General features: G+C 37.9%; 1 protein-coding gene across 2 annotated transcripts; it reads right to left on the bottom strand.

The window, feature by feature from the left end:
* Positions 1–774: 774 nt before the first annotated feature.
* On the bottom strand, positions 775–51,189 carry TMEM168 (transmembrane protein 168). Of its 2 annotated transcripts, none has more exons than XM_065939898.1 (5): positions 50,966–51,189; positions 45,659–46,912; positions 14,208–14,350; positions 11,912–12,186; positions 775–5,665 (listed from the first exon to the last, which is right to left on the bottom strand). In XM_065939898.1, the coding sequence occupies exons 2-5, from the start codon at positions 46,784–46,786 to the stop codon at positions 5,118–5,120; spliced, it is 2,094 nt and encodes a 697-aa protein (XP_065795970.1). In that variant the 5' UTR covers positions 46,787–46,912; positions 50,966–51,189; the 3' UTR covers positions 775–5,117. The 2 variants fall into 2 exon arrangements, with proteins under 2 accessions (XP_065795970.1, XP_065795971.1); XM_065939899.1 differs by lacking the exon at positions 50,966–51,189 and adding an exon at positions 50,458–50,475.
* Positions 51,190–51,466: the final 277 nt, after the last annotated feature.

The following is a 51,466-nucleotide window of genomic DNA, read 5'->3' as shown; positions in this document are numbered from 1 at the left end:
GGATACAAGAGTATGAACTGGGTGGCAGAGAAAAGCAAGCAGTAGCCTAGCAGCCTGGCAGAAGATGCCCTTGGGGAGGTGTGTCTGAGCAGCCCAGTACAACTCCAAAAAGGCTTCAGCATCAGACTGCTGGAAAATTAAGAAGCTGAGAAATGGAGTTGGTATTAGCATAATTAATAACTGAAGATCTTTATATCAACTAATTGCCTATCTTCCCTATACTTATGTTCCTACAGTGGTGATGGTGTAGTTGCTAAGTTGTGTCCAACTCCTGTGATCCCATGGACTGGAGCCTGCCAGGCTCCTCTGTCCATGGAATTTCCCAGGCAAAAATACTGGATATGGGTTACCATTTCCTTCTTCAGGGAGTCTTCCTGACCCAGGGATCAAACCCATGTCTCCTGCCTTGCAGGCAGGTTCTTTACTGCTGAACCACCAGGAAAGCCACATGTGCTTATAGCCAGGTGTTTACCCCCTTGACAAAATATGCAAACAGTTCTCTAAGGGCATGTAGGTATTTATACCTGAATAAAACCTTGTTTTGGCGTGTGGGAGTCCCACAGTATAAAATCTGGCTTAAAGCTCAGTTTGAGATGCAGTTTCTTAGCCAGCCACAGGTGTGTCATTTGGGGAGAGTTACTTAAGTTCATTTCCTCAGTTTCCTTTTATTCATAGAAGTATATCCATCATAAAAAGTGGTTGTAAGAATTTAATAAAATCATGTATACGGAAGTGCTTAGCACAGTGACTAGAACATAATAAACATTCAATAAATGATAGCCATTGACATTTTTATTGTTACTGATGAATTAGTTGTTTTAAGTGGAAAGGGGGGAAAGAATCCAAAGGTTAGGTTTTTGAAAAAATATAGCAGTATCTCTTCTAATCAGGTAGGAGAGAAATAGGTGAGAATGGGTATGAATGCATGTGGATGTATAATAAGATTACAAATCAAAATCCCCACCCCACTTTCCTCACCAATACCTAATTGTGTAGAACAAGAAATCAATATGCATTAGGATTCCAAAGAACCTAGAAATACCTATTTTAAAATTGCATTAAGATGGTACCCACCTGAAATTCCATCAGTATTCAAACAAAATTATTTATTTAGAGAAAATCCACTGTGTTGTTTGCGTTTCTAAGACATGACAAAGGATTTTTTAAAATATTCAGTATAGAATACCATTAACATTGAAAATTGTGCCCAAAGAACGTAGTGCAAGATTAAAACTGCTTTCAAGTCTTGTGATTTACACTAAGAATTAATCAAATATTGCTCAGCATGTTGGTATGTTTTAATATAAAAATATTTTTAATTCACATGGCGTAAACATTGCTGGTCTAGGGAGATATGCCATGTTCCTCACTTACCCTGCCACACCGATTTAAAATTGATCAAGAGTTCTAGGTCCAGACCAAACAGCAACAACAAAAGTTTACTAAACTTGTCTATTTGCTCTTAATTAAATTCATAGTTAAAAAAATATAATATTGTGAGGTCATCACACAAGATGGTTGGCCAATTCAATTTTTTAAATCAATCAAAAGGGTTTTTACATATTAACATTAAAAAAGCTTTGCAATCAGCCTACAGTGTTCGAATTTTGAATCAGCTTTGGTCTAAGTAATAGTTCCTAAAAAACATAAATGTAAATGTTCATCAACAAAATAGCTGCTCAAAATAATTGCTGCTTAAATTTCATTCTTTCATACTTTATACCTATGTGTTGCAACTATTGTGGATATGCCAAAGATGAGATGATTTTAGTTTTCTTAGCTTGTCATGAAGGTGCATGTGTTCTGAGGCCCTTTTTTTTTCTCTGATTTTACAATCTAGTAGTTACTGATAGGCACAGGCAAATGCTTTGTTCATCAGACTTTCTTCTAATAATTTCCATTTGTGATAAATCTCCAATCTGTCTATATGTTTCTAATGGGATATCAATGAAAGAGTCAATCATACTGGAGGACATGATGAAAAGGGACTCAACCGTGAAAGAGCTACTTTTTGGTGATAATCAGGTATGTTTTCAATCAAACCTATCTTAAAGTTTTCCCTTCCTTCATCTTGATCCTTATCGCTCTTTAACTACAAATGTGATATTTGTTTTCTTTTCACTGATGCTGTAATTGTCTTTGGTAATTGTTAACAATGAGGATCTTGAAATAATATCCACTTAAGGTAAAACTGTCAAGAAAATGTAATAATTTACAATCAGACTATTCCAATTTCTCTTTAGGAATCTAAATTCATTCACTCAAACACCTCCTATTATAAGCAAGGCTTATACCTACTCTTCTGGGTAACTGTATGAGAAATATCAAGATGTGTAGGCCTTTGCTTGAAAAGAGATGACAGTCTAGTATCTTCCAATATAGATGTTAAAAAGTGCTGACAGATTTAACTCCTTTGAGCATTTACTATCAAATATACTTAATCACATGCTTAAAATTAAGCCATTTTCTTCTGGCATATATAATATTAACACATCACCTGTGGAAAGGTAATGTAGAACATTGCCTTGAAGGAGGTTAGGCTCTAAATGTGAAAGAATATCTATAAAAAATGCAGTACCCCAAACAGTAAACATATTTAAGCCAAAATTTACAAATAAAATGTAGTTACAAATAGACTTTAATGAAGATTCTGGCTCAAAAAAATTCTACCCACTAATGCATTAGATATAAATGCATTTTAATTAGCAGTGTAGCTTTTAAAAAGTGTTTAACTTATGAAAACACTGTTCATAAAAATTGCCTCCTGAAAAAGGTCTTTTCTCTAGAATTTCATATTAAGAAGAGGGAGATAGAAAGCTATACAAAAAAAGATAAATCCAAGTCCCAGAAGAGTTTAGTCAGAGCAAATTAAAACAAAATTTTGAAAGAAATAATAGTTTTTTTTTGTGTGTGTGGTTTTTAACAAGGTACCACACAAGGAAACAAGTCAACAGTATGCTGAAAAACATCTCCATGTTATCTATTTCTTTTAGTGGCATGGTAAAATTTTGCCCTTTCATAATTTCTATCACTTTAAATAACCCCTTCCTAAACATACGATATATAAAACAAAGGCCATAAGAAAATTAGTCTCATTGTCACATCTGTTTTTGAATCCTTAGGTAGAAGTAAGCAATTATCTTTCCTGTAATATTCCTTCTCCAAACTATCACTTTGTTTCATCAAAGTTAATAAGTAGGCTCAAATCACATTTTTAGCCCAGGCTTTTTCAGTTGTACTTAATAGAAAATATATATCAAAGTATTAGCGCTGTGGCTGTAAAAATGTCTGCTACCTTTTGAATGCGATTTTTAGTAAAATCTTAGTTTCACTTTATGAAGAATACAGGATATACTTTTATATTTGGCTTTCTCAGAGTAAAGGGATATGCTTTAGTTAAAGCTCATTTGCTCAACACTGGCTCGGAATTTAAAAGCTGGTTTTACTTAACCTTAATTAAACTTTTGTAGCTGTAAGCTCATCATTTTAACACTTGGCTTGTCTGCTACACTATTTCTGAGTAGTAGTGAAACACTATACTATTTCATTTGGATGATGTTGATGTAAATATGTAACCAAATATTAGAAAATTTCATAATAGTTGCACATTTTTGGACTATCCCTTTTAATATACTAAAATATGTGAAAAATTAATTTTTGACAAAATTTTATTCATAGCATTAGGAAAATCATACTCAAAACACAGAAAAAATCAGACTATATAACAATGCTGCATAGATAGTGGTATACAAGTTCCCTGACGCTAAGTGACTTCTTTCTAACTAGAACTGCTATTTTCAAGTCACAGGTAGAAAATGGTAGAGGCATTATTTCCTCTGAGGCTGGAAAAAATGGCTTTTATGGTGAGAAATTACACCATTTAAACAGCAAAGATTAGAGTATCCTCCAGTTTAAATCTACTCCCTTCATGTTATTTTTCAGAAATGAAAACTTAGAATGTTAGGATTATTAGAAAGGAATAGGAGGTAAATTACCTTTTAGGAGATAGCCCAATCCATGCCTGCTTTAATTAGATAAAACACTGAAGTTTTAAAAATTACAACCACACCGTTATGCTTAACTAGAATTGCCAGTATGAATACTTTTTTACATAATACATTACAGGTATACAAGAAAAAAAAAAAGAAATGACCCTGTTTCCAATCCTTTGACCTCAAGTAGAAAAAAGTGTTACCACTAATGGGGATCTGAAAAATTGTTTTCATGACACAGCATTAACTCTACAGAGATCAAAATCATTTCTCAATACTGAAAATAGCCTAAATCAATGACAAATGGCTACATTTCTTTCATAAAATTACATTTTGAAAGGGAAGACAATTTATTTGGGAGGAATTTGTAGCTGAAAACATTTTTATTAAGAAAACATTGTTACCCTGAGAAAGACTCTTAAAACTGCCAGTGCTTTCAGAGGCTCCCAGCAAGGCATGCAGGAGCAAGTTGTAGGCTCTAGCTTCTTACAGTTACCTATATGAAGAATGTTTTTACCTAAACAGTGACTTGGGCTTCTCTGCGATACTGGTAACAGGTCACAGCCAAGTGTCTAAATGTGATGGATGATAAGCAAACTTTACATATTCATTTTAAGCAGACTTCTTCCTTTTCCCTTTTCTGAGAGTGAGTGTGAAATTCTTCAAACGGTTTTGGACTCAAACCTACTGTTCACAAAAATAATCTTCTGTAAGCAAATTGGTAGTTTTCTTATAACAGTAAACAAATTGTCTGGTTTACATTCTCTAATCTATGCCTAGAAAATAAGGCATTGATAATTCTTCATTGGCCACTGCAGAGCAGAGACAAGTCTTCTTTCTAATCAAAGGCATATGCAAACATTCCTCAAAGTGCATTGTTATTATTTTTTAACATCTCTTATGTATTGACAAAGTCAACATTTTGACTCCCTATATATTTTTAGTACAAAATGCTTACTCCCAACTCCTTACACATACCATAATTACTTGAGAAAAGACAAAATAAGATCAGCTACAGAAGTAGCAAGATATTTTTTACAAATAAAAATACAATATACAAAAAATGGCAAGTTAGTGATAAGTGGTAGAATAAACTCTCAATAATACTCCACTTTGGGTGCCAAATTAAGATTTGACGAGTTTGAAGCCTTGTCCTGTATCCAGCACAGCAGGAAGAAACCAACTCATTTTTAATCTTTTCAAGCACCTAAAACAAGTCTTGCAGATCCAAAAAAGGTTCAGACCACACAACCAATTTGCCAAATGCACTAGTGGATACGTAATACGAGGAAAGTACAGCATCCAGTGCTTGGCCACGTCGCTTCCCGTTGGCAGGTGCAGCGTGTAGTCACTCCACCGTTTAGACACGCCGTACACTGCTTTCACTGTGCGTCCCTTTTCAGTCCAGCAGATGTTATTAGTGGTGTTGCAGTTATATTCTACCCAGTCTTTTGTGAAGTCACCCAGCTGAGGTGGGTCAGCTTCTTCGATATCTATTGTCTTTGTCATCTCTGCTCCTTGCACTGCAATATACTGGTCATTGATTTTTCTTACTTCTTTCACCCAAGGAGTTGAATTCTCACTGTCTAATATGATAATAAGTCGGGAACAGAAGGAACCATTTTTTTCTCGCCACCATTCTAAAAGTGTGTCAAGGCGTAGTATGTCGCCACCTGTGAACAAAAGAAAGTTCAGTAGAGCAATTTAAGTGTCTTACTAACAATACTATTTTGTCTTGAGTGTATTGTCTTTAAGTTTTCAAAGTTAAATATGTAAGAAAAAAGAGGGTGCCTTCTTTTCAAAGTCTCTTTACAGAAGAAATTTCAGAAACAGAAAATAGACTTTCAAGTAAAACCAAAAAAACTAAAAAATCCAATCACCCTGTTTCTTAAAGAGATATGCTATGATTAAAAAAAAATGCTATGAAAAAATAAGAAAATTATTTAATAAAGTTAAATTTGGTGAAAAGAAATTATACAGCAAAGCTAATATTCTACATTGGGCAGCAAATTATGACTTGTGGTCATATCTAGCCTGCTGCTAGTTTTGCACGGCCTGAGAGGTAAGAACTGATTTTAAATTTTGAATGTTGTAAAAAAAATTTTTAAGAGAAGTTTGTGATGTAAAAATTAAGAGGAAATTTAAATTTCATATTTCTATAAATGTCTATGACTGCTTTTATTCTACAGAAAGCTAAGTATAGTTGCAACAGGGACTTTATGGCCTACCAAGTCCAAAATACCTGATCCTTACAGAAAAAGGGTGCTTACCCCTGTTCTATATCTCTGATAAACTGTTAACTTATCCTCATATGTGGGTACCTACTAGATAAAAAACACTCTCCCTCCTAGTTAACAAGAGTTTGGAATTGGTTTATTTTTAAATCAGTTTTATACCCCAAAACAACAAAGGATTAAAAAAAACATGTATCAGAAATGTCTAAGGTAAAAATATTTCTGACCTAGAAAGCTGTCTTACAGCTACTCATTATACATTTTGTTCATATTGTATGGGGTTTTTTTTGCATTAAAATTTTAAATATACTGTATTAAAATTTGATCACTTAATTTTTAGTACTCCATTAAATTTTGTGCCCCAGGCATCTGCCATTCTCACCTCACTCTAGTTCAGGCTCTGTCTTAAATGGTACACTAATCCAATCCTTCCAATTCTAGGAATTTACCCTAAGAAGGGGCAGGGATGTGGACAAAAATCACATATAAAGATCATCTTCCTACTGCTACCTCAGATAGTGTAAAATCTGAAACAACTGAAGGAATGGAAGTAATTATAACCTTATGAGGGGGTTTTATCATAAATCATATTTATAAAGAAATTTTAACAATAAAATATGATATTAGGAGAAAAAGTATGACATAGAAGTGTATCTACAAAAATAATAGCAATAGTTAATGTCTGGGTATTCGGATTTCAGGTGGCTTTTGTTGTACTTTTTAATATCTTCCAAAATTTTTACATTGTCATTTTTATAATTAGAAGAAAGTTTTAACATGCTACAATTTACTAATACAAGCTCCAACAACCTAGCTCCAGAATAGGTATTTCTACCAATAGCAACCATCTTCTTTGCTAATCTATCAAAATGACAATACTGGAGAGACAGAAAATCTTTTAGAATTTGGATTCTATCAGTAATATGATCTATAAAGACAGAGCATATATCACATTCTTTATGAATAATAAATACTCTTTTATTCACCAGACTGTGACAATGCAAAATTTGTTTCATGAATTGCTCTTACACACGTTTGTCATCTCTGAGGCGCTATTTTTCACGTATTACTAATGTATTGCTTCACAGACACCTCTATAAGGTAAGTTTTTAAAAGGATCAAGCTCACTTTTCATTATTTCTACTTATATTAAACTTCTCTGGAGAGGACAACATAGATTATAAGAGTTATACAAATTCCATCTGCCATAAAACATTGTCTAACTTGCCTTCTACAACTATTTCAATAAATATTCTGTAGCGCATGCTACACTAATTCTTATACACATGCTCTTTAGATATTAGCAAGAAATTAAAGGGCTTTTTAATGCTGCTTTAATACTAATTCTCTTGTCTTGTTTTGCTCTACTTTCTCCTATGAAAAGGTTCTATGTCAAATTTGGCTTTTGGCCCAGATGTAAAGTACTTACATTTATCTCAGTAATATCTGATGCTGTTCAAGTAATATCTGATGCTGTTCAAGACTGTTTTTAAAGACTTTATCTGTGATAAACTGCTTTATAGGTTAAATAGATTGTTTCATTTGTCTCTCTTGTCATTACCAAATTGTTTTTTACCCTCAAGCAAAGAGGCTAAGATACTAGGTTCCACATTATGAAGTCCTACAAGTGTAAGAAGACTACACATTCTAAGAAGTACTGTGAGTAAAGATATGGGTAAAGGAGCACACACACATTTTTTCTCACAGTGAGTTCTGACCTATTCTTAACCTAAAATCTAATCCTGATGCTTCCTATCTAAAGGTTTTAAGAAAAAAATTTTTTTAAAGAAAATTATTTATTAATAAGTTCTCACACTTAGTATGCACGCAGAGCTTAGAGTTCTTTGTCACTTAGACTGGAATGGAAAGCATTTTCTTCAGAGCAGAGGTGTTCAGTAACATTTCTGAGAAAGAATCAACTTCTGGGGCTTTTTCAGGCAGGTCAAGGGAAGGAACTGATTGAAAACAGGATGCATTCTCTGGGCCTGGTTTAACCTGCAAGTGAGCCAGGTGCCTCAGGCCAGCGGGGAGTACATGGTTGCTGAATTATGGGGCAAAGCCGAGCCCTCTTGGGGACGGTAAGGCCTGTCGACCTATGCTTTCTCCACTGTTTTGTTCTACTTTTACAATAAAGTGTCTCACAGAGAAAATTACACATACAGGAACAAGTCTTCTTAGCTAACAGAATTCTATAATGGTCTACTTATCCCATCTTTATAATATTTTTAATGTATAATATTGTAGAAGGTAACTATTAGACATTTATCTAAACTATAACATTACTTTAAAGTGTCTTCATAAATTATTTTCAGTTCACAGTGAAGGAAAACATAAGAACACTGACATTTATGCTACTGCTATTCATCTTGGTATCTATTACATTTACTAAGAAAAAACTACTATAAATATCAGTAAACTGAACATCTAGAGTTTATTTCCAAAGTCATCTTTTAAAAAATGTTTGAGATAAATTAAGAGTTAAGAAAATACAAACTTTTGGGAAAATGTTTATATTAAGTAATAAATACTTCATGTAAACATAAGCTTGCAAAAAAAAAAAACAAAAAAAACATAAGCTTGCTTTAAAAACTATTAGACCTAGAGACTGTCATACAGAGTGAAACAAGTCAGAAAAACGATTAAATCGTGTACTAATGCATGTTATGTGGAATCCAGGAAAATGGTATGGATAAATTTATTTGCAAAGCAGAAATAAAGACATAAACAGAGAGGAAAAAAATGTATAGATACCAGGGGGGCACATAAGGGTTAGTGGGATGGACTGGGAGACTGGGATTGACGTATTGACACTACTGTGCATAAAGTAGATAACTGATGAGAACCAACTGTATGCTAAGGAAACTACTCCGTGCTCTGTGGTGACCTAAATGGGAAGTGAAGTGGAAGTCACACTTCCAGAGTCGTGTCTGACTCTTTGTGACCCCATAGACTATACAGTCCATGGAATTCTCCAGGTCAGAATACTGGAGTGGGTATCCCTTCTCCAGGAGATCTTCCCAACCCAGGGGTCGAACCCAGGTCTCCTACATTGCAGGCGGATTCTTTACCAGCTGAGCCACCAGGGAAGCCCAACCTCAATGGAAAGGAAATCCAAAAGAGAGGGGATAGAGGTATACATATAACTGATCTACTTTTCTGTACAGCAGAAACTAACAACACGGTAAGGCAACTATACTCAAGAAAATATAAACACAGATAATCAAATGAAAGCACAGTGCCACAGAACAGTATGGATTAGATTCCTTTTCTTCACTGGAATTCTTTAAGTATTAACCAATTTAACCTTTAGAAATGAAGTACCTGTCTTGTAATGGAAAAGCTGCATTTCATTGTGAAGCTATAATTTGTCCCTGGCTGCTTTATTCGTCATTAAAGCATTCTCTAAGCTTTGTATGTTTAACATTTAGCATATAATAAGAAACAGTATTTTAAAAAGTCTAGATATAGCAATGATCTCAAAGCCCATACCCGGATATGGTTTTCTTGAACTTGTTTGGGATAAGCTTGTCAGTTAGCATGCTCTCCCCACTGCCTCTCAGACTTCCTGTTTCAACCTGACACTCCAACCCACACATCTGATATCATCAATAATGAAAAAATTTCCAGGTTAAGTCTAAGATAATAGCCACCACTGCTGATCTAATATCAATCATTTTTGTTATTGCTCCAATGAAACATGTTTGTTATTTATGTAGAGGACAGTATGCTTTACTAACTATTCAAAAGTCAAGTCACTGGGTAGAATTCATTATTTCTCTTTACTACAATCATATGCTTAGGAAAAAACTATAATTCATGCAGTAATTAAATGAAATAGAAATTTAAAAAATGAAATTACTTTCTTATAAAAAATAACGAAGAATATATGCATGGCCACCAAAATTATGCCCCTCCCCTTGCATTTGAATTATTATAAGCATTTCAGTAGTAGTTTTCAACTAATCAATCCCTGCTTTTAGGTTTGAAATAAATTTCTGTAAAAATGTTTGAACTGACTAAAACTTTTTCTCTTGGGCTCTGAAGTACACAGAATGCTATACTTTACCTGAATTTGAAATAGCTGTAAAGGTTAAAAAATTATTTTATATGTTGTCTTATTAAAAAGTCACAAGTTGAGTAAATGATTTTATAACCTTATGCTGAAGTAGTTTTAAGTTGACTAGTTTCTTTCATATTACAGTATTTCAAAAATGGGTGAACCATGCTAACAAAAGTATCTTTGGAACCAGAACATATCATTTCCGTGCCTTTGTGGTTTTTACCTTTGGCAGCAACATAGTACAGTGGCAGGGAGGGGGGATTTTAGGCGTCAGGCAAACACGGACTTGAATCGTGGTTCCATCACTTAGGAATAGTATGACCATAGGTAAGTTATGTAACCACTTTCAGCTTTCATTTCATCCTTTGAAAAATAGAGGTGACAGTATCTCAAAGAATTTCAAGTGACGATTAAGTTAATGTGTATAAAGTACCAAACATAGTAGCTATGCGTCAAACATACTCAGTAAGTATTGGGGCTTCCCTAGTGGCTCATATGGTAAACAATCTGCCTGTAAAGCAGGAGACCTGGGTTCAATTCCTTATTAGTTTGACTTTACTCTTTCTAGACAGCCATTGACTTAATCAGTATTTGTTAGACCAAAAAATTACAAAAATCTATTTATAATAAAACCCTGGAAACCAATCTGGCACTAAATTACTGAGACCATGATGGTTTGAAATCATGTCTACTTTAACCTTGAGTTTATTTCCTTTCTTCTGGAATTCTTGTATTGGCACTCTATCTCTGTCCTTCCATAATACTTCTCTTTATATTTTTCTGTGAGTATCTTTTTCTACTTTTTAGGAAAAAAAGGATATAATTAAGTCTAAAAGAAGTATTCCTAATCTAAAATAAGAAAATTACCCATTTTGTCATGATTCATTCAATGATTTTATCCATCTTATGTACTACTTAAGGAACCCCACTATTTGCCAGACTCTCTTCCAGCACTAAGCAAGTTATCTCATAAAACAAAGCCTTCGATTTACAGTGTCTCTTCTCTAGTTGGGAAAACCAACAAACAAATTTACATCTAAATCTCATTTCCCTCTTGGCAAGGAGGTTTAATATTACCCCTTCTATTTGCAGATGAGAGAACTGAAATAGAGTAATATGCCTCAAACAGCAGTGCTGGGGCAAATTAGGACAGAGTAAAGGTCTCCTGACCTAAACACTACTCCAACCACATTGTATCACCTGCTGCTTAAAATTATGGTGCGTTTTCTAACAAACAAAATTGAACATGGGAAGAACTAATGAAGTATCTATAATCTTAAAGACTTAGAAGTATTAGTCAAATAAGTCAATCAGCTTCTGAAAAATATAACTATTTAATAATTCTGAAAATAGTTTAAAGGGAAACTAATTGTAAGTCTCATATCAAGCAGTCAGATTTTTTTTCTTCCAATCAACACAAAATATAATTTTCGAAACCTTTAGAGATCACTAAAATTATGCTAAACAAGTATGCTGGAGAAAAGGTAAACAAAACAGTCGTATGTATACTTGGTAAACTATAAAGTGGAAAATTGAGAATTTTGAAACATTGTTTCAGTGTGAAGGACAGATTTTCACAAACAGGTGTATCTTTACAACAGTGAAATTGCCAGAGGTGGACTTACCTGCAAGAGCCCACTCTCCTGTACCATGGGTGTGTCCACTGTAATATAAAACATATGTATCATGCCTAGGCCCATCCACAGTCCGAAGTTCAAGGAAAGCTTTCAGTTTGGAATGTAGAGTATCAAAAGACAGTCCACTTGTAGAATAGTCACACCCATAGGTCTCAATCATGTGATAAGCAAAAAATCTTTGGATAGCATTGAGCATGCCAGTAGACCTCAAATTTAACTCCTGTACATGTTCTGGTGGAAGAAGCGTTGGCTGACCATCAGGACTGAAAAAGGAGGAAAAAACATCATTTTGGTGTTCATGAAGTGTTCATTCTATGTCACATGACTATTTTTCATTTATAATAAATTATCTAAGATTCCTAAGTTACTATTAACTAAATGACATAATCTTTTTTTTTTAAAAAAAACCCATCTTTTCTAAATTTTCCACAGTGCTAAGAATTATGCTTGGAAAATCAAAGCCTAGTTTCTAAAAATTATACCTCTTATCAGTAAGATCTGGTGCTCTGTGACAACCTAGACGGGTGGGATGGGGGGTCTATGGGATGGAGGTTCTAGAGGAAGGGCACATATGTATACTGATGATTGATTCATGGTGTTGTATAGCAGGTACCAACACAACACTGTAAACCAATTATCCTCCACAAAAAAATATATAAAACTGAAAGCTGGGAGGATATCTCCAAATGTGGATTGTACTACTCTTCATTCTTTATTCGCATCTTCTTACCAAATGAGATATTAAACAAGACTTTAAAAAGCAAGACTGTACTAATTTTACCCCCAAAATGTTTCAAGAACACTGGATTGGCGACAATAAGGAAAGTACTTTTTTCTTGAGAAAAAACACAGTATGGAAACAGTATTTTAAATTAATTTCCATATTGAAAAATAGTCTTTATAAAGTGTTCAAGTTTTACTAACTTGAGGTACACAAATGACAGAACAACTTACCTTTTAATAAATGACATTTAAAACAATTATTATAATTTAGGTCCATTGCTTTATACTACAGAACACTAATTGAAGACAGGCTTGATCCTGGAATACATGTAAAATGGTATGCTGGTAAAGATGATAAACCAGTTCTTAAAACTAGCAGGATCAAATCAATTTTCAGGGAGAAAAAAAATCATCACTCCTATCCAGAAACTGGATTTCTAAATAGGAATTTTGAAAACTTTACATTTGCTTCATGTATTATCCATACTATTCTGATAATTCTACAAAAGCTTTCATTAAAAAACAAAACATTTTGTCCCATATTTTATTCTTTAACAGCCACAGAACAGTAAAAGAGTAAACAATCATAATCAAAAATTACAATAAAAATCTGTAAATTACTACTTTCACGTATTCTTCCTAGAGAGTTGTCACATCTTTATATTTCTTTTGAAATATATTTCTTTTACTTCTCATAAGAATCTTCACCTTATTTATCAAATTTTTAATACGGAGGAAAGTATTTACTACAAATAGTCAACTTTGTGGTTTTATGTCAAATATTTAAAATCCAATAAAAACTTTATGTTCAGTTTTCTCCCACCTCTGCCAAGGAAAACATGATGACTACTTTGTCAGCAGAATTCACTACTGGCAAGGAACTATTTTTTTTTTTCCCTATTTCAAAGGTACTTAAACTATAAAAGAAAAACTAAAATTTGGTAATGATTATAGATTGAAACAGATTAGTCACATATTAGAGTCAAAATTATTTAAATAAAACTTCGATGAGATATTTGATTTTATTGTGAATGTTTCTGAATTCCTGGTATTTGGACTACATTTTCAAGTGGATAGTATTTTTACATTCATATTCTCATGACCGCTTCATGACATTCCTCTGTCTGCATTTTAAATTAAGACACTGAGGTTGAGAGAGTTTATGATTTGCTTAAAGGAACACAGAACTAGAATTTAGGAAGCTCAGGTCCAGTGTACATTCTATGACACTTCACCATGTGGTTTCACAACTCCTTAAACAAGATATTCCTAAGAAAATGGAAGAAATTTACAAAGAAAATCTACTCATATTTTTATGATTTTTAGCTAAAATATACTCTAATCACATTTACCAAAAACAAAACTTTAATTGAACCCTTAAGATTACTACTCAGAGTAGATAAAGGTTTTTAAACATTTGGGATAAATGAAAAAAATGCGAGTATTATATTTTGAGAATATTATAGCTTTGAAAAAATGAGCTATCAGCTTATATTCATACAAATATTAGAAGAATGCTAAGAGTCAAGGTGCTATGACTAATTACACTAGGTTACTGTACCTGCAAAAATTGGTGGGAATCACAATAGCATATCCAACAGATGTTCCTCCTAAACAGCTACCCAATTCATGGAAGAGGCCATGAGCCATAGATTCCAAAGGCAAAACAATTAGAAACATGCTCAAGAAGATTCCGTTTGTTGGCTAAAAAAAATTTAAAACAGTATGTTTACATAGCATGTGTGATTAAACTTATGTATGTGAGTATGCATATATATTTATATAAATCCATATTTATTCATTTTTTGCTCCTACTTCCAAAAAGGATTAAAAGGATAATTAATGATCTAAAATCCATTATAAGTTGAAAGACACAAGTAAGAACACATGGATAAACAAGAGAGCCTACCTAAGTTTATCTATAAGCTCCTGGACATCATGGTAAAACAAACGTAACATATTATATTTTTAAAATTTGTCAAATAATATCCCAAACTAAAAACATGTATAATATACATATATGTAACATTTTTAATATGACAGAGAAAAAAAGCCAGAAAACAAATCCTTTCCTGTTAAAACCCACATGCTTTAAATCATTTTTCAAATAACACACTTATTTATCAGAGTGTAGAAAGGGTCTTTTTTTCCCCTGTGAAAAGTCCGAAAACTAAGAGAAAATTTTAAAATGTAAACTCCTTAAAACTATAAAAATGAATTCCATTCTTAAACTTATAATACAGCTTTCCTTTGAAAATATCTAGACTCTTTGTAACTAAATCAAAACTAAAATATGTTTATCTATACATTAAGAACATTTAAGCAGCCTAAAAACAATGGAAAAAGGGAGGCAGGCGAAATTTTAAGAGAAGGCAGATTTAGGTAGTATTTGCAATTAAAATAAAAAAGGACCCATTTAAATGAAAAGAAAATGAAAGCATGAGTCACTCAGTATCAACCTGTATTCTTACAATACGGATAGTATTTCACATTCTCTGTGTTGCTAGTGAACCTATTACACAGTTAGGTGTGTATGTGCATGAAGGAATACTTGTTTTTCTAACACAAGTGGCTCATTTGATCTGAATTTTAGTGAAAAAAAAAAAAAAAAAAAGTTGAATCCCATAATGGAAAAATGGATAATGCCCTATTTTTGGTACACTGGTGGTGGTGGTTTAGTCGCTAAGTCTTGTCTGACTCTCAAGACCCCATGGACTGGAGCCCACCAGGCTCCTCTGTCCATGGGATTTCCCAGGCAAGAATAGTGGAGTGGGTTGCCATTTCCTTCTCCACGGGATCTTCCCAACCCAGGGATTGAACCCATGTCTCCTGCATTGCAACTGGATTCTTTACTGCCACCAGGGAAGCCCACTTTTGGTATATTCTGTGTTATCAATTACATAAATAATACAGTACATGCTCAATTTAGAAACAAGAGAAAAAGATATGATTAGATTCATTCTGAGTACTATTAACATACACAGATAACTGTTTAAAATATGTTCAAACTTCATGCAATATATGTAATCACAAATATTTAGTCTTTTACCAAAGTGGGATGATATATAATGTTCTGCAAACTTTCTAATACCACTATAAGCCTATTAATGTAATTCTAAATCATTTGTAAATACCAAATGGCATTACTACCATATTTATGAAATTTTAATTAGCTGATTTCCTATTTGTGTATTTAGATTCCTTAAATTTTTCCTCTGTGATAAACAAAACCAGAATAAGTATTGAGTACTCTGATGATTACATTAAATATCTTTGATCATTTGGGTTCAACTTTGATGAAGTATTTTGCCATGGGGCTTTCTATTAATGATTCACAGCTTTGTTTTTGCTATCAATATAAGTGTAATGTAGTCATGTTATGTCTTGCTAAATCTTCTCCATCTACCTAAAGATCAAGATGGTATTTTACATTATCCTCTAAAGGTTTTGTTTTTTTTTTCACTTTGCTTTTAAGTCTATAATCCAAATATAGTTGACTTTTATAAGAACAGTTCAAATTAAGTTTTTTATATGAGCACTCAACTATTTACCAATTACTGAAAATTCCAACCATCCCACATTACCGTGCTAATTTTGTCATGAATCAGGCATTCGGATACCTGCTTTTTTACTCTTATGTTCCACTGGCCTATCTGTTTTTTCAAATAGTTCCTTTTGCCCACATTTCCTCCTTTCTTTCTGGGACTCCAGTAAAACACAAATGAGATTTCGCTGTATCTTCTATGAGTCTTATCCTTCTGTACAGTATATCCTCTATTTTTCCTCTTCAAGCTTCTACTTTCATAGCTTTCTCTGAACTATATTTTCCAGCTCACTAATGCTCACTTCTCATTTGTCTGTTAAACTTGCATACTGAGTAAATTTCAGGTATTTTATTTTCTGATTCAAAAACATGTCTAAAAAGAAAATAAAAGCCTGTCCAGTTCTTTTTCAATCTGCCTTGTCGCTTTTTTATATTAATAGCTTCCAGTTTCCCACCATTAATTACTATCTTTGCTTTTGTTTTTACTATTTTTGCTTTTGTTTTCCAACTTGCTAAGTATGATGGCTTTCTGTGTTTGATAATTCCAGTAAACCAAGACATTTTGGTGTGCCTATTGTCTGCTGGTTCTGTTGCTTCTTGCTCTTGATGCCATGTGAGTGAGTGAGAGAGAGAGAGAATCTGGTTATATTTATGAGTTGAATACTGTATGCAAAAAATTATTATATGACTAATTTCAGAGCTAGGATAATTATACCTTTTCCAAGAGGATTTCTGTTTTTTCTAGGGAGCTGTGGGCATTAACAATTTATATATCTTAATCCAGGCTATATCACTAACAGGATACAGTATCAGGATGCAAATTCATTAGAGGGTGTAAAGTATTTATTAAAAAATACATTTCTACTATAAACACCAACTTCTTCTTATACAACTTATGTCCAAGAGAATATACATAGTTTTTATACTTAGGTTAATAACTATATCAGTCAGAAAAATCACTCTTTTATGACATAGCTTACAATTTAAAAGATGAAACAATTGTCACAACAATTGCTACAGCAACTTCAGTGGCTGTTTTTAAACATTACTTGTTTAACTCTTAGGTTTAACAGGTAATCATCCTATCTACAATTATTAATAATTTCATTATTTTCTTTTCAATTTCTATACCTCTATTGCATATACTGTTCCATTATAATAGGAAATACTTTGATCAATTAAACCCTTATCCACATTAAAGTGGATGGGGAACTTTTAGATATGGATGGCTAACTGTACTACACCATAAATATAAGGGACTCCAGTAAATGCAAATTTTGGTATTCAGAGGAGGTACTGGAACCAATCCATTGTAGATACCTAAGGATCACTGTACATTCAAATTATGTCAGCCATTTACATAAAATAATTACTGGCAGTGGGGGGGTCAAAATGGTGGAGGAGTAGGATAGGAAGCTCACCTTCCCTAACAGAAACATTAAAAACACATCTATGAGTGGAATGACTGAAACAGAACATGTACTGAAAGCTAGCGGAAGACCTCAGACTTCTCAAAGGGCAAGAAAACCTCCACGTAACTGGGTAGGACAAAAGGAAGAGGAAACAGAGACGAAGCCTGCACCCAGGGAGGAGCTGTGGAGGCAAGTTTCCCACACCCTGGGCAGTCCCTCACCGGCACGGAGATCAGCCTAGATGGAGGGAGCTTCAGAGGCTAGGAGTAGAGTGCAGCGTTTGTGGAGGGCACAACAGTAACGGGAACAGAGGTTGGCACTGCCACCCTGCACTCCCCGCCTAAGATGCTCACATGTTGGTGAAGTTGGGGGCTAGGTACTAAAGTACAGGCTTCAGAGGTCAGACGCAGGGAGGAGACCAGGGTTGGCTGTATGGAGACAGCCTGAAGAAGCTAGACGGTAGCAACAGAGCAGGTACTCAGAAGAGGCTGGGGCTGATGAGAGATACCAAGTGCCGTTGTTGAGGGGGTGTGCATGGGAAGAGGGGTGAGACCACCGTAAGAGCTCCTCTCCCTGTGACCACTTGGCAACAGGACACTGCCCACAGCAGTTCTGGGGGCAGGCGCAAGTCATTGCGGCTATCCTAGGCCCCAGAGTTGGCTATGAACTGCCACTACAAGACCTAACAGCAGGTGCCAAGCACTGCCACCACCATCCTGGGAGTGTGTGGACAGCAGCTGCCCACAGGAGACCCATGAGCAGTGCCAAGCTCTGGCCCTGCTGTCCCAGGAGTGTGCAGACAGCCACCACCCCCAGGAGACCCAAGAGCAGGTGTCGAAGACTGCCCCCTCTGTCCTATGTGTGCACAAGGGCCTCTGAATCTGCAACCACGTATCAAGGGGGTAACGGCCAGCACACACTGAGGAAAGAGACAGAGAGCATCCAAACTAAAAGCAGCCCCTTGACTCTGGAAAAGATGGCCGAGTAGAAGGACGTGAGCTCACCTCTTCTCATGAAGAGGCTTCCTTGGTGTCTCAGGTGATAAAGATCCTGCCTGCAATGTACAAGGCCAGGGCTAGATTCCTGGGTTGGAAAGATCCCCTGGAGAAGGGAATGGCTATTCACTCCAGTATTCACGCCTGGAGAATATAATGGACAGAGAAGTCTAGGAAGCTAAAGACCATAGGGTTGCAAAGAGTCAGACATGACTGAGCGACTAACACTTTCACTTTCACATCTCATGAAAACACCAAAATCACAACTGCTGAACAGTCATCTACAAAACCACTGGAGCCTACCAAAAAAGGTATTTTACAATCAAGCAAAAATATGATGGAGTAGAAGAACATGCGCTCATCTTCTCCTGCAAGAACACCAAAATCACAACTAGCTGCTGAACAATCATTGACAGGAGAATGTTGGAACCCACCAAAAAAAGATACTCCACATCCAAGGGCAAAGGAGAAGCTGCAGCAAGACAGCAGGAGGGGTGCAATCATGTTTAAAATCAAACTTCATACCCGTCAGAGACGCCTGGAAAGCACAGAGAAAACCTTGTGCACATCAAGATGCAGGGAGAGGGACAGTGATCCCACGAGAGACCGAGCCAGACCTGCCTGTGACTGTCTGAGGGTCTCCTGTGGAGGCACTGGTCAGCAGTCGCCTGCTGAGGGGTCAGGAACACTGACGGCAGCAGTCCTAGGAGGTGTGGTGTGTGGCATAAATCCTCCCGAGGCTGCCACTGCATGCTAAGTCACCTTGGTCATATCCGACTCTTTGCTACCCTATGGACTGTAGCCTTCCAGACTCCTCTGTTCATGGGATTCTTCGGGCAAGAATACTGGAGTGGGTTGCCACTTCCTCCTGCAGGGAAAATTCCCACCCCAGGGACTGAACCCACGTCCCTCATGTCTCTTGCTGGCAGGCAGGTCCTCTACCACTAGCGCCATCCGCCATCTGGGAAGAGCTGCCAGGTGGCAATACATAAACGGGAGAACAGTTATACCAAAGAAGTTCTCATGCTGCTGCGAAAGTTCTAGGCTCCACAACAGACTTCCCAACCTGGGGATTTGGTAAAGAGACTGAGAATCCCACAGGAATTTGACTCTGGAGGCCAGTAGGATCTGATTACAGAACTTCCACAGGGCTGGGGATGTAACAGAGACTTGGAGGCACAGACAACACCTTGTGTGACCCAGGACCCAGGAGAGAGGAGCAGTGACCCCACAAGAGACTGAGCCAGACTTGCCTGTGAGTGTCCAGGAGTCTCTGGTGGAGACGTGGGTTGACTAAGACCTGCCGCGGGGTCAGGGACACTGACAGCCGCAGTCCTGGGAGGCGCGCCGTGGGGCGTAAGTCTTCTAAAGGAGGTCGCCGTTACCACCATTACTCCTACCACAGATTAAGGCCAAACTACAGGCAGGGAGCACAGCCCCACCCATCAGCAGAAAACTGGACTAAAGACTTACTGAGCAGGGCCTTGCCCACCAGAGGAAGACCTACTTTTCTTCACAGCCAGTCCCTCCCCCCAGGAAGTCTGCACAGGCCTCTTACCCACATCCATGAGGGTAAACAGAATGAAAACCAAAATCCCAGAAAACTAAACAAAATGATCACGTGGATCACAGCTTTGTTAACTTAATCAAACTATGAGCCATACAGTGTAGGAGCACCCAAGACTGATGGTGGAGAGTTCTGACAAAACATGGTCCACTGGAGGAGGGAATGGCAAACCACTTCAGCATTCTTATCTTGAGAACTCCAAGAACAATATGAAAAGGCAAAAAGATATGGCACTGAAAGATAAAACCCCCAGGTCAGTAGGTGTCCAATATGCTACCGGAGAAGAGTAGAAAAATAGATCCAGAAGGAATGAAGAGGCTGAGTCAAACCAGAAACGAAGTCCAGTTGTGGATATGTCTGGTGGTGAAAGTAAAGAACAATACTGCATAGGAACCTGGAATGTTAGGTCCATGAATCAAGGTGAATTGGAAGTAGTCAGACAGGAGATGGCATGAGTGAACATCAACAATTTAGCAATCATTGAACTAAAATCTCCAGGAGTTGGTGATGGACAGGGAGGCCTGGGGTGCTGCAATTTATGGGGTTGCAAAGTCGGACACAACTGAGAGACTGAACTAAAATGGATGGAAATGGGTGAATTTTAATTCAGATGACTATTATATCTACTACTGTGGGCAAAAATTCATTAGAAGAAATGGAGTAGCCTGCAGAGTCAACAAATGAGTTCATACTGCAGTACTGGGCGCACTCTCAAAAATGACAGGAAAATCTCAGTTCATTTTCAAGGCAAACCAATCAATATCACAGTAATCCAAGTTTATGCCCCAGCCACTAATGCTGAAGAAGCTGAAGTCGAATGGTTCTAGGATGACCTACAAGACTTGCTAGAACACCAAAGAAAAAAAAAAAAGTCCTTTTCATCACAGAAGTCTGGAATGCAAAAGCAGGAAGTTAAGAGATATTTGGAATAACAGGCAAGTTTGGTCTTAGAGTACAAAATTAAGCAGGGACAGGCTAACAGAGCTCTGCAAAGAGAACGCACGGGTCAGAGCAAACATCCTCTTCCAACAACACAACAGACGACTCTACACATGGACATCACCAGATGGTCAATACCAAAATTAGACTGATTAGATTCTTTGCAGCCGAGGTGGAGAAGCTCTATACAGTCAGCAAAAACAAGATCAGGAGCTTACTGTGGCTCAGATCATGAACTCCATATTGCAAAATTCAGGCTTAAACTGAAGAAGGTAGGGAAAACCACTAGGCCATTCAGTTATAAGCTAAATCAAATCCCTTATGATTATACAGTAGAAGTGACAAATAGATGCAAGGGATTAGATCTGATATATGAGTGCCAGAAGAGCTATGGACAGAGGTTTGCAACACCGTAAATGAGGCAGTGACTAAAATCACCCCCAAGAAAAAATGCAACAAGGCAAAACTGTTGTCTGACTAGGCCTTACAAATAGCTAAGAAAAGAAGAGAAGCAAAGGTAAAGGAGAAAAGGAAAGATAAATCCATCTGAATGTAGAGTTACAAAGAATATCAAGGAGAGAGAAGAAAACCTTCTTAAGTGAAGAATGCAAAGAAACAGAGGAAAACAATAGAATGAGAAGGACTAGAGACCGCTTCAAGAAAATTAGAGATACCAAGAAAACATTTAATGCAAAGATGGGCACAATAAAGGACAGAAAGGTTATGGGACCTAACAGAAGCACAAGATACTAACAATAGGTGGAAGAATACACAGGAGAACTATACAAAAAGATCTTAATGACTCAGATAAACACGAAGGTGTGATCACACATCTAGAGCCAAACATTCTGGAGTGTGAACTCAAGTGGGCCTTAGAAAGCATTACTATGAACAAAGCTAGTGGAAGTGATGGAATTCCAGCTGAGCTATTTCAAATCCAGGAGGAGAACGTGGAGATCCGCCAGACCTTCGACCAGACACTGCTGGAGCTCAACAACCTCTGAGGGCTGGCCCTGCCCCAAGCCAGGCTAGCTGCCACCCCAACCAATAAAACTGATGTTACCAGCAAAAAAAAAACCACCACCACCACCAACAAAAACCACTAGTACTGAAATTGAAACTGATTAAAATCTTCAAACTAACAAAAGTACAGGACCAGATGCCTTCACAGATGAATACTATCGAACAATTACAGAAGAGTTAACACCTGTTCTGAAAGACTTCAAAAAACTGCAGAGGAACATTCCCAAGTTCATTCTACAAGGCAACCATCACCCTGACAGAAAAACCAGACAAAGATACCACAAAACAAGAAAATTACAGTCATTATCACTGATGAACATAGAGGCAAAACTACTCAACAAATTCTAGCAAACTGAATGCAACAGTACATTAACAGCACTATACATCAAGTGGGATTTATCCCAGGAATGCAAAGATGCTTCAATATCCACAAATCAATCAGTGTGATACAGCACATCAACGACAAATAAAAACCATAAGATCTTCACAATAGATGCAGAAAAGATGTTTGATAATATTCAACACCCTTTGATGATAAAAACTCTCCAGAAAGTGGGCATAGAGGGACTTACTTCAACATATTTAATGCTATATACTGACTAGCATTATAAAGCAAGAAAATGTAGGAAAGGGTTAATATACTTTAAAATCAGGGCAACCACAAATCAAAATCATACAACAGTTTCACAAAAACCTAAAAGAGGAACACAAGCATAAGATAAAAGGAAATCCTCAAACCACAAAAAGAAAAACAAAAAAGAAAAGAAACAAAGAGGAAACAAAAAATCACCTGGGAAACAAGGTTTGAGATGGCAATAAATACATAAATATCAATGAAAGAAAGTCACTATGAAAGTGAAAGTTGCTCAGTTGTGTCTGACTCTTTGCGACCCCATGGACTATACAGGCCACAGAATTCTCCAGGCCAGAATACTGGAGCGGGTAGCTGTTCCCTTCTCCAGGGGATCTTCCCAACCCAGGGATCAAACCCAGGTCTCCTGCATTGTAGGCAGATTCTTTACCAGCTAAGCCACCAGGGAAGCCTATGTATCAATAATTACCTTAAATGTCAATGGACTGAATGCTGCAATCAAAAAACACAAAGTGGCAGACTAGGTAAAACTAACACAAGAGCCTACAATACTGCTGCCTACAAGAGACCCTCTTTAGGGTAAAGGACACACATAGATTAAAAGTGAGGGGATGGAAAAAATATTTCATGCAAACAGAAATGACAAGAAAATGGGACTTGCAAAATTCACATTAGACAGATTTTAAAATAAAGACTATAAAGGAAGATAAAGAAGGACAGTATATAATGACAAAAGGATCAATACAAAAGAGGACATCACACTCACCAACTTTTATGCACCTAATACAGAATCACCAAAATACATAAAACAAATACTTTTTTTAAGGCTTCCCAGGTGGCTCGGTGGTAAAGAATCCACCTGCCAAGCAGGAGACACAGGTTGGGTGGAGAAGATTCCTTGGAGAAGGAAATAGGAACCCACTACAGTATTAGTGCCTGGGACATCCCATGGACAGAGATGCTTGGCAGGACTTCCCCTGGCATGGGTTTCAGAAGAGTTGGACACAGCTTAGCGACTAAACAACAACAACAACAATATTGGACATAAAGGGAGACATTGAGGGGAACACAATAATAGCAGAAGACTTAAGACCCCACTCACATCTTCTAGACAAAGAATTAATAAGGCAACAGCGATCCTAAATGATAAAATAGAACCGTTAGACTGACATTTCATCCAAAGGAAACAGAATACACGTTCTTTTTAAGTGCACATGGAACTTTCTCTAGGACTGACCACGTACTAGGGCACAAAACTATCATTGATAAATTTAAGAGTACAGAAATTACTTCAAGCATTTTCTCCGACCACAATGATACAAAACTAGAAATCAACCATGGGGAAAAAATGAGGAAAAAGCAATCACATGGAGACTAAATAAGTTACTAAAAAAACAATAGTTCAACAAGGAAATCAAAATGGAAATTAAAAAATACCTTGAGACAAATGACAATGAAAACACAACCATTAAAAAAAAAACCAAAAACTATGGGACACAGTCAAGAGCAGTTCTTAGAGGGAGGTTCATAGGAATACAAACCTTCATCAAAAAACAAGAAAAACCTTAAATGAACGACCTAACCTATGACCAAAAATAATTAGAAAAAACAAGAAGAAACAAAGGTGGAACAAGGGTGCCCTGAATGGATTAAAGATTTAAATGTTAGTCTGGACACTATATAACTCCTATAGGAAAATGTAGGCAGAACCCTCTGACATAAATCACAGCAATATTTTTTGGATCCACTTCTTAAGAGTAATGAAAAGAAAAACAAAGATAAACAAATGGCACCTAATTAAACTTAAAAGTTTTGCACACCAAGGGAAACCATAAACAAAACAAAAAGACAACCTAGGAGAAAATATTTGCAAACTACGTGACCAACGTAGTTTTTCCAGTAGTCATGTACAGATGTGAAAGTTGGACCATAAAGAAGGCTGAGTGCTGAAGAATTGATGTTTTCACTTGTGGTGCTAGAGAAGACCCTTGAGAGAGTCCCTTGGACTACAAAGAGATCAAACTAGTCAATCCTAAAGGAAATCAACCCTGAATATTCACTGGAAGGACTGATCCTGAAGCTGAAGATCCAATATTTTGGTCACCTGATGTGACAAGCTGACTCACTGGAAAAGACCCTGATGCTGGGAAACACTGAGGGCAGAGGAAGAAGAGGGTAATAGAAGATGAGATGGTTAGACAGCATCACTGACTCAATGGACATGAATTTGAGCAAACTCTTGGAGACAGTGCAAGACAGGAGAGCCTGGCATGCTGCAGTCCATGGAGTTGCAAAGAGTCGGACATGACTTAGTGACTGAACAACAACATGACCAACAGGGCATTAATTTCCAAAATAAACATGCTCTTGGATTGGAAGAATTAATATCGTTAAAATGACAATACTACCCAAAGCAATCTATAGATTTAAGACAATCCCCATCAAATTACCCATGACATTTTTTCATACAATGGGAACAAAGAATCTGAAAATTTACATGGAAACACACAAGACCCAGAAATACTAGAGCAATCCTTGACTGGGGAGAGAGGGGAAGCAGGAGGTATAAGTCCCAGATTTCAGATAATACTACAAAGGCACAGTAAATGAAACGGTGCAGTACTGGTACAAAACCAGTCATGTGGATCAATGGAACAGATTAGAGAGTCCAGAAATAAACTTGTACACCTATGGTTGATTATTCTTTGACAAAGGATGCAAGAATATAAAACAAGAAAAAGTCTCTTCAGTAAGTGGCACTGGGAAAGTTGGACAGCTGCATGTAAATCAATGCAATTAGAATACACCATCACACCATGCACAAAAGTAATCTCAAAATGGCTTAAAGATTTAAACATAACACATGATACCATAAAATTCCTTAGGAAAAAAACATAGGCAAAACATTCTCTGACATAAAACGTACCAATATTTTCTTAGGTCAGCCTCCCAAAGCAAGAGAAATAAAAACAAAAATAGACAAATGGGACCTAACCCCAAGCTTTTGCACAGCAAAGGAAGCCATTAAAAAAAATAAATAAATGAAAAGACAACCTACAGAACGGGAGAAAATATTTGCAAATGATGCACCAGACAAGGGCTATTTAATCTCTAAAATACACAATAAAAATTGCAAACCAATAAAAAAATGGGCAGAACTCAACAGACATTTCTCCAAAGAAGACAAACAGATGACCCATAGGCACATTAAAAGATGCTCAACATCACTAATTATTAGAGAAATAAAAAATTAAAACTATAATGAGGTACTGGTACCACCTCATATCAGTCAGAATGGCTAGCATTAGAAAGTCTACCAATAACGAATGTGAGAGGATGTGGGAAAAGGGAACCCTCCTACTCTGCAGGTGAGAATGTATACTGGTGCCCCTACTATGGAAAACAGTGTAGAGGTTCCTCAGAAAACTAATATTACCATATGATCCAGACATCTCACACCTGGGCATACACCCAGACAAAAATATAATTCAAAAAGATACATGACCCCTTATGTTCATAGCACCACTCATAATAGCCAAAACATGGGAATGATCTCAATGTCACTGACCGATGGACTGATAAAGATGTATACATACTTACACACACAATGGGGTACTACTACTCAGCTATAAAAAAGAATGAAATAATGCCATTTGCAGTAACATTGGTGCAAGTAGAGCTATCACACTGAGTGACATAGTCAGAAAGAGAAAGACCATATATCACTTACACGTGGCATCTAAAATATGGCACAAATGAACCTATCTACAAAACAGAAACAGACTCACAGACATACAGAATAGCTTTGTAGTTGCCCAGGGAGAGGTGAGTGGGAGAGGAGAGAAGGACAGGAAGTTTGGGATTAGCAGATGTAAACTCTTAAAACAGAGGAAGTATAAACAATAACATCCTACTGTATAGCACAGGGAATTGTATTCAACATCTTGTGATAAACAATAATGGAAAAGAATGTTTTAAAAAGAATGTCTGTACATGTATAACTGAGTGATGTTGCTAAAAATCATGACACTGTAAATCAACTATACTTCAATTAAACAAAATTAAATTGATTTTTTAAAAAGATAACACTCACAGATAAAAGTTAACAACAGATTGCAAATGCGTCCAAAGGGCCAAAATAAATTTAGGATGTTTTATCCACTTGCCACATTCAGAAAGTTTCAATTTCACTGGCGTGCAACCCTTTATACTATAGCCTCAACCTGAGAGTCATTTGTGATTTTGGAGTACACCTTATATTTTAAACAACTTCCTGTAACAAATTACTTGACCAAAACTAGTAAGTATTCATCTTCCTTTGCTTCTACAAACCACCCTAAGCTCACTATCAAACATGAAGACATGGTCCAAATTTCAAAGCAGATATAAGTTGAGAACAATAGCAAACCAGTAAACAACTTTAAGTAATATCCTTTCAATAAAAGTAGTTACTAATTATTCTCTATTCATCTGGGCTTTCAGGTTATGGTCAAAAGATTCAATATCTTTATATCCTAAAAATTTCTCACTTAATAGGAACAAAATCTATTTATTCAATTGGAATTTCATTTTTTAAAACATGGCATTTACATAAGACATATGACTGCTGTTTGGTAGAAATATTTTTTTACAAGTCACATTAAGTAAGCCAGGTTTGGGAAATGTTATATATACAAGTCTAATTAAGAAACAAAATATAAAATGTATGCTACAAAACAACATGTAAACAGAGATAATGTTCTTCAATTTAAGATACCCATATTTAAGAAACAATAAGCAACTTTCAGTATTCCTGCCAGGAAAATCCCATGGACAGAGGAGCCTGGTGGGCTACAGTCCCTGGGGTCACAAAGGGGTCACACGACTGAAGCAACTGAGTGTGGAAGCACAGCAGGCACCTCCAAACTCTGCTTAGCTTAGAAACTTTGAGAACATCAGAAAGCTACTTAACAGTTTTTTTTTTTTTAATGCTACTTAACAGTTTTAAAGCAGGGATTTCTTTATGTAGAGGCAATAGGGTGTAGTGGAAAGGACTCAAGGTTTGGAGTTAAGACTTTGGTTCATTCCTAACTTTCCATCTGTGTGTACATGAACAAATTAATTAAGCCTTTCAGTCTGAATATATAAAAGAGGGATATTTTATGAGCTTATTCCACAGATCAGAAATAGGTGAAATACGTCTAGCACAGTAAAATGGTAGCTGTAATTTAAAATTTTTTAATTGCAATGAGATCTTTGTGAGCAAAACAGAAATTTAAATGACAATAACCTTTTCAACTAAATTGACTATTGCTATTTAGCAGACTGAGTTAAGGCCCCAGTAGATACGTTAGCAAAAAAAAATTTGTTTTGAGTAACTGCAAGAGATGTCAAAAATAGAAATTTTTGTAGACCACAATCTTGAGAAAGGCAAAACACGGGTATGGGAGTCAAACTTGGACAGTGTGTTGAATCTTACTTCTCCCAATGGGTAAAACAGAAGTTACATTAAATTATCTGCTCATTTTTAACTCTAAAGATACATGGAACTAAGTAAAGTGGTTGAGTGTGAAAGCTGTGAAGGCAGATTGCCTGGATTTCCTAGTCTCTAAGCATGTTTCTTCTCTACAAAATGGGAATAATAATGATATCTATCTCAGATGTTCTCTCTTGCCATCTTCTGCTTGACCATGTCCAATTTACCCTTATTCACGGACCTAACAGTTCAGGTTCCTGTCTTAGGAATCAGTGAACTAAAGTGGGTGGGAATGGGGGAATTTAATTCAGATGAGAAGAAATGGAACTGCCCTCATAGTCAACAGAAGAGTTGAAAATGCAGTATTTGGGTGCAATCTCAAAAATGATAGAATAATCTGAGTTTGTTTTCAAGGCAAACCATTCAACATCACAGTAATCCAAATCTATCCCCAACCACTAATGCCAAAGAAGCCTATTGAATGGTTCTATGAAGACTTCAAGACCTTCTAGAACTAACACCAAAGAAAGATGTCCTTTTTATCACTGGGGATTGGAATGCAAAAGTGGAAAGTCAAGAGATACCTGAAGTAACAGGAAAGTTTATTTGAGTACAAAATGAAGCAGGGGAAAGGTTAAGAGTATTGCCAAGAGAACACACTGGTCATAGCAAACACCCTCTTTCAACAACACAAGAGAAGACTCTACACATGGACATCACCAGATGGTCAATACAGAAATCAGACTGATTACATTCTTTGCAGTTGGAGATTGAAAAGTTCTATACAGTCGGCAAAATCAAGACCCGGAGTTGACTGTGCCTCAGATCATGAGCTGCTTATTCCAAAACTCAGACTTAAATTGAAGAAAGTAGGGAAAACCACTAGGCTGTTCAGGTATGACCTAAATCAAATCCCTTGATTATACAGTGGAAGTAACAAACAGATTCAAGGGATTAGATCTGATATACAGAGTGCCTGAAGAACTATGAATGGACAGAGCTTAGTAAATTTGCACAGGAGGTGGTGACCAAAACAACCCCCAAGAAAAAGAAATGTAACAAAGTAAAATGGTTGTCTGAGGCCTTACAAATAACTGACAAGAGAAGAGAAAGAAAAAGGAAAGATATACCAAACTGAATACACAGTTCCAAAGAATAGCAAGGAGAGATAAGAAAGCCTTCTTAAGTGAACAACGCAAAGAATAAAGGAAAAAAAATAGAGTGGGAAAGACTAGAGATTGCTTTAAGAAAATTAAGAGATACCAAGAGGGAACATTTCATGCAAAGACTGGCACAATAAAGGACAGAAATGGTATGGACCTAACAGAAGCAGAAGAGATTAAGAAGGTGCACAATTTCACAAAAGAACTATACAAAAAAGGTCTTAATGACCCATATAACCATGATGGTTTGGTCACTCACCTAGAGACAGACATCCTGGAGTGTAAAGTGGGCCTTAAGAAGCATTACTACTAACAAAAGCTAGTGGAATACTGTACAGAGAAAACTCTAAAGACACTATCAGAAAATTACTTGAACTAATCTGTGAATCTAGTAAAGTTGCAGGATACAAAATCAATTCACAGAAATCACTTGCATTCCTATATACTAACAATGAAGAATCAGAAAGAGAAATTAAGGAATCAATCCCACTTACCACTGCAACTGAAAGAATAAAATATCTAGGCATAAACCCTACCTAAGGAGACAAAAGAGCTATATACAGAAAACTATAGGACACTGATCAAAGAAGTCAAAGACGACATAACCAGGTGGAGAGATATACCATGCTCCTGGGTTGGAAAAATCAATATTGTGAAAATGACTGCAAACCCTATCAAATTACCAATGGCATTTTTCACAGAACTAGAACAAAAAATTTCATAATTTGTATGGAAATGCAAAAGACCCCAAGTAGCCAAAGCAATCTGGAGAAAGAACAGAGCTGGAGCAATCAACTTACCTGATTTCAAACTATACTACAAAGTTACAGTCATCAAGACAGTATGGTACTGACACAAAAACAAAAGTATAGACCAATGGAATGAGACAGAAGCCCAGAGATAACCCACACACGTATGGGCACCTGATCTTTGAGAAAGGAGGGAAGAATATACACTGGGAAAAAAGTCTCTTCAATAAGTGGTGCTGGAAGAACTGGACAACTATGTGCAAAAGAATGAAATCAGAATACTGCCTGAAACCATACACAAAGATAAACTCAAAACAGACTAAAGACCTACAATGTAAGACCAGAAACTATACAACTCTTAGAAGAAGACACAGGCAGAACACTGTATGACATAAACCATAGCAAGATACTTTGTGACTCACCTCCTAGAATAATGGAAATAAAAACAAAAATAAATACATGGGCCTAATTAAACTTAAATGTTTTTGCACAGGAAAGGAAACTATAAATGAGGTGAAAAGACAACCCTCAGAATGGGAGAAAATAATAGCAAATGAAACAACTGACAAAGGATTAATTTCCAAAATACACAAGCAGCTCATACAACTCAATACTAGAAAAACACACAACACAATCAAAAAGTGGGCAAAAGACCTAGACAGACATTTCTCCAAAGAAGACATACAGATGGCCAATAAGCACATGAAGAGATGCTCAACATCACTTATTAAAGAAATGCAAATCAAAACTACAATAAGGTATCACCTCACACCAGAGAGAATGGCTGTAATAAAAAAAATCCACAAGCAACAGTCTGGAGAGTGTTTGGAGAAAAGGGAATCCACCTACACTGCTGGTGGGAATGTAAAATGACATAGCCACTATGGAAGACAGGATGGAGATTCCTTAAAAAAACAAACAAACAAACAAAAAACTAGGAATAAAACCACCGTATGACCCAGCAATACCATTTCTAGGCATATACCCTGAAGAAACCAAAACTGAAAAAGATACGTGTACCCCAATGTTCACTGTAGCACTATTTACAACAGCCATGACATGGAGGCAACCTAGATGTCCGCAAACAGATGAATGGATAAATGGTATACAAGTGGATATATGGTATACACACACACACATACACACACACACACACACACACTGGACTACTACTCAGCCATAAAAATAAACACATTTGAGTCAGTTCTAATGAAGTGGATTAACCTAGAGCCTATTATACAGAATGAAGTCAGAAAAAAAATATCGTATATTAACACACATATATGGAATCTAGAAGAATGGTAGTGATAATGTTCACAGAGCAGCAGTGGAGACACAGACATAGAGAACACACTTGTGAACAGGGTGGGGGAGAAGAGGGAGAGGGTGAGATAAACGGAGAGAGTAGCATGGATGCATGTACACTAACATTCGTAAATAGAGCGCTAGTGGGAACTTGCTGCATGACTCAGGGAACTCAACCTGGGGCTCTCTAATAGCCCAGATGGGTGGGAATGGGCGGGAGGTGGAGGGAGTATGCAAAAGAGAGGGGATACATGTACACCTATGGTTTACTCATGTTGATGTATGACAGAAATCAAACCAATACTGCAAAACAATCATCAATTAAAAATAAATATTTTTTAAGTCAGTGGAGATGATGGGATTGAAGCTGAGCTATTTCAAATCCTGTGAAAGCGCTGCACTCAATATGCCAGCAAAACTGGAAAACTCAGCAGTGGCCACAGGACTGGAAAAAGTCAGTTTTCATTCCAATCCCAAAGAAAGGCAATCCCAAAGATTGCTCAAACTACTGCACAATTGTGCTCATCTCCATGCCAGTAAGGTTATGCTCAATATTCTGTAAGCTAGGCTTCAGCAGAATGTGAACCAAGAACTTTCAGATGTACAAGATGGATTTAGTAAAGGCAGAGGTATCAGATCAAATTGCCAACATCCACTGGATCACAGAAAAAGCAAGAGAATTCCAGAAAAACTTCTACTTCTGTTTCACTGACTATGTTAAAGCTTTTGACTGTGTGGATCATAACAAACTGGGATATTCTTAAAGAGATGGGAATACCAGAGCTCCTTATTTGCCTCCTGAGAAACCTGTATGCAGGTCAGGAAGGAACAGTTAGAATCAGACATAGAACAACACACTGGTTCAAAATTGGGAAAGGAGTATGACAAGGCTGTGAATTGTCACCCTGCTTATTTAATTTCTATGCAGAATACATCATGCAAAAATGCAGGGCTGGGTGAATCACAAGCTGGAATCAAGACTGCTGCTGCTGCTAAGTCGCTTCAGTTATGTCCAACTGTGTGACACCATAGACAGCAGCCCACCAGGCTCCCCTGTCCCTGGGTTTCTCCAGGCAAGAACACTGGAGTGGGCTTCCATTTCCTTCTCTAATGCATGAAAGTGAAAAGTGAAAGTGAAGTTGCTTAGTCATGTCCGATGCTTCGCGACCCCATGGACTGCAGCCTACCAGGCTCCTCCATCCATGGGATTTTCCAGGCAAGAGTACTGGAGTGGGTTGCCATTGCCTTCTCCGGGAATCAAGACTGCTGGGAGAAAAATCAACAACCTCACATATGTAGATGATACCACTTTACTGGCAGAAAGTGAAGAGGAACTAAAGAGCTTCTTGATAAAAGTGAAAGAGGAGAGTGAAAAAGTTGGCTTGAAACTCAACATACAAAGAACTAAGATTGTGGCATCCAATCCCATCACAGCATGGCAAATATGAACAGATGGGGAAAAATTGAAAGCAGTAACAGACTATATTTTCTTGGGCTCCAAAATCACTGTGGATGGTGACTGCAGTCATGAAATTTTTGATGCTTGCTCCTTGGAAGGAATGCTATGACAAACATAGGCAATATTAAAAAGCAGAAACATCACTTTGTCATCAAAGTCCGTATATTCAAAGCTACAGTTTTTCTAGCAGTCATGTACAGATGTGAGAGTTGGACACATCTATACATGAAAAAAGGCTGAGTGCTAAAGAACTAATGCTTTTCATTCCTGAAGAATTAATGCTTGTGGTGCTGCACAAAACTCTTGAGAGTCTCTTGGACTGCCAAGGAAATCAAACCAGTCAATCCTAAAAGAAATCAACCCTGAAAATTCATTGGAAGGACTGATGCTGAAGCTGAAGCTTCAATACTTTGGCCACTTGATGTGAAGATCCAAATTATCAGAAAAGACACTGATGCTGGGAAAGACTGAAGGCCAAAGGAACAGGTGGCAGCTGCGGGTAAGATATTCAGACAGCGTGACTGACTCAGTGAACGGGGATGTACGCAAACTCTGGGAGACAGTGCAGGACAGGGGAGCCTGTGCAGTTCCTGGTGTCACAAAGCGTCACATCCGGCTTAGCAACTGAACAACAACTATCATAAAGTAGCATGAGGATTAAATACACTCAAAGTACAGAGAACAGTGGATAGCACATGAAAAAAAAATAAACAGTTAATAAATAAGTCTTATTATTAAAATTTCTCTAGTCATTATTTTAATTTCTAAAAGCTGGAAAAATCACAATAAAGGACATATTCATGTTCTTATTTCATGAATAAAATTATACTCAGATTATTGCTATTGTTTTAGGAAATAAAAGCATCTATTCCTGTTTCATAGTGTTCTGCAGAACAGATAAAACATCAAATTAAGAGTATAAGTTTAAGCTAAAAAAAGAGTTAGTGACCCTCTAATTGAGACCTAAATATCTCAAAATTTTAGGAAGAGAAATGAGACAAAACAAAAAATTGTGAAACATAAACTTCTAGTTTTGGAAACAAATTTGAAAACTCTCTGCTCCCTGTGCCAAGTGAAATGATATGGCTGTCTAGCCATCTTGCTAGAATTGAAACTGTGCTGCATCAGTGGATTCCCTCCCTTCCTAGGGTGTGAAACTGATCTTGTTACATCTCTCAAACCCAGTGATTACTAGAGCTTCCCCTGCAGAGAAATTAACTGTGATTATGGTTTTTCTGGTTTGGGTCAAAGGGCTCCTCCAAAAAGTTGCCTCAAAACACCAAGGACTCTGCAAATGACAGTGGGTGGCAAGGAAAGGCATATAAAATCTCATGTGAAAGATTTCAGAGAAAATCGCTAAACAAAACAGCAGGCCATGGGGAATATGCTTCCTTGGGAATCTGGACACTTTCCTCCCTTTTTATCCTTATGTGAATTGACAAGTATTGATTTTAGAAAAACCTATGGCTGAGAAATAAAACTATCATCAAATGGCTATAGTACTGTTAAGTATTAATACTTCTTAATGACTTATTTAAGGAAAAAAGTACAAAAGTAGAACACAAATAGCACATTCAATGAACATAAGATGAACTGCAGGAAACAATAGCTGTAATGTTGCATTTTAAAACTGCAATGAGATTATGAACAAAACACAACAGAGGTTAATGGTAAAATTCCACCTTTGAATGTAATGACTTGGAATGATATTACTATCTTCATTCTGAAAATGTTTCATTATTCAGTAAAGCTAACAAAAAATAAAGTTATCCATGTGGGGTTAGTCAGAGATTCTATTCAAATGAGGTCAAAGGTTCCTCACATATGATATCAAAACATAATCCATAAAAGAAAAAAATGATAAATTAAGACTAGCAAAATTAAGAACTTCTGCTCTTCAAAAAACAAGAAAGAAGGTCAAACACTGGGAGCAAATATTTGCAAGTCAAATATCTAATAAGGGACTTATATCTCAACACATTAAGAAAACAAACAACCCAATTTTAAAAGTAGCCAAGAGATCTGAAATTTTCATGAAAAGCAATCACATGAAAAGATACTTAACATCATTAGCTACTAGGGAAATAAAAAAGAAAACCACAATGAGTTACCACTACATACCTTTCAGAATGGTTCAAAAACAAAAACGAAGAGATAAATCCCATATACTGCAAGTGAGAACACAAAATGGTACGGCAACTTTGGAAAACAGTTTGACATTTTCTTATAAAGTTATACATGACTCGTATGTTTATCATACAACCCACACAGGTAAAATAAAAACCTATATTAACAAAAAACCCTGTCTGAATGTTTACAGCAGCTCTACTTAAAAATACTAAAAACTAATTTCAGTGTCCCTCAATTGAGTGTGAGACTTCCACATAATGGAATACTGCTCAGCCATAATAAGGGATAAACTGATATAAAACAACAATATAGCTAAATCTCATATGAATTATGCTAAGTGAAAGAAGCCAGACTCAAACAGACATGTACTATATGATTTCATAGACATAAAACAGTTCCCTTGCCAAGTACTGAAGGGTGGAGAAGGACTTACTAGAGAGAGGCAGGAGGGAATTTTGGGGTGATGGAACTGCTCCATATTTTGATTGTACTGGTCATAAAACTATGTGCACTTGTCAAAATCACAGAATTGTACACGAAAAAGGGTGAATATTACTCTATGCAAATTTTCCTTATTAAAAAATATTTGCTATTAAGTTGGATAAAAATAAAATAACCCCAAACTACTGACATGCAAAGAACCTTAAAATGAGAGAAAAATGGCTAAGTCCATTTGGGGAATTAAGTCAAAATTGTGCTCCACTGGATTAGTCTCATGTTTATGTCTGTTTGGTTTTCCTATTCTGGTAGTAAAATGAGATAGAGATAGATTTGACTGTCTAAAAATACAAAATCTATTCAAAAATGTTGTGTTAATAACAAATGCCCACTGGGTGATCAACTCAATAAAATCGATAACTCTAAATTCCAATCTGCTCCCTTCATTCTGTCAACAATTTCCTAACATTGACTATCCACTGTCAGAACACTCATCTCTACATTTCATCAGCTTATTTCAAATTCTCCTTAAGTTTTACTTTTAAACAAGATCTGTTTTTCCCTTGATACTTCTATCAGTCATATCCTTACCACAGCAATTTTTCTGTCACCTTAGTCCAGGTCTGTATCTCTTGATCCTAGCTAGTCTTCCAGATTTTAGTGTTACCTCTGCTTTCACTGATCCTACCTGTGGCTGACTAACTGATCTACTCTAACGACTTCAGTTTCTCATTTTTACCTGGCCTGCCCCCACTCAATCAGTGGAACTGTTTTTCAGTGGAAATCCATCCACTGAAGGATATTTTAATGGGACAGAGGGGAAAATTAATTTTACACATTAGTATTACTCTCACAGAAATATGAAAAAATGGGTTTAGATTATATTATTAAAAAGCTTCCCTGGTGGTTCAGACAGTAAAGAATTCGCCTGCAATGGGGGAAACCTGGGTTGGGAAGATACCCCAGAGAAGCGAAAGACATACCCACTACAGGATTCTAACCTGGAGAATTCCGTGGACAGAGGAGCCTGGCATAATACAGTTCATGGGGCCACAGAGTCGGACACGATGGAGTGACTTTTAACTTAATTAGTATCTATATCACTTAGGAACGTCAAGCAAAAGCAGCTTGAGAAAAATCTAATTGAAAGAAGAGCGGCGAGCAGCTGAGAGGAGATACTCCACGTCCAAGGTCAGGAGCAGAAGCCGTGAGGAGATACCCCATGTCCAAGGTAAGAGAAACACCAGTAAGACAGTAGACACTGAGAGAGGGCATCAGAGGCAGACAGACTGAGACCAGGACCACAGATAACTAGCCAATCTGATCACAGGACCACAGTCCTGTCTAACTCAATGAAACTAAACAATGCCGTGTGGGGCCACCCAAGATGGCTGGGTCATGGTGGAGAGTTCTGACAAAATGTGGTCCACTGGAGAAGGGAATGCCAAACTACTTCAGTATTCTTGCCTTGAGAACCCCATGAACAGTATGAAAAGGCAAAAAGATAGGACACTGAAAGAGCAACTCCCCAGGTCGGTAGGTGCCCAAAATGCTACTGGAGATCAGTGGAGAAATAACTCCAGAAAGAATGAAGGGACGGAGCCAAAGCAAAAACAATACCCAGTTGTGGATGTGACTGGTGATAGAAGCAAGATCCAGTGCTGTAAAGAGCAATATTGCATAGGAACCTGGAATGTTAGGTCCATGAATCAAGGCAAATTGGTCAAACAGGAGATGGCAAGAGTGAATGTTGACATTCTAGGAATCAGCGAACTAAAATGGACTGGAATGGGTGGTTTAACTCAGATGACCATTATATCTACTACCATAGGCAGGAATCCCTTAGAAGAAATGGGGTGTAGCCATTATAGTCAACAAAAGAGTCCGAAATGCAGTACCTGGATGCAATCTCAAAAACAACAGAATGATCTCTGTTCGTTTCCAAGGCAAACCATTCAATATCATGGTAATCCAAGTCTATGCCATGACCAGTAACTCTGAAGAAGCTGAAGTTGAACGGTCCTATGAAGACCTGCAAGACCTGCTAGAACTAACACCCAAAAAAGATGTGCTTTTCATTATAGGGAACTGGAATGTAAAAGTAGGAAGTCAAGAAACACCCGGAGTAACAGGCAAATTTGGCCTTGGAGTACGGAATGAAGCAGGGCAAAGGCTAATAGAGTTTTGCCAAGAAACACACTGGTCATAGGAAACACCTTCTTCCAACAACACAAGAGAAGACTCTACACATGGACATCACCAGATAGCCAACACTGAAATCAGATTGATTATCTTCTTTGCAGCCAAAGATGGAGAAGCTCTATACAGTCAGCAAAAAAAAGACTGGGAGCTGACTGTGGCTCAGATCATGAACTCCTTATTGCCAAATTCAGACTTAAACTGAAGAAGGTAGGGAAAACTACTAGACCATTCAGGTATGACCTAAATCAAATCCCTTATGATTATACATTGGAATTGAGAAACAGATTTAGCGGACAAGATCTGATAGACAGAGTGCCTGATGGACTATGGATGGAGGTTCGTGACACTGTACAGGAGACAGGGAGCAAGACCATCCCCAAGAAAAAGAAATGCAAAAAAGCAAAATGGCTGTCTGAGGCCTTACAAATAGCTGAGAAAAGAAGAGAAGCGAAAAGCAAAGGAGAAATGGAAAGATATACCCATTTAAATGCAGAGTTCCAAAGAATAGCAAGGAGAGATAAGAAAGCCCTCCTCGGTGATCAGTGCAAAGAAACAGAAGAAAATAACAGAATGGGAAAGACTAAAGATCTCTTCAGGAAAATCAGAGATACCAAGGGAATATTTCATGCAAAGATGGGCACAATAAAGGACGTATGGATCTAACAGAAGCAGAAGATATTTAAGAGGTGCCAAGAATACACAGAAGAACTGTACAAAAAAGATCTTCACGACCCAGATAATCACAATGTTGTGATCATTCACCTAGAGTCAGACATCCTGGAATGTGAAGTCAAGTGGGCTTTAGCAAGCATCACTATGAACAAAGCTAGTGGAGGTGATGGAATTCCAGTTAACCTATTTCAAATCCTGAAAGATGATGCTGTGAAAGTGCTGCATTCAATATGCCAGCAAATTTGGAAAACTCAGTAGTGGTGACAGGACTGGAAAAGGTCAGTTTTCATTCCAATCCCTAAGAAAGGCAATGAGAAAGAATGCTCAAACTACCGCACAATTGCACTCATCTTACACGCTAGCAAAGTAATGCTCAAAATTCTCCACGCCAGGCTTCAGCAATACATGAACCGTGAACTTCCAGATGTTCAAGCTGGCTTTAGAAAAGACAGAGGAACAAGAGATCAAATTGCCAACATCCGCTGGATCGTCGACAAAGCAACAGAGTTCCAGAAGAACATCTATTTCTGCTTTACTGACTATGCCAAAGCCTTTGACTGTGTGGATCACAATAAACTGTGAAAAATTCTGAAAGAGATGGGAATACCAGACCACCTGACTGGCCTCTTGAGAAACCTGTATGCAGGTCAGGAAGCAACAGTTAGAACTGGACATGGAACAACAGACTGGTTCCAAATAGGAAAAGGAGTATGTCAAGGCTGTATACTGTTACCCTGCTTATTTAACTTATATGCAGAGTACATCATGAGAAACACAGGGCTGGAGGAAGCACAAGCTGGAATCAAGATTGCCGGGAGAAATATCAATAAGCTCAGATATGCAGATGACACCACCCTTATGGCAGAAAGTGAAGAACTAAAGAGCCTCTTGATGAAAGTGAAAGAGCAGAGTGAAAAAGTTGACTTAATGCTCAACATGAAGAAAACTAAGATCATGGCATCTGGCCCCATCATTTCATGGCAAATAGATGAGGATACAGTGGAAACTGTTGGCTGACTTTATTTTTTTGGGCTCCAAAATCACTGAAGATGGTGACTGCAGCCATGAAATTAAAGACGCTTACTCCTTGGAAGGAAAGTTATGACCAACCTAGATAGCATATTAAAAAGACAGACATGACTTTGCCAACAAAGGTCCACCTATTCAAGGCTATGGTTTTTCCAGCAGTCATGTATGGATGTGAGAGCTGGACTATAAAGAAAGCTGAGAGCCGAAGAATTGATGCTTTTGAACTATGGTGTTGGAGAAGATTCTTGAGAGTCCCTTGGAAAGCAAGGAGGATCCAACCAGTCCACCCTAGAGGAGATCAGTCCTGGGTGTTCACTGGAAGGACTGATGTTGAAGCTGAGACTCCAATATTTGGCCACAGGATGCGAAGAGCTGACTCATTTGAAAAGACCCTGATGCTGGGAAAGATTCAGGTCAGGAGGAGAAGTGGATGAGAGAGGATGAGATGGTTGGATGGCACCACCGACTAGATGGACATGTTTTGTGTAAACTCCTAGAGTTGGTGATGGACAGGGAGGCCTGGTGTGTTGCAGTCCATGGGGTCACCAAGAGTTGGACATGACTGAGCGACTGAACTGAATTGAAAGAATTTAAGATAATCTCATAGAATATTGGGTAGAGCACAAAAGATTAAAGTTAAATTTAAAACGTTAATTGCATCTCACTGTTCTCCACAGTAGCTATGCCAATTTACATTCCATCAATGGTGTAAGACGTTTCCCTTTTTCCACACCCTTGGCAGTATTTATTATTGTAGACTTAATGATGATAGTCTAAAAAAACTGAAAAGAGAACTATCATATGATTCAGAAATCCCACTCCTGGAGATAAATCTGGAGAAAATCATAACTTGATAAGATATATGTACCCCAATGTTCACCACAGCACTATTTACACTAAACACGACATGGAACCAACCTAGATGTCCATCGACAGATGAATGGATAAAGAAAATATGGCACATATATACAATGGAATACTACTCAGCCATAAAAAGAAATTGAATAATGCCGCTTGCAGCAACATGGATGGACACAGAGATGATCACATTAAGGGAAGAAATCAGAGAAAGACAAATATGGTATCACTTATATGTGTAATCTTAAAAAGTTATGGAATGAACTCATTTACAAGACAGAAACAGACTCACAGACCTAGGAAACAAACTAATGGTTACCAAAGGGGAAAGGGAGGGAGGGAGGGATCAGTGAGGAATCTGGGAGTACATAAACCAGTACAGAAAAAACAGTTAAACAACAAGGACCTACTATATAGCATAGGGAACTATAGTCAGAATTTTGTAATAACCTATGTGAGAAAAGAATCTGAAAAAGATTATATGTGTGTGTGTGTGTATAAACTGAATAACTTTGCAGTACACCTGAAACTAACAACACTGTAAATCAACTATACTTCAATTTAAAAAAGTTAACTGCATCAAAAACACAATGCCTGCATGACGGCAGAAGTTATCAAATAGCAACTAAGGCATACACTACCCGATAGAGGACTTCCTGGTGGTCCAGTGGTGGAGGGTCTGCCCGTCAGTGCAGGAGACACACTCCGACCCCTCAACTGGGAGGGTTCCACATGCCAGAGGGCCACTAAGCCAGCGCACCATAACTGCTGAAACCCACATGCCCTAGAACCCATTCTCTGCGACAACAGAAGCCACCGCAATGAGGAGCCAGTACACGGCAACTAGAGAAAGGCCATGCATAGCAAGTAAGACCCAGCGCAGCCAAAAGGAATAAATACCAATTTTGATAGATACATATTAGTCTTGAATAGCTAAATTAATACCTTGCTACTCAATGGGTTTACTTCTATCTGCATCACTTTTAAGATTTTTAGGTGGTCTGCAGAGTTTTAGGCTCTCCTCCCAAATTACTTAATTCTAGTCTTTAGAATTTTAACAAGATCTCCATATGATTCCTATGTATATCAAAATTTGAGAAGCACTGGCCTAAAACAAGAGTTGGCAAATTCTGTAAAAAGCTAGATAATGTTACATTTTGCAAGCTATTAGGTCTGTTTTTTAACTATTCAACTATGCTGCTTACCAAGACACATAAGAAAGTATAATAAAAGATGTATATACACCTCAAAAAAACAGAGCCCCAAAATACCTAAGGCAAGAAAATGACAATATTGAGAAACACACAATCTAGTAATTTAACAGAGATTTTCAGTATCACTCTCTCAGAATGAAACAGAAAATCAGCAAAGACATAAATACATGACCACCACCACCAACCAACTTAACCTAGCTGATATTTATAGAATGCTTCAATCAACAACAGCAGCAACTTATTCTTCTTAATTAAACATGATGTATTCTCCAGAAGGGCGCTTCCCTGATGGCTCAGCGGGTAAAGAATCTGCCAGCAATGCAGGAGACAAAGGAGATGTGGGTTTGATCTCTGGGCTGGGAAGAGCCCCTGAAGAAGGAAAGGGCAACCCCACTCAAGTATTGCTGCCTGGGAAATTCCCACGGACACAGAGCAGGGTGGGCTACAGTCCATGGGGTTCCAAGAGTCAGACCTAACTTAGCGACTAAGCACACACACACATTCTCCAGAATATAACACATGATAGACTACAAAACAAGTTTTAGCAAAACACTAAAATCATAGAAACTATGTTCTCCAGTCACCTGGACTTATATTAGAAATCAATAATAGAAAAAATCAGTCCTGGGTGTTCACTGAAAGGACTGATGTTGAAGCTGAAACTCCAATACTTTGGCCACCTGATACAAACAGCTGACTCATTTGAAAAGACCCTGATGCTGGGAAAGATTGAGGGCAGGAAGAGAAGGGGATGACAGAGGATAAGATAGTTGGATGGCATCACCGACTCAATGGACATGGGTTTGGGTGGAATCTGGGAGTTGGTGATGGACAGGAAGGCCTGATGTGCTGCGGTTCATGGGGTTGCAAAGAGTCGGACACGACTGAGTGACTGAACTGAATAGAAAAAATGTTGGAAATCTCCCAAAGATTACAGTATCACACAACAAACTTTTAACTTCAACAAAGATCAAAGAAGAAATTTCAAGGAAAATTAGAAAATATCTTGTGAGACAGCATAGTACTGCTTTAAGTATGGGATATATAGAAAAATGGAACAAAGAGAGCTCAGAAACTGTTTTTGGACAAAGGTGCCAAGGCAATTCAACAAAAGAAAGGATAGTCTCTTCAGCAAATGGTGCTGGAGCAATTACAAAGCCAAAGAGGGATGGGATGGGGAGGGAGGTGTGAGGGGGATTCACGATGGGGAACACATGTACACCCATGGAGGATTCAACTCAATGTGTGGCAAAACCAATACAATATTGTAAAGTAAAATAATAAATAAATTTAAAAAAAAAGAAAAAAAAAATTCCTCGCCTCATACAATAACAAAACTTAACTCAAAATGGATCATACAACCTAAATGTAAAAGCTAAAATGATAAAACTAAAGAAAACTATAGGAGAAAAATCTTTGTGACCCAGGCCTGAGTAACATTTCCTTAGATATGATCCCAAAACTGCAGTACATAAAAGAAAAAGTTGACAAATTGGATTCATAAAGTTAAAAGTTTGCACTCTTCAAAAGATATCATTTAAAAAAGAGAAAAAGACCTCCCTGGTGCACACTGCTAAGAGTCGACCTGGGAATCACTACAGAGGACACAGGCTCAATCCCTCATCGGGAAGAGCCCACACGGCACGGAGCTGCTGAGCCCGAGCACCACAGCTGCTGAGCCTGCGCTCCGGAGCCCACGAGCCACAGCTACTGAGCCTGTGCACCTAGAGCCTGCGCTCCGGAGCCCACGAGACCCAGCTACTGAGCCTGTGCGCCGGAGCCCACGAGCCCCAGCCTGAGCCTGTGCGCCTAGAGCCTGCGCTCCGGAGCCCACGAGCCCCAGCTCCTGAGCCTGCGCTCCGGAGCCCACGAGCCCCAGCTCCTGAGCCTGTGCGCTGGAGCCCACGAGCCCCAGCTACTGAGCCTGCGCTCCAGAGCCCACGAGCCCCAGCTACTGAGCCTGTGCGCCTAGAGCCTGCGCTCCGCAGTAAGACAGGCCACCGCAATGAGGGGCCCAAGCACCACAATGAAGGGTGGCCCCCACTCATCACAACTGAGAAAGTCCATGCAAAGCAATAAAGACAAAGTAACAAAGACCCATTGCAGCCAAATAGAAAAAAAATTAATTAATTAAAATTTTTAAAAAAGAGATAAGCCACATAGGAGGAGAAAAGTGAAAGGGAAGTCATTCAGTCATGTCCGACTCTGCAACCCCATGGACTGTAGCCTACCAGGCTCCTCTGTCCATGGGATTTTCCCGGCAAGAGTACTGGAGTGGGTTGCCATTTCCTTCTTCAGGGATCTTCCTGACCCATTTCAAAATCATGTACCTGATAAAAGGCTTCTAGTAAGAATATTTTAAAAACCCTTAAAATTTAATCATAAGACACAAAACCCAATTTAGATCAAAAAAAGATTTAAACGGATACGTCAGCAAAGGTAAATGAATGACTAACACACACATTAAAAGATACTCGACATCATCAGTCATTAGAGACGGTTTAAATGCATTTAAATTTGATTAAATGCAAATTAAAACCACAATAAGTAACCATTCCACATCTACATTGAGGGGCATTCTCAAGTTGATCAACTTTAAGAAAGGAGAATAGAAGGTAAGAATCTGGAAACTGATTGTCTTAAAATTATCTTTGCTGACATACTCAATGGAAAGCTTCTATACACCTCCAGTAGTACACATACCATGTTTAAGACCACTTGTATAAGAAAAGAAGAATTTAGTGACTTAACAAAATATTTGGTTAACAGGATTTGATGATCTGGAAAGGTGTCAAAAACTAACGAGGCTGATTTGGAAATGAAAAAAAAGTAGGGGTGGGAAAGGAGCAAGGACAAAGAAGAGGAAGTGAAGGGAGAACTCTTGGTAGAGTTCTCACCCATCAGCATCGTTCTGATAGTCCCGAGCACTGGCAAACAGTTGTTTGTTTTTTAAATCATCTGATTGACTCCCACACAGGTTCTGTGCCCTAGCCCGCAATGACTAATAAAATGCACCATGCCCAGCCAAGTCTCCACATCTTCTCTTCAAACATTCTTATCTAGAAATCACTCCGTTGCTACTAGCTAGTGCAAAGCAGAGAAATGCACCAAGCAAAATTCACCTTCATTTTTGCCCTACATCCCAACCTGATGTACTCAAATTATAGCATTTTTCAAAGTGTTATAATAATTACTGGTTTACATGCCTGCCTCTTCTGCCTCCCATTAGAGACTGCCTTCTTTAATGACAGAGGAAATTTTCATCCATCTTGAGATCTTCAGCCTCAGTATGCTATGGGATTTTCCAGGCAAGAATACTGGAGTGGGTTGCCATTTCCTTCTCCAGCGACCTGTTATATAGAACAGTCAATAAATGTTCAGAGAACGGAAGGCTGATATAAACTACAGATATAAATTCTAACCATTTAATTTGAATGTCTTTGTCTACAAAAGATTTTTTTTAAACATATTGTAGGCAAATGTATTGTAAAACTAATTTTTCCTTTCTTAGGAGAGGCTCTAATCTGAAGTTAAGAATTTGATATGGGGACTTCCCTGGTGGTCCAGGGGCTGAGGCTCTGTGCTCCCTCCCAATGCAGGCAGCCTGGGTTCGATCCCTGATCAGAAAACTAGATCCCGCATGCCGCAACCAAGAGTCCAAACACCACAACTAAAGATTCTGCATGTCTCAATGAAGACTGAAGATCCAACATGCCACAACTAAGATCCAGTGCAGCCAGATAAATAAAAAAATCCTTTAAAAAAAAGAATGATATGTTGTTATATATCTAATCAACTTCTATATAAAACCTTTAGGGAAATGAGGAGACCAATGGGCTAGACAGAAGCTAGGCAACCTCGTTCTGGCTAGTACCAGTGACTCTGGATATGTTTTCTGACTCTGGGTTTCCTCATGTGTAAAGTGAAAAAATTAAAGAACAATCTCTAAACATGCTTCAAATGTTAATATTCTAAGAGTCTTTAACCCATGAAGTGTTTCATTAATCAACAGTCAGAAGATAGGAGGCATATCACATGCTGAGTATTCCTAATATTTTCATACCTCTTGCTAGAAAGCAAATGAAATTATCCTGTCAATATTCATTCAGTACTCAATTCCAGAAAAAAAACTAATAAGTGCCCCACCCTTGACATCTACTTCTGAAATTATGAGCTTGACCTTTTGGTTCTAATAATTCAACTCTTGAAGCAAACATTTAATCACATATCATAGGCATTGACATAATAAACAAACTGTAAGCTTACCTGCCAGGAAACTGCTCCCAAAATTGCTGTTGCAAGAAGACTGAAAAAAACTAACTGCTCTGAAATTAAGCAAAAATGACGCATCCCTTTGGATGCCATGATTCTGTCAAGGCTATTGTTATCTACTCTGTGGGTAAAACACACCTTATGGCAGTCATTTAGTTTGGTATGGAATCCCCAAAGAGTTAAAAGAAAAATAATATGGCAAATCATCCAGAAAATTCCAAAAATGGAAAAGCCTGGTATTACAAAATACCAGAGATGAGTGTCTCTAAGTTTAAATGCTGAAAGAATGAAAAATGTAAGCTCGATCATCCCAGTGAAAACAACTGAAAGTCTTCTGCAAATTCTTCCACGGTACAAAAAGGGTTTCCACCTTTCAGTCACTGAAAGTCCACTAAAATAAATGTCAAGGAAAGGATCGGTTATCAGGCAAATAAAAAAACATGCAAAGGCAACTGGATTTTTGGGAGTTTCCAATGAAGAGAAAAACAGCAAGACTGCAAAAATAACTAAGTTTGGAATAGCTAGAAAAGACTTCATTCTCAGGTCGATAATCAGCATGGCCAAAGCTACAACAAGTAAAATGACACTCAGAGACTTTTCCACCAACATAGTTGTGCTGGCGATGGCAAATCCAACAAGTTCCAGAAATTCAACTGTGGTTAGTAAGGTGGGCCGATGACGGACATAACCAGAAATTCTCTCCACCAAAGAGCATAATATCCTTAATACTATGGAAGTTAGAAGCAAATATTTGGTTGATTCTTCTTTGACATCATTTTTAAAGGATGAATTATCAAGAAAACACAGGAGGCCAAGCAAGAATCCAAACCAAAGATTGGAGAGACTTAAACTTGCTGCTTCCATTGAAAAATAATAATAGAGTATGCTGGCAATTCCGAGAACAAAAAGACCAAGAATAAAAATGACCAAAATTAAGGAATTTGCTGTTTTTTCCCATCTTACATAAAGACCTAAGCATATAGCAACCAGTAAATTGATTCTGGCTAAATAGCCAAGGTAACGCACTGAAGAATGCATGTTCACTTCTCTGTTTACTTCTTCCAGTCTTGTCATTGCTAAATAGAGACAATGACTAAAGCAGTAACGCAGTGATTTACACATTAATCTGTCAATCTGGGCTTTCTCCCCACGTTTTGAAAATTAACTGCTTGTATTTCATCCAGCAAATCCAATGTATCTGTAACTCCTATTTCAGCACTTTCTCTGGTGGAATTTGTTTACAGTGATCTAAAAAGAAGAAAAAATATTTCACTGTTAATTTTATGTAATTTACCTTTCACATATATCTTTCTTATAAAAAATAATGACTAAGTGAGAAATAAACTTTGTTTGGATACCCAGTTTAAAATCTGACAATGGTAACTGTCTCTGGCTTAAAAACTCTTCAGTTTATCCAAACAAAACTGGAGATTTGTTCTACTTATCCTATGCTAGGACTGTATGACTAGGTCGACAGCAACAAAAATTTTTCCAGAGATGGTAAGGAATTCACCTAACCCATTTTTATTCCAACATCCAGTTTTTCAACAACGTGCAATGATGAGATATTCAACTCAGCTTAAATGTAGCAGATAGGTCTGGAATAGTGGAAAGCTAGTCAACTCAAACAAAATGAGAGATGTCATTATTACCTCTAATTTGAAAAGCACCAGTATCCAATAATAGCAACCATTACCACCTGCCTAAAATCCTCCGCATCTTTTTACCAGTTACTTCTAAAATGCTATAAAATCTTAGTCTCAACACTGTTTCACTAATAAACTTACTAGCAGTTTAACTGTATTAAAATTACTCAGTCACTAAAGTTGATCCATCACTCTCCCTGTACTTTTCCCTCCATTAAGTTACTTTGATGATCAAACATACAATCTCTGTAGCAAACCAATTCTGGACCTTTCTAGTCAAAACTGTAAAACTGAAATGCTGACCAATATTTATCATAAAGTAAATTTTAAAAACTATGATTTTACTTTTAGAAACTTACCACAACAATTATTTGTTAAAGGAGTCAGATAATTATTTCAATCTTAAGGACCCCTTCAGGTTGCACTTCAAACATGACACCATCAAGCAAAATGATTTAACTATCTACTAGATAATTCTTCAAATTTTCTAGTATGCTATTTCAGAAGAAATGATACATGCAAAGGTTTATGGTCACACTGAATATCCACTGAGAACTCAACAAGATTAAAAACTCAGAAAGTAACTACTCTGCAATCAGCTTATTTCTGCTTTCTAATAGCAGGACACTAAAAGAGACAAGAGAAATATGAGATAACCTGAATTAACCCTGAATTACCCGTACGACTGCAGAAGAATGACATTGGGTGACAACTTTAGGGTCTCTGGGAGGTTCAAATTACTATTACTAACTTACAAGTTCAACAAGTATATTTTTTACAGCTAAGTTTATTTAATTAACTAAGAATTATGATTTTCAATCATTCCTTAAGATACCACACACCACTACAGAAAATATCTTCCTTTGGTATATTTAGGTTTTATCTTTTTACTTAAGTATGAGAAACTGACACTATCTAGAATGCACTACATTTTAAAAAACATCACTTATACCTGCTATATAATCATTCAACAAACATGCTGGAATACACGTCCTCTAAGGGTTGATGGTACAGTCTGGGTTCAGATGACTGAACACTGTTGGAGGAAAAAAAAAATCACACACCAGACTAAATGGTTGCAACTCAACTCATGACACACTTCTGTGTTTCTCTAGTCAAACTCAGTCTCTGGGGCTAGGCAAGCCTCTCTCCTCTATTCTCAAATCTCTGACATCCACTTCTGACCAAATTCTTACTAGCTGACTTTGTCTCCAATGAAGTCATCAAAAGGGAGCTTACCTGAGTTTCCAACACCACAAACTCACCTATATCTACCATCTCCTGATTTAATAAAAGAAAGCTCTCTGCCCGATCGAAGGCTACATCTTTTAGCTGTACATGTGACTCTTCCGCATGGTCTCTTCCAGAACTTCACTCTCTCTCCTCTCTTCAAACTCCTACTACTCTTCTCTTATCCACTGGCGCTTAAAAATTTGCAAAGCTCTTTTAAAAAAATGATACCTATATATATATATATATATACACACACACACACACACACACATACAGAAGCAAACTAAAACTCAATAATCCCTATCTCCTCCTACAAGTTCAGTCATCTGTCCTCTCGACAGCCAGTATTTGATTGCTTTACTTCTCACACAACTAAACCACGGTTTCCACCACACAACAACAAACTGCTCTGCCAAGTTCTAAAATAACCTAAATTCCTAAATCCCGTAAGTACTTTACACTCATTATCTTGTACATTCATCAAACAACCTTTGACATTTTTTACTCCCTTCACCTTCTGAAACCTGCCCTTCCTTGAGCTTCCAAAGACCAGTCTTCAGAATTTCTTCCTAACTCACTGATCTCTCCTGTCTCCTTGCAGGTTCTTCATTCTGAATCTATCCTTTGGATGTTCAAACCCAAGCCTAGGCCCTTCTCTAGTATACACTTAAATGTGTATTAATATATATTAACCTACCTGACAGAAATGAAACCACTAGCTCTGTCCTGCACTGAGGTGAAGGCTTAGAAAAAAAAGTAAAGAAAAACACGTAAATAATAAAGTATAGCACACTCATAGCATGGAATATATGTAGTTACCCTGTTATGGGCCAAAATCAACATGGCAGAATATTATTTTTTTAAATGGCTAATTCACGGAAGTTTTTCCCCATTTTGGACTTCTTTAAAAGACAAACATGCTGAATCAAGAGAGTAAAACAACAAAGCAGTGCAATCCTTTTCACTGGGTCTGCCAGCACAAATGATTCAGTGGGAATTACTTGAGAGGCAGATAAAAAAGGAGCACAGAAGAGTCCACTGAATACAGGAAAAGTTAATAATTGTCAGGTCTGTTTTATAGCATCCTATATACTATTCTCACCCTCCTCTCTTTCACCACCTATATTTAATGGTCACCAAGTCCTGCCCACTCTTCTTCTTGGACACTTCTTAAATGTTTCTACTTCTTTCCCTCCTCAAGATCACAACCCCAATTTTGGTCACCATCATCTCATGGCTGAATGTCTCCCTGTATCCACTCTTGCCCTTCTCCAAGAAGTATACTTTTTAAAGCCAATACTTGTCAAATCACTCTGTTATGTAAAAGCCTCCAAAGGCTTCCCATCACTCTAAGCAACAAAGTCCAAACTCCTTAAAATGCCTTAGGAGGCTTTCCTCATTGGATGTGAGTAACTCTCCTCCTCATCTCTTACCATTCTTTGTATTCGAGCCACACGAATCTTTCAATTCTGAACTACACTAATGCTATTCCCTCTCCAGGTGTACTCCTTTCTCTCCTCCAGACCCCACCATAGGTCCTCACACCTGGCTCACTCCTCTTCAGATCTCAGCTTAAATCATTTCTGAGGGCAATCACCTTGACTCATTTATATGATCCACGTATTTTCTGTATAATAGGAAAAATATTGATCATCAACTGTTTAATATCTGCATTCCCCACTAGATCACAAGGTCCCTGAAAGTTTGTCTTCAAAACCGTACACCCAGGGTTTAGCAGAAAGTTTGACTCCAAGTAGATATTCAACAAATACCTGAAGAAATGAAGACTGATACAGAAGTAACTATATTTAATAACAATGTCAATCAGTTATAGGACGCATATTAATATACAAAGAGAATAAACAAGTTGTCTAATAACCCACAACTACGAAGTCACAGAGCTAAGGGAGATACCATGAATGTTTGGCTTGTTTCTCTCTCAGCCTTACTCCAGCCTTGCCTTAACTCACCCAAATTCCTCCAAACCAGCAAGTTCTCTTCTACGTCCTTCCAGGTAATGGCTCACTGAGCCCAAGAAACACCATCACATGCATCGTCTTCTGACTCAGAAACTACTTACGTCCAGTCTAGGGGAAGTGTCAAAAGCTTAAAGAATCTACAGAGCAGGCAGGCTCGGGGAATTCCGGTGCTTCGGTTCTATGAATTCATGAAAACAACTCTTTGGACCCATCCCACACGAGGAGAAAGGCACCTCGAATATTAAAGCCCTCAGCAATACGGCAGCAATAGGAATTCTTCTTCCATAATGCCTCCTCCTAGGAGGCCTTAGAAGCAGCCCGGCTGTTGGGGACCACAAGTGGGCACCCAGCTGAGTGGGGAACCGCTGGGGGATACGGAGAGACGCCCTGCCTTCCATCCTCCACCCCACACCATCAACTTCTCCCCAGGCAGGTATCCCTACCTCCTTCCCGCGAGGCCGGCCGGGCGGAGCTCGGGGCCCGCACCACGCCGAGCCCTGCGCGCTGTCCGCGCCTGGGTCTCGCCGCCCCGCCGGTGACCCCTTGTCCCGGACTCGGTCGCTGCTACGAATGCTCTCTCAGCCTTCGGAGTCGGCCCTTGGGCCAGCAGGGGAAAGGAAGGGCCCTTGCGGCTGAGCCTGCGACTCGGAGCGGGGACACAGTGCTCCAGGGGAGTCGAGGGCCCCACGCCACACGCACTAGCACAGGCCAGTCTCATCGGAAACTTTCTCCGTTACTGGCCCGGCTGCGGCCGCCATATTCCCGCCGGCGGACTCGCGACCGTACGGAACGCCGCCGGGGTCAAGCCGCGCGACGCGCTTCCTCCGCGAAACCCGGCCGCCGGCCCCTGGCCCCGCCCAAAGCCGCCGCACCGCCGCGGGCCCAGGTGCTCTCGCAGTGTGCGAACGCAAACGGCTCCACCTGGGGCACGAGCCGTCGCCTCG

This window comes from Muntiacus reevesi, chromosome 6 (genome assembly GCF_963930625.1).
Source record: "Muntiacus reevesi chromosome 6, mMunRee1.1, whole genome shotgun sequence".
In the NCBI taxonomy this organism is placed as follows: domain Eukaryota; kingdom Metazoa; phylum Chordata; class Mammalia; order Artiodactyla; family Cervidae; genus Muntiacus; species Muntiacus reevesi.
The sequence above is the reverse complement of the archived record's forward strand: the minus strand, read 5'-3'. Positions and strand labels throughout refer to the sequence as shown.

Bases quoted from the DNA above. Each gene is read 5' to 3' on its own strand.
- TMEM168 (XM_065939898.1), bottom strand. From the start codon at position 46,786: ATGTGTAAATCACTGCGTTACTGCTTTAGTCATTGTCTCTATTTAGCA. The intron at 14,351-45,658 runs GTAAGCTTACAG...AATTTTTTTTAG, and splicing joins TGGGAGCAGTTTCCTGGCAG to CCAACAAACGGAATCTTCTT. The intron at 5,666-11,911 runs GTAAGTCCACCT...TTTTGTTCACAG, and splicing joins AGGAGAGTGGGCTCTTGCAG to GTGGCGACATACTACGCCTT.